At 36.7% G+C, this 72089-nt stretch overlaps 1 protein-coding gene across 2 annotated transcripts; it reads left to right on the forward strand.

Annotated features, from left to right (window-relative positions):
- Positions 1-20606: 20606 nt before the first annotated feature.
- On the forward strand, positions 20607-56264 carry Galnt3 (polypeptide N-acetylgalactosaminyltransferase 3). 2 transcript variants are annotated; one of them, XM_048345304.1, is made up of 12 exons: positions 20607-21164; positions 23088-23159; positions 33671-34294; positions 38466-38638; positions 43651-43800; positions 44851-45085; positions 45551-45668; positions 47118-47318; positions 48563-48694; positions 48907-49008; positions 53776-53928; positions 55161-56264. In XM_048345304.1, exons 3-12 carry the CDS (start codon positions 33780-33782, stop codon positions 55281-55283), a joined length of 1902 nt encoding a protein of 633 aa, XP_048201261.1. In that variant the 5' UTR covers positions 20607-21164; positions 23088-23159; positions 33671-33779; the 3' UTR covers positions 55284-56264. The 2 variants fall into 2 exon arrangements, with proteins under 2 accessions (XP_048201261.1, XP_048201262.1); XM_048345305.1 differs by lacking the exon at positions 23088-23159.
- Positions 56265-72089: the final 15825 nt, after the last annotated feature.

Raw genomic sequence — 72089 nt, forward strand, 5'->3', positions numbered from 1 at the left:
AAAAAAATGTTTTAGAAAAGCATTAGTCTAAATCTAAATACGAATTGTGCAGTAAGTAATATTCCAAATATTTCAAGAAACAAACATGCTAAATTTTTTCTTTGTAATTCAAATGTACCTGTATATCCTATATTTTACCTGGCCACCCTACCTGGGAGTTTGTTAAAAATGTACCATTTCCATTTCCATATTCTAATTCTGACAGTGGTTTGAAATGGGACCTGGAGATCCTCTGGATGTTTCATTGTAGTATGGTCTTAGACCTCTAAAGCTATACTAATAAAACTTGGAAAAGGCAGAATGGGGAAAGAAAGCTTTCAGGTGCACAGGAAGTCACACAGTGAAAGAAAAGGGTTATGTAAATAGTTGTAGTGATCCAAAGAGCTGTTGAAGGGCCTCATCTTTGATTGCCAGCAGAAATAGCCTTATTGAGCCCCTGATTGTGTCTTTTTGCCCTCTCAAGAGCCACAAGAAGAAGCTAACTCATCATCTCCCTATCTCTAGAAAAGTTAAAAGTGAGGATTATTCAACTTGTCCAAAGTCACAAAAGGAAATTAGGATTTGAAACAAGACCAATAATTATTTTCAATATTAATGATATTTTGAACAGATCTTAGGAAATAGCAGTTGGTTTGAAGAACTTTTCCAATACATTGTTCTCCCATTTTAGCTTTCCAGGTTAATTAAAACAATAGTCAAGAATCTGCCATACACCTTGTGAAAAGTGCTCAAAGATTTCACATACATAAAGTATCCCAAGGATAACTCTTATGTGTATAATAATTAGCAAAGGTGTATATGTATAAAAATATGTTTGAAAAAATAAAAAGTATTGGCAGCTCAAAAAATTGGATAACCCTTGGAAAAGGCAATGTTTAATGAAAGAATTTTTGTCTTAAAGGTTCAGCAGCAGCCAAACACATCATCCCGAAGGAGTGCACGTCATAAGATACGCCTCTGGGGAAAAAAATTTTATATATATATATGTATATATGTGCTTCTCCCCACGTGAGTAAAGACAGCTGAATATGCTCTGAAAACGATGTTAGGTGAGGCCACTAAATACACAGAACAGGCCTATAGAGGAAGTAGATGGAGCCTATTAGTGTATAAAGAAATTTAAAAATAAATAAAAACTGCTGATGAGACAGTCTAATATTTATAGAGCTGGCAAAAAATAATAATGAGCATGGACCACAGGTTGAATATTAGTTGGATAAGGATTATGATTCAATAATCATAATTAATGTGTGAATATTCAAAATATCCTCTGCCTTTCTCTGGGCTGTCTTCTCATTTGTTCTTCATGAGAAGAGTCCATGTAACTCATTTTGGCCAGTGAATGGTGGGCCAAAAATGTCCCAAGGAGGGGTTTTCTATTCAGTCAGAATCCCAGAGGGGAAAGGAAAGCTGCAATAAGCACATAGTATAATCAAGGAAGTCTTTTTTCAATAGACATCACTAACATTTCAGTGCCTTTTTTTCCCTATGAGAATTTCTGCATTGTACTCTATAAATGTCAGAACTGACAAAGGATGGAGAACTCATTCTTCTTTCTCCACCCTGAAGGAATGGTTCCCTACCCTGGAAATCTTCAAACAGAGCTACAAGACTACCTTGGATCTCATCAAAACAAAAAATGAGTGGAGAAGAGGAGCATTTCAATCTTGGCTGCTTTGACCTTTATCTTTCCACACGTGAGATATGATGCTATAATAATAAGAGGTAAAGTCAGGTATAAATGAACAAGGCCAACTTTACATATCCATGTTTCCAACGGTGACATTAGAGTAGATTAACTCAATTTGTGGTTGCTAAAACTGAGGGCTAATGTGTTAGTATTTGAAAACACGCTTCTGGAATGTAACTAAAGGGAGAATTAAATATTTATATGGTTTGAGCTTAACCACTAAAGACTTTCAGGGGAGAATTAGAACACAACAATTGCTTAGAGGGTGTAATTCAGTCACTATCATGAGCCTCCACAGAAGCCTGCTAAATGTAACAGGGACAGTGACAAACAACATTATTCTTGGCCAGAGACCTGAGATCAAATGTTCAAAGTGAGATATTACCAGATCCTTGGAACCAACACCCAATGATTACTCTCAACTACTTTCCCCTTCCTTGTTATACTTTTCATAATCTTAGGCTTTTCCTCCTCTCTTACACCCTTTTGTTTATGGTTGAATTTTTAATTTATCTGTCTTCATAATCTTAGCTCTGCTGAAGGTATACTTCAGTGGTTGGGTGATGCTTAGCTCATCTGAGACAGCTGAATTCAATTTCCAAGACATACTCAAAAAAAAAGTCTGATATGTTCTTGTTGCTACCTATCCATTTACTAAATTAACCAGTGAGAATATTAGACATATAAAAGGATAAAATGAAGCAGAATTATAAAATGAAGGAAGGTTTTTTTATGTGAAATGATTTACTCAGTACATAGCATTGAATGTATGGGAAATTAAGTCTTTAGGAAAAAGGAACAATTTGTCCAAAATTGAGTTCCATTGCTGAAAGTCTTCAGTAACCTGAAACAAATTAGTTTACCTATTAGTGTTTTGTTTCTGTGTGTGTGTGTTGGTCCTGGGGCTAGAATTATGAGCCTGAGCACTGTCCATGAGCACTTTTTCACAATCCTAGCACTTTATTACCTGAGTCCCAGACCACTTTTGGCTTTTTTTGGTGGTTAATTGGAGATAAGAGTCTCATGGATTTTTTTTTTTTTTTGCCTGAGCTAGATTTAAACTAAAATCTCAGACCTCAGCTTTCTGAGTAGATGGGATTACAAATGTGAGCTACAAATGTGAGTGCTTGGCAATATTCCCATTCTTAAAATGAAGGTAAAAACCATCTAACTGGGTTACTGGGAAGATTAAAGAAAGGAAAATGTACTATGTTAGTAATACAGAACAGAAGCCAGGTGACAGATTAATTAATTACTTATCACTTGAATTCTTTTTTGGATTTTATTTACAACTTCATCTCACCTTAAAGTAGATTAGAAGCTTTAACAACCAACTGTCTGTTGGGAGTTATCAGTGTCTACAGTTTTTTGTTTTTGTTTTTGTGGGGGGAGGGGCTGTACAGGAAGGTATAATAGATGCCTTAGGCCATGGAACCAATACCTATTCCCAGGCATAGTCTATATTTCTTTTAATTTATATTATATATTATGGGTTAAAGTACTTGAGTCCTTTAAATTCATATGTTAAGCCCTTAACCCTCATTATAATAGTATTTGGATGTGGTGTCTTTGAGAGATGATTAGGTTTAGATTAGTGGAGAGTAGGAACTTTATTATGGGATTGGCTTCTTTATAACAGAGGAAGAGATGGCTGGGAATGTGGCTTAGTAGTAGAGTGCTTGCCTAGCACATATGTGACCCTGGGTTTGATTCCTCAAAACCACATAAACAGAAAAAACCAGAAGTGATGCTGTGGTTCAGCATTGAGCAAAAGAAGCTGAAGGACAGTGCCCAGGCCCTGAGTTCAAGACCCAGGACTGGCAAAAATAGTAATAATAGAGAAAGACAGACAGAGTACATTCTCAGTGATCATGTGAAAACACAGCAAGGACATTGGAAATTAAGAAGAGAATTTTTTTTCTACCAGAAATGGAGTTGGTTAATACCTTGAACCTGGATGTCCTATCTTTCAGAACTCTGAAAATATTTTCAGTTCTTGAAGCCACTGCTGGTGATATATTGTTATAGGAACCTGGACTGATCAAATATATATCCATTTATAGTCAGTTTCCAGTTTTGTATAATGTCTGTCATATTAATGCAAGAGAGTGATATTTGGAGGTCTCGGCTTTGATATGTAACATTTGGAATGCCAACAATTTTTGTTTTAATCTAAGGCCTGTATATAAGATAGAGAATAGACACATTCCCAGTCTTTAAAATATTTACATTTCAGGTGAGCGAGGGCATTTTTAGAAAAACTTTCTTTTTCTTTCTGCTTTCTACCAAGTATATCTATTCCTCTATCTTTGACAAAAGAAGTTAAGAATTTGTTTGAGTTGTCAGTACACTTGTCCCTGGTGATGTCTCACAATGGGCCAAGTCAATCACAACAACCTTGTTTCTTGCTTTTCCAGTCTCCTTTGAAATTTGTGGTGGCCTTGAGATGTGGCACGTTGCCAAGGATACGCTTGGGAAAGCTCTAGTACGTCTGAAAAGAAGAGATGGATATGGCAGGCAGCCTGTCTTTTAGTCTCTCCTGGCTTGATCATGCAAGAATGACACACTAAAGACAATCAGGCAGAAATATAGAAAGAAATTATAGTTCTGAATTACTGAACCAAAGGCAGGAACACCATATTTCAGAATTGTTACATGAGTTGGGGAAAAACCTCTCTTTAAATCATGCTTAGTCAGTTTGGGGGGGCAAATTTCAGCCAAATACATTCCTAAGAAATACTGGAAAGAGAATATGTATAGCAAAATTTGCTGCTGCTGTAAAATTTTAGGACATGAAAACAGGAGGTGAAGTATCATTGGCATGGAAACAATAGAAAAAGAAAGCTTCTCTGAGAAGCTCTTTCTTGCACAAGTGTACAATTTATTTTAGCAAAACAAACTCCTCACATTGTTAAGAAATTATTAGCCAAATAGTGGATTGTGGCATTTTATAGGACAATAATTTGATCTTCAATATTTAGAATATCCTTAAAATAGATACAGTGGAGAAAATAAAATCTGGTGTTTAGCTTTGCAAAAAGAAGGAAAATAGAATAGGTACATTTAAAAACAAAGCACTCTGTAATGCCAGGTGTATTTGGTTAGCTGATGGTGAAATAATGTTATTTTTGGAAATTTTTACAGTAAATACATGGTGACATGGTATTGGCAATTAAGATAATTTTACCAGCTATCTCTCCATTTGTCAATATCTTGTGTGAGGTATTTAAAGGAAAACATGCATCAGTATGTTTCATTTAAAGGTTTTTAAGTTTAGTTGCAGTCTGATTTCTCATTTCTAACTAATAATCCCCATCTACTTATTTGAACTTCATTTGATTGGTTTTGAAGTGCTTTATTTACTAGTAATTTCTACTGAGGCATTTTATTAATTCAGATTCAGTACTCTTTTTCTTCTTTTTTATTGTTACTATAATAGTGACATACAGTGGGGTTACAATTATATAAGTCAAGTAGTGAAGACATTTCTTTTTGGGATATGTCACCTCTTCCCTTACTCTCTTCCAGTTTTTCCCTCCATCCCATCAGTTATATAGTTCATTTTCAATATAGTGTCTAGTGAGTACTTCTGTTACATTTATTCACCTCTTGTCCCTCTCTTTTTTGTTTTTTAAGTGTCTAAGTTTTTTTGTTTGTTTGTTTGTTTTTGATCAGGGAGCTTGAACTCTGGGCCTGGGAGCAATCCCTGAGCACTTTAGCTCAAGGCTTGCCCTCTACCACTTGAGCCACACTGCCACTTCTGATTTTCTGGTGGTTCACTGGAGATAAGAGTCTCATGGACTTTCTTGCCCCATCTAGCTTCAAACCAGGAGCCTCAGATTTCAGCCTCCTGAGTAGCTAGGATTACAAACATGATCCACTGGCACTGGGCTAAGTTTTACATTTCCAAGTTATGAAAAACCTTTAATATAAGTGGCATTTACAGGTTTTTTTTTAAGGAGGGGGAAGTGCTTGGTAGTAAAAAAATAGATAGATTGTAGATGGATAGATGCAGAGAAATAGACAAACAGTGATATAGATACATTAGATATGTTAAATATTATATTAGATATATACCATCTATCTATCTATTGATCTATCATCCAATCTCTTTGTAGACTCCTTTTAGAATGGCCTTATGCTTTCTATATTTTAAATGCTTATTTGTTCTTTATAGAAATTTCCAATTCAAACACCCTTTTGTTATTTCCTGTATGCATACAGATCAGAGCTGTATTCAAATGTACAAAGACATTCATTGACATGAATATCTGTGTAGTCACAGCATCATTTTGGATTGTGCAACTAATTAACTTGTATACGTGTTTGCCTTTATGAAAATTTTCAGAGTTATGTCATGGACTCACATCTCAAATAATTGAACAGAAATTGTGATTGATTAACTATTAACCTAATTCTGAGGTTTCAACTCAGGGCCTCTCACATTATGGTAAACATAGGCTCTACCATGGACATCTAGCTTCCAAACAGCAATTTTAATAGTATTGAGAGAATTTTTCTTCATTAGAAACCATTGTAGGGCAAGTGTTTTTATCTATGAACATTCTTAATGGAATTCAGGTACATTAATTTATTCTATTTTTTAAATAGTATTGTTAAAAAACATTTAAAATACTAATAGAAACAAATTATTGATATAAAATTTACTTTTAGAAAGTGGAAAATAGTATAGGACCAGAAAACATGTTGGGGATGTACACAGGTATACACAAATGTATTAACCTAAATATTGTATTTTCAGGGATGATTTCAAATGGTGACATTTCTTAGAAAGGTCAATTTACAGTTCAATGAAATAATTACTAGGAAATCGGTAATTGAAAATTGGGGATAGAGTCACAGGGAGAGGGGTAGATAAATGAAGAGAGGAAGGGGGATGTAGCCAAAATTTAAAGCATATCCTACAGAATTAAGAAAATTGAGGAAATGGGTGGGTAAGGAGGGATGGGGAGAATGATGATAAGGGTGACATTGATCCAGTGCACTGTATTCACAAATTGCTTTGTTGAATAACAAATCCTTTGTACAACTTTTAAGGATGGTGATGATGATGGTGATCATGAGAAGGAGGAGGAGGAGGAGGAAGAGGGAGGAGGAGGAGGAAGAGGGCAGAGGAGGAGGAGGAGGAGCAGGAGGAGAAGAAGGAGGAGGAGGAGGAGGAGGAGGAGGAGGAGGAGGAGGAGGAGGAGGAGGAGGAGGAGGAGGAGGAGAAGAAGAAGAAGAAGAAGAAGAAGAAGAAGAAGAAGAAGAAGAAGAAGAAGAAGAAGAAGAAGAAGAAGAAGAAGAAGAAGAAGAAAAGGAGGAAGAGGTAGAGAAAGGGGAAAGGGAAGGGGTGGGGAAGGGGTGGGGAAGGGGTGGGGAAGGGGAAGGGGAAGGATGACAGTATGGAAAACAAAAACCAGACTAGTTGTTCCTGATTCATATAAATCTACTTCTCAATCATGGGGAATATTAGCCTTTTTTCTCCTCATCATCCTGGAACAGTGATGTGGACGTGATATAAAGTGAATAATGCTACTTCCTGCTTCTAAACCTATCATGCCCCCCCCCCACACACATTGTCTAATTATCACCGATTCCTCACTTTACCACCTGAGTATGCTTTATACGACTCTACCCTGGCCGAGTCAGAATGCAACAGGTTGTATGTAAAACACATCAAAAGCTTGCAAAATCCTGGCTACTTTATCCTTGTCCTGAAGATTCACAGCACCATCTCTTCAAAGATTCATCCCTCTAGTCAAGAGTGTTTCTATCCTGTATATATTAATATAGCCTGTCTCTGGTGACACATTATCCTTTTGGTTGTGTTTATGTGCATGTCTTACTCTCAATAAACACCTTAAACCCTTTGGGGAAGAGGAATAGTAAATAAGCCCTGGAACTACTTGCCCATGACACAGTGCACACAAGGGCAGTTCATTTGGAGTCACATATTTGAAGTCTTGCTTAGCTCTTAAGAGTTCGCTGACAGATGTTGCACAGCACAATTAAGTACACAATCTCTTACATTGGTCTGTGTGGGATGAAGTCTCATTCTCCTGGGTAATTCCCATAATTTCCTAAGCCTTGGTTTCCACATCTGTAACATGGTATTAACATTATCTATTTCCAGAGCATCTTTTGAAAATTAAATTACATAATGTATATAAAATGCTTACTATCGATAAAGGGTTTCATTAATATTCACTTGGTATTTTTTTACTTTAAAGCCTTTGATTTTTTTTAATGGCTGATATAGTTGCTTTGTAATATCCGATTATAGATTAGAAAGTCTATTATCCATGATTAGCTCCCCAACAGCAAAGGAATAACTATGACCAAATAATTTAGAGCCCAATATATTTTACAGAGAAAACTTAGAAAATTTCTGTGATTCTCCATTCAATTTGCAGGAGATATGTTTGTAATCATACTATTTAATACGCAGTAAACTCCTCATTAAGTTAAAGCAATGGTTGCTTATAAATGTCTCTGGTTACTTATTTAGTATTTATAAAGCACACTAATGCATATACAGTTCCACTGAAATGAACACAAGATAAAACACCCAAGCCACTATATTTTAATTGCAGGACAGGATCTCACAGTTTTCTGGCTCCATGACAATAGACCATTAGGCACACACACTAATCAGCAGAGCACAAGAACTGTTAGGATAGCACTCAAAAAACTCTCAAGATTATAGTGTCACTTGCTCAATTCTAATTTACATGATTTGGAGTTCTTATACCACTGAGAAGCTTTGAAAAAATAATATGTTTACAAGAAGGGAGTATAATAGGAACCCTTAATTATTTTTTATATTTTGTAAAAATGTTTCTTTTAAATAACACATTCTTACTAGCCTGCATTGATTAAACACACTTTATTAGATAAAAATGATAAGTGTCTGCTTCTGGTAGTATTGTACCCATATAACTTTAGTTAAGTAAAGTCTAAGGCTTTAGAGTAATTGAAATATATCCAACAGGCAGCTCATGAGTCTTCTTCCACCTCAAGTATATAATTGTTACAAGAGAATAAAAGTACCAATAAAGATATCTATCTATCTATATCTATATCTATCTATATCTACATATATGTAAATCTCTCTCTCTCTCTCTCTCTCTCTCTCTCTATATATATATATATATATATAGGCTGGGAATATGGCCTAGTGGCAACAGTGCTTTCCTTGTATACATGAAGCCCTAGGTTCGATTCCTCAGTATCACATATAGAGAAAAGGCCAGAAGTGGCGCTGTGGCTCAAGTTGGCAGAGTACTAGCCTTGAGCCAAAAGAAGCCAGGGACAGTGTGTGCTCAGGCCCTGAGTTCAAGCCCCAGGACTGGCAAAAAATATATATATATGTACATATATATATACATATGTATGTATATATACACAAATATATAATATATGTATATATTTCTCCTGTGTTCCCTTTCTGGTTGTTTTTAGGAATTACAGTTGGAGAAGTACTATCAGTCCCTGAAATTGTTTTTTTGCATAGCACATTACTGAATTACCAATCAGCACTTGGATGTCTTTAGAAGATCAATGACCAAGATTGAAATGGAGTGATGCCTATTTATGCCCATGGAATAAAGACATCATCAGTGTAATAATAGCAAGGGAATGATAAATGCATTTGTTTTTTCCATCTATTAAGATACAACTAAAACATTCTTCCCATTTTTCCCTTATTTTGTTTCCTGGCAACAAATGAAAAAAATTCCCAATCAACCACAGCTTTCACAATTCTTGGTTCTTTGAGAAACTACCATGAATGCTGTTATTTAGATTTCTTTTATATAAAAATCTTTTCAAAGGAATGATTTGTATATAAATACATATTTTTCACATACATACACTTGTGTGTGGGTGGTTGTAATAGATTAATGAAGAAATAAACCACTAAAATCATAAGAATGTTTTATATAACCATACTGGAAAACAACTGAGCATTATCTGATGATATTGGTATAATTCAGCAATTTCAGTCCTAGTTATTTTATCCAAGAAAATATCTTTCATATGCTCTTTTACCAGAAGGCGAGCATAGAAATGTTCTTAACAGTACAGTTTGTAATCTCTCACTTGCATGCACCTGGTAAATTTCTAACTGTTCATCAAAAGCAGAATGTAGGCTGTATTTGGTGATATACAGTTATAATTGCAATACTATGGAGGCTGAGGCAGAGGAGATTGATTTGGGAAGCCAGCGTGGGCAGCAGACACCTTGTCTTTAAAAACAAAAACAGCAACAACAACAACAACAACAAAAAGAGAAGGATGCATAAACACAAGATGGTGTACAAAATAAATAATTATGATCATATACCACAGCATACATAAATCTTGTGTATATAATGTTTTATTTTTAAAAATCAGGTAATGAAACCTGAATGCTGGGGGCTGGGGATATGGCCTAGTGGCAAGATACATGAGGCCCTGGGTTCAATTCCCCAGCACCACATATACAGAAAATGGCCAGAAGTGGTGCTGGGGCTCAAGTGGCAGAGTGCTAGCCTTGAGCAAAAAGAAGCCAGGGACAGTGCTCAGGCCCTGAGTCCAAGCCCCAGGACTGGCCAAAAAAAAAAAAAAGAAAAGAAAAGAAAACTGAATGCTGGTGACTCATGACTACTCATCCTAACTACTTAGGAGACTGAAATGTGAGGAGCACAGTTCAAAGCCAGTCTGAGTAGGAAAGTCTATGAGATTCTTATCTTCAGTTATCCACTAAAAAGCTGGAAATGGAGCTATAGCTCAATGGTAGAATACTAACTTTGAGCAAAAAGCTCAGGGACAACACCCAGGCCCTGAGTTCATGCCCCAGAACCAGCACAAACAAAAATCAAGTAATGAAATGTTAACATACTACATATGATTAATATAAAAATGTGCAGAGCTAACCAGTATTTTGTTTAGGTATATAATTACTGGTGGAGAGAGGGTAACAAATTTAACAAGAAATATACTCACTACCTTATGTATGTAACTGTAATCCCTCTGTATATCACCTCACCAATGAAATTAAATTATAAAAAATAAAATATTTATTTATTTGAAGTCAATAAATAAATATATGTGAAAAAATTATAAAAGAAAAAGAAAGAGAAAGAAAAAGAAAGAGAAGGATTAAAACATAACTCAGAATTGGGAGTGGATAGCACCTGAGAATTTCTCACAGGACATACAACATTCTTTTTTTTCAGTGGGCCATAGATTGGTAGTTTTCCATTGCATTATGATTCTTAGTATATTGCATGTATTGAAGGAATGTTCCTTTTGAAATTGCTCAATATTTGGCAAAAACAATAGGAAGGGAACTAAGCAATCACTGTCTGTTACATCTAAGCAAAACATTTTTAAAGTAGTACATCCTTTCAGTGACCTGGGAAATCATTTCCTCATTTCTGTGACATTTTGACAGTACATAACCACTCTGAAGAAAAGCAGCCAAAGACAAGACAGCAAAACTAGTAAGTCCAGTTCATTGTGGTCTACAATACTATAAAAAGGTCAAATTTCATAAAACACGATGGCAGGTTTTCCTAGATGTTTTGTTTTTAACAATCCTTAGCTTGAAAAGCTATTTTGAAATCTCTCATGAAAATTTTGTAAAACCGTACTTCTATATACAATGATGCTTTTCTTAATTTGATCTATAATATTGTGGAATAATTTTTATACTAGCTTCTTGGAGAATCATTCCAAGGCCAGCTTCTGAAATTCCACACACCTAGAGATTTTGAATGTATTCCAATAGTCAAATTATAAAAGCCACCATTCTATTTTTATATGAATTATCATTATGGCAACTTTCAATTCAATATTTTGTTTCTGTTCAAAAACAAATTTATTTATAGGTAATTGGGATGAATGGTCCAAATGTTTTTACTCCCAATGTTTATATGTTAAGGAAAGATCCTTATTCTTATAACACTCTATTTGAAATTTGTATTTACATTTTTCTAGTTATAACTTAACTGATAGAATTATACTATTAAATATTATGAAACATTGTCTTGAAGCATTTTAAATTATGTCTTAAAATACTACACACTGCTTTACTATACACTTATGTCAAAATACAATCATTTTAGAATCCACACTATTCATTATATTATTTATATCATTATAAAATGTAATGCATAATATTTTTGTGGTATCAAGGACAAATCCAGAGCCTCATACATTCCAAATAAGTGCTCTACTGCTGAGCTATATCCCTTGCCCTTAATATACATTTAGGTACTGAAATGAATGAATATGCTCCTATTATCAAATGGAATACTCTTTCATTTCTCTGAGTTGTCTAGATATTCCTATGTTTTTCAATGTTTTTGTTGTAGAAATCAGTGTATTTGGTTTTATATATGATAGATTTTATAGCATCTTATAATTAAAGGAACCTCTATATGGAACACAATTAGCAATTTTCACTTACTATGTTAAATGCATTGCAAAATTTCTATGTGGAAAAAAAAACTTTTAATTTCCCATATAATATAAAGCAAATAGACACTGTGATAAAAGAAACTATCAATGAATATCTAAAAACAAAGTAAAAATGGCAATCCATCTACTCTCGGATTCAAGGGAAAATCACAACTTCTGAAATACAGCTTGTAGTGTATGATGCTTTGTCTAAATGCATCAATTTTTGCATTCCAGCTCTGCTAGCTGTGAATCTTGGAGCTTGTCACCGAGTTTCCTCACTTGAAGAATCACACAAGGATGTTGTGGGGACTGGATGAGGTGATGTAGGAATAATTCCTGGCACAGAGTTAATGCTCAGTGAATATTCTTCTTGCCCCCCCACCCCAGATCTTAGGAGGAAGTGATTTTTTTTTCCCTTCAGAATATGAGGTCCTAGAAAAGTATTACAAGCCTCTTCCTTATTGTCTAAACCCTTTTAAAGAGATAAACTGAAGACCCCAGGATATTTGCCCTATGGATTCCCCCACTTTCAGATTTTTTTATCCACTTGTCTTTTATCTTTGGAGCTTAGAACAAGAGAGAAAAATAACTTAGAGAACTTTTAAAGGCACATGGAAGAAAGAGATGGAAGTAAGAATGGAAGCTTAGAAAAAATGTGGATCTGTTTTCCCTGCAATACAACATGTATTTGGAGTTTACTCTGTCTTTCTGGGGTACATGGCTGTTGCTAGGTTATTCAAGTCTATCTGGCTTAAGATCCCATTTAGCAATATTCTTTGCCCTGGGCAAAGAGTTTTAGTTCTCACTGGAGTAGGGGAAAATATGACTAAATTCTCTTTGGATCTAGGTGTCCCCCCACCCCACTGTATGGGGTCAAGGGTCAAAATCACATTACTACACACTTGGCCTATAAAAATAGTGATTATGTAAGATGATATTCCAAAATATCAAGAAATTACAGTGATTCTTTTCTTACCCCCAGGCTTATCTTTAACTCTCTTCCCCTTCTCCATTCTGTAAATTGTAATCAACATTTTTGAGATGGGAATAGAAACCTAGCTCAAACTGAAAATTTAATATTCTTCCAAGAACATTGTGTTTTGTGTATTTATGCTCTACGCATCGTGCTACAAGGATTAGATGTTTAAAATTCCAATAAATCTAGTGCTTCTCATCTCAAAAGTTTCCATTATATTAATGGGAAAGGAACATGGGCTGAACAAACATAACAAGTGCTGGTGTTTGTGCTGAGATGCAGCAATTAAATGTAATAATTTAAAAGTTCCATCAACACTCAGAAGCTTACTACCATAATAAACTGCTCTTTCCCATGACTTTGTGGGTTTGTCAGGTAGTTTTCTGTATATGCCTAAATTTTTCTCCAGGTTGCATTAAGAAGAGGGTTGACTCTGATCTGAGCTCTACACATCACCTTTCTCTCTCTACATGTCCTTTCATGCCGGCCATCCTCATAGTCATCACCACAGCAGGCCTTAATCTTCCCTTCCTTCCTTCCTTCCTTCCTTCCTTCCTTCCTTCCTTCCTTCCTTCCTTCCTTCCTTCCTTCCTTCCTTTCTTCCTCCCTCCCTCCCTCCCTCCCTCCCTCCCTCCCTCCCTCCCTCCCTCCCTCCCTTCCTTCCTTCCTTCCTTCCTCCTTCCTTCTTCCTTCTTCCCTCCCTCCTTTCTTACCCTTCCTCCCTTCCTCCCTCCCTCCCTTGCTCCATCTCTCCCTCTCTCCTTTCTATCTTTCTGTCTCACTGATCATCTGAAGCTAGCTGACTACTAGTAGATGGGGTAATAACTGAATATGGGATTGTGTAGGTTGTGCCCTACATAAGAATATTTAACAAAAGAGAAAAAAGGGCTGGAAAATAGCTTAGCTTCTCTTCAGCTTCTCACATAATCTGGAAATAATTTGCTTTTGGTAGGAGGAAAGGGTCATGCAACTGTTAAACCCTGTGCCAATACACTATTTTTGCCTAATGGAGACATTTTCTAATTTAAACAATCCCCTATGTAGACTTTGAAGGTCTTTCTGGATACCATCTTCTGTGAATCAAACACACACACTATTGTGATATAGGCTAAATTCTATACCACACAATTAAGAAAATAGGTCAAACCTGCCAAGAATTTGCAAAAATTAGATGTTGCTCCAGGCATAATTCCTCTACTTCTGGCATATACCCTGGAATGAAATCACATTGCTTCAACTTTGGGAGAGGGAAGATGTGTCCTAAAGATTCACCAGGCATTGAATATGTATTGCTTGTAGATGTTTCCTTTGTCTGTATTCTTCTCCTTCTTTAACAAGTTCTAAGCCCTTTCACTCTTTTCCTACTGTCCACATCCATAACACTTTCATGGCATCCACCAATGCTCTCAGATAAAGAAAATTGCTATAAGTGATGAAGAGTTACAAAACTGTTGTCTTTGCCAATTTTGGAAGTGATTTGCACTGCCTAACAGTAATGAACAGGTTAAGGACAACTACATGAAAGGATACTAGACAGTCATGAAAAAAATACTGAGCAGAAAACTTGCTACAAAACATGTTGCCCAAATGATCTCTTCTGTTTACAAACAAGATTCTGTTTCGTTTTGTACTTACTATTCCACTTCCCCAATAGTTCAAGGAAGAAAACCTAACTGGAAGTATATTTAATAGGGAAAGTCTGAAGGACTGGAAATATGGCTCAATGGTTAGAATGCTTGCTCAGTATATGAAAGACCCTGGTTAAATCATACACCACCTCAAAGCATAGGGCTAGGGGTTGTAGATCAGCAGCCCTGAATTTTAACGCCCTCCCCCCCCCCCCACACACACACAGTTGGAAAGAAAGAGGAGAGAGAGAGAGAAAACTAATTGTTTAAAAAGTCAAGTAGCTCACTTCACTTAATATAATTTTTTCCAAGTCCTTCCATTTCCTTACAAATGGGGCAATGTCATTCTTTCTGATAGAGGCATAAAATTCCATTGTGTATATGTACCACATTTTCCTGATCCATTCGTCTACTGAGGGGCATCTGGGTTGGTTCCAGATTCTAGCTATGACAAATTGCGCTGCGATGAACATAGTTGTGCTAGTGGCTTTACTGTGATTTTGTTTGTGTTCTTTTGGATAGATACCCAAAAGTGGGGCTGCTGGGTCATAGGGGAATTCTATATTTAGCCTTCTGAGGAATCTCCATACTGCTTGCCAGAGTGGTTGAACCAGTTTACATTCCCACCAACAATGAAGAAGGGTTCCCTTTTGGCCACATCCCCTCCAACAGTTGCTATTGTTAGTTTTCTTGATATATGACATTCTTACTGGGGTGAGATGAAATCTCAATGTTGTTTTGATTTGCATTTCTTTTATGGCCAGTGATGTAGACCACTTTTTCATATGTCTCTTGGCCATTCTCATTTCCTCATCAGAGAAGTCTCTTTGTAAGTCTTTAGCCCACTTTTTGAGGGGGCTATTGGTTCTTTGTGGTTTTGTTTTGGAGGAAGGTAATTTTTTTTTAGTTCTGCATATATTTTAGAAAAATTATACTAAGTGAAGTGAGCCAGACCCAAAGAAACATGGACTCTATGGTCTCCCTTATTGGGTATAATTAGTACAGGTATAGGCAAGTCACAGCAGAGGATCACAAGAGCCCAATAGCTATACCCTTATGATCACATATAAGATGATGCTAAGTGAAATGAACTCCATGTTATGGAAATGATTGTTATATCACAGTTGTAAATACTTTCAACATCCCATGTGTATCAGTAGCTACTATTACTGACGAGGTTCTTGTATCACCTTCCCGTGGTTGTACCTACACTATCTCTGTAATCTTATCTGAGTACATTGGAAACCATGTATACTGGTATTAGAACTAGGGAATACCAAAATTGAGAGACACAGGGTAAAAAAAGAAAAACTACAAAAGCAATACTTGCAAAACTGTTTGGTGTAAGTGAACTGAACACCTCATGGGAGGAAAGGGAAAGGGGGAGAAGGGAGGGGGGGTACGAGGGACAAAACAGTACAAGTAATGCATCCAATGCCTAACGTATGAAACTGTAACCTCTCTGTACATCAGTTTGATAATAAAAATTTGAAAAAAAAAGTAAAAAAAAAATTCAAGGAGCATTGATCCATTTGATATGAGTAACTGAGTATTCCAAATCTAGCTAATCTTTTTTTCTTAACAAAACATTTTCTGCAATGAGAATAAATTGTTTTTCAATAATCAAATCATTTTACAGAAAAGGAGATCAATCTAGGAAAAGTATGAGTCAAGAATACCTGGAATAGGTCTTAGAGGCTCTACCATACAAGACCAGTATCATATTTTCCCACAAAATACCCTTCGGTGCCACTGTCAGAATTTAGAGCTCACTAGATCAAATATTAGTCTGACTCAGCATGGCATTTCTTTTTGCTTTTATGCTAATGCTTAAAAGCTTGAAACTCTGCACTCTATTCAATACATTTCATCAAATATTTATTGAGCACCTACTATGTACCTAGCATCAAGGATACAAAACTAACAAGACGTAGTCTGTGTCAATTTAAGTCAATAAGTATCCTCATATAAATGTTAGTCACTTTGAAAATCTGAGGTGGCTGTTCAGGTAATGAAAAAAAAAACTGAACACAAAATGGTGCCCCCAAATTTCAACCTTGAATAATCTACTTATGTTTGTACTGTTTTAACAAAAACAAATCAGGATTTTACTATTGTTTATAAAAGCATGCATATATGCGGCACTTCAGTAAGTCATCAGTGCTATTCTCCTTTTGAATCATTCACATTTCAATTTTTTTGAAAATTCTTTTAGTAGAAATTATTTCAATCTGTTTGGCCTTTGAGTAAAAAATCTCTGTTTGAGAGCTCCTTACTAGGATCTTATGAAGTAAAATTGTTTCTAAAAGTCTAAATCTGGGCATATGTTTCCAACAAAAGTTGCTAAGCCCTGTGTAAGCAGCAATTAAATAATTAACAAACAACAAAAAAAGATAGCTTGAGTTAGGCTTACTGAATCTCCACAGTTTTGCTTATTCATTTGTGTGTGTGTATATGTGAGAAAGAGAGAGAGAGAGAGAAAGAGAGAGAGAATTATTTTTTATGAATTAAAGTTTGAGTTCAGTTAAGGCATTTGGGTTTTTTTATTGTTAGCCTTTTTTTTTTTTTTTTTGGTCAGTCCTGGGCCTTGGACTCAGGGCTTGAGCACTGTCCCTGGCTTCGTTTTTGCTCAAGGCTAGCACTCTGCCACTTGAGCCACAGAGCCACTTCTGGCCGTTTTCTGTATATGTGGTGCTGGGGAATTGAACCAAGGGCCTCATGTATACAAGGCAAGCACTCTTGCCACTAGGCCATATCCCCAGCCCTATTGTTAGTCTTTAATTGCTATTCCCATAGCCAGTTTTATTTTTGCATGATAATTTTCTTGTCATAGTGGGTTTTTGTGAGGGGAGGGGTGGAATTTAAATCCAAAGTGGAACTTTCAGTAGTGTAAGTTATTTCCCATGGTAACCTGTGAAACAGATAGGTCAATGTTGGTAGCTACTGAAATCATGTCCCTGAGATTCTCAATGCAATACTTATACTTGCTGTAGATGATTTCTTCCTGCAGTGTGTTACTTTTAACTTACTCAAGGACATTGATGGGTCCATTCATATGCTTAAAATGTATGTGTTGAATACCTAGTAAATGCTGGGGTAATTATTTAAATAATAAGTTAAATAATATTTAAATAATTTAAGTAATTATTTAAATAAAATTATTTAAATAATCCAGAGGTGATTACACATTGTTTCAGATCTGTACAAATGAGCATTTTGTAGCTAATTGTGTGGGTTTGAATACATGTGTATAAGGTGTGGGAGAGGGTTCCTTCTTGCATAAAAAAATGTCCAATTTTCTAACTTCATTGCAATTATATGATTTAGTATTAAAATAGGCTTCTATCAAGAAGTATGTATATAAACTCCATGGTCTCCCTCATTGGTAATAAATAGTATATGTCTAGGATAGTCCTAGCAGATGACTACAATGACTCAATAACTATGTACATATGATCACATAAGATGAAGCTAAGAGAAATGATCTCCAAAATATGGAAAGTGTTTTATCATTGAAGTTATTTTCAATGTACTATGTGAAATTATTTCTTTTTCCTTCTATTCATCTTCCCTATGATTTAGCCCCTGTTGTCACTATATTTGATTCTGGTACCCTGGGTATTTTATATATGTCTGTCTGAGTTAGGGAAGGAAAGGGGAACATCAAAATGGTGAGACAAAGGGTAAAAGGCAAAGCAATGCAACATCAATACTTACAATATGTTGTAAACTAACTGTACAACTGGGAGAGGCTTGGGGAGGAGGGAAGATGGGAGAAAAATGAGGGACAGGGTAACAAGTTGGGCAAGAAATGCACTCACTACCTAATAATGTATGTAACTGTAACACTCTCTACTTCACCTTAACAATAAAAAAAATTTAAAAAGAAGTATATATACACTAAGACCCCTAAATTTTATGGAATATTAATTTTACTTTTAAAAAGCAAATTCTATATAATTGTGAATACAGTGATAGTTTTTAAAACTCTGCAACTGATTAGCTTTTAGAGCATTTAAACATTTCAGAATAACAAAAATATTCGTTTGTCCTGCAGCATTTTAATTTTATTGTGAAGAACTCATTATCTTAAAAATGTTTTTTTTTCAGAATGATATGAAATAACAGTACAAGTCATGGGTGAAACAGCACATGTAACACCAAATTCAGAAATACTGTTTTCCTTGGTTAAATTATCTGACTGCATTGTGATGCTGACAGCCAATTTGTTGGCAACACCTGGTCATCTTTATGTTTTTGTTCTGTTGCCTTCACATGCAACACTTCGTTCCTATTTGTCTTTCTGTAGGTCTGCTCTAGCCCTCCTTTTCTGTTGTTATTTGATGTCACTGCTGTCACTGCATCTCAGTTCCTGGACTCCAGATTGGTGCTCTATTTCTATCTGCTTTGTCCTGGTTGTCAGTAAAAATTGTTGCTCTTCACCTGTGAGCAGCTTCAAAATTCTGACAATCTTTGGCTGACAATCTTTGGCTCTGCCTCATTCAGGGATGAGTGGCACATGGTAAAGGGAGGCAGATTTCAGTGTCCAGTTAGGATTTCTCCCAAATTCCTTAAAGTTCAATAACAACTTCCATTAAAAACAAACAGTAAAATCAAAAGTTGCAAACTGAAAAGAAAATGTTTTCAGTTCTGGGTCTAAAAATAAGCAATACTATAGGAGTATGGCTTTCTGTGTGTGTGTGTGTGTGTGTGTGTGTGTGTGTGTGTGTGTGCTTACATATGTGTGAATACCTACAAACACAGACACATGGCCACTTCCTGGAAATTTTTTAAAGAGGTGAGCAGAGCAAGTAGAACTAGCTTAAAAATTGCTCATATTAAAATGCCACAAACACACAAAGGTTCCTGGACACATTAAAAATAAGCATAACATGTAAAACAGAATTACCTAGGTAAGGTTTTAAAACTAATTGTATGTGCTGAAGTGTAAAATAGTACTGTGGATGCTAAAACCAAGTAATGTACTACTCCAAGTAATGTACTACTGAAATAAATACCTGTTGTTATACTAATGAGTGCTTATGCCTTTCTTTTAGGTGACACATAAAAGTAGTACATCAGTAAACAAGCACCCACATTGTCAAAATGTAGGTGGAAAGACACAGATAATCTTTGCAGACAAACTTGTCACCATATAATTAAACAGGCCGTCCCCCAAAAGTCTTCTTAACTGATTTGTCATTTGCATCTCTACGCACTTTTGAGCTTAAAAACCAAATCAACAAATTCATAGAAATGTATAAAGACAGTGTTGAGTCCTGATTTGGGGTTGGGCAGTGTCACAGCTGCAAAAAGAAGGCTGAAATGGAAAGCTGTAATATCATAGAGGGAAAGATGTTTAAAATTATCTTAAATACAGTGGCGAATCCTATCATGTTCTTAAGTGTCTCCTGTTCTCACCTTCCAGAATAGATGCTGGGCTTTTAAACAAATCGACAGTACAAGCAAACCCTCTCCAGGAAACCACAATCTCTTTCCAAACAAGGACAGCGGGTGTTCTCCCTATTGTGGCTGCCTTTCGATAATAATCCAGGAAAGAAGAGCACTCCCCAATTTGGGTGTGCTCTATCAACTACCAGCCCTACTTGGGAAGAGGGAAGCTCCTCTTTGGACGTAAGGCGCCCCTACCAGAGCTGGCTCTTATAGAAACGGAAACCGCTAGCCTTGCCGATGTGAGGCAAATGATGAAATCAAGACTTACAAGGGAAGGAAGCCACCAACCTAACTAGTGACAGAAGCTGCTGAACCCTGCGGAGGAAACCACACGAGCCAGCAGTTGCTGTCCTCACGAAGCGGTCCTGGGGACAGGGCACTCTTTTCTTTCTGACAACCCCAAGAGAACAGGAAGAAGTGTTGGGGGGAAGATCTAGATCTGTTTCTCCGAGGACCCAGACTGTGTTCCGGGTAGACTTGGTGATCCTTGCCAGCAGGTCAGGGCGGACTTCCTCGCGGGCACACGGGCTGTTAGGCAGGAGTCGCGCGGTGACCAGCAGCGCCGTGCACTGCGGAGAGCAGGGCCGCGCGGCCATAGCGCTCAGCCGGGACGGCGCTTCGACCCCGTGCGCGCGCGCAGGCGCGCGGTCGCCGCGGCTCACCTGAAGCGCTCAGGTAGGACTTGGGCGGGGCCGGAGGCTGGCGCGCAGGCGCGGGACGGGGGCCTCGCCCCTGCCGACGTCGCCGCAGCAGCTCACCTGGGAAACTCCTAGAGGAAGCGGAGTCTCAGTTCGGCCTCTCCTGGCAACGCAGGAGGCCCAACGGGAAGGCAGGAGGCGGCGGCGGAGGAGGAGCTCCACTAAGCCCGCAACTGTAGCGACAGCAACCGGAGTCGCCAGCCGCCACCTGCACCTGGCGCCCGGCCCACGTCCAAGCGTCCGGCCGCCCTGCCCTGCCCACCTGTCCGGTAAGTCGGCGGGCCAGCGCCCAGGTCCCGGACCCGGGAGGGGGAGTCCGGAGCCTCTGTGCAGCGTCCGAGGGGGCGGCGGGACGGCCGCCGGGCTTCACGTGTTGGGCACCGCGCTGCGATCCGGCGGCCGGTTGGAGGTCTCGAGAGCGGGGGTTTCAGTTGCTCTCCTCGGGAGACGGCGAAAGGGGCCCCGGGTGAGGGGGAGGTGAGCACACAGGTCACCCCTCTCTCCTGGGGTGTCCCCTGATTGTCTTAGTGGAGAGGCTCCATCCCTAAGATCCCGATCGGGGCGCCTGCTCTGGTGGCCCGAGCACGTCTCAGGGCGGTGGCGGAGGGTGGTGGTCTTAGAGTGGGGAAGCTGGACCATGGGGCCGGGGCAGAGGACGGGGGTGGCCGCCTTTGCATTTGGGCTTCGCAGGTTGCTCGTCTCCTCCCGCCCGGGTGCCCGACGGGCCAAACCCGCGACTGGGAAGGGCAAACCTCTGCCAGGCAACTTTCCCAGCCGGACCCCAGACAGTCCAAGGCTGGAAACCGCGGTGGCCGGAGCCACTGAAATGGTTTCCTACTGGTTTTGGAGAGGGCTCTCGGGTCGGGAGGCGGCCACCCCACTTTCTCTCTTTGTACACTTTTTCCGGGTGCACGCCCCCAGCCACAGCTGCGCCCACTTTCCAGTGTGATTGGGAAGAGTTGGGCTCCAGGCAGGAGGAAGTCCAGCTGCCACGCACCACCCGCACGGCGCCTCCGCAGAGGACCTGTTGACTTAAGGACCAGTGTGCCGCGCCTATGGTTTGACTGTGGCATATGACTCAAAGGTTCAAAAGAAACACACACACACACACACACACACACACACACACACACACACTCTTTTATTTTTTTTTCAGGATCCTGCCACGTCTGAACCTGGGTGTGCCAGGCCCAAATTCTTCTCCTGCCTAATTAGACTTTTCTAAAGCATGAGAATTGAGGCTAGACTTAGAGAATTGGCGCTCTTCTTAGACTTTTATTTCCCTCTTTCAAAATCATCAAAGAACTATTTTCTGGTTTTGGAAACCCATCAAGTTACCCGTTTTTCTGATTTTAAAAAAAAACATGTTAATATTACTTAACGTGTTAAATCAATATAAATTGCAACTGGAGTTACACTACATAATGAAAATATTTAAACACAAATTCTATTGTTGAAGGTCACAAAACTACTACCACATTTAAATTGGAAAATTTCTGGCTCTGAGGGGTGTATGTGGAATCTGTGCTTTTATTATGTAATTTTTCTTCCAGTTTGTGGCTAACATACATGAGATTCAGTCCTCACCCTACAATTTTCTTTAAATTTAACTTTTACTATTAATAAACTGGAAGCTACCATGCATATTAAACATTCTGAGCAGTTGTACCAAGCCTCTTTCTACTTAGATTATTTTAAGCAACAGTTTACATAAAAATTCTAATAAATACTAATTCCAATTCAATCTTTCCTAATTTCTAAAACATTTTAAATTGTACATTTAACTTAACACGGCTTAAACAATACCTATGGTCTTAAGAAAATGTAGCTACAATTAAAAATAATAATTTCAAAACAACCACAGTTTAACTAGACATCATTAAATTCAAACAGGATTTTTCTGCTTTTCTCAAGAGTCTTACCTAGCATTACTAGCCCTCTTAACCATTAAATATTGTCTTAAAATTAGAGTGTTGTTCCCACAGTTTTGAATACTGGTCTTCATTTGTTATTGGACAAGTGTTGTCTGATTATCTTTACTCTTACTTTCAGGGAGAATTGTAAGTTGTTCTAATAGATTGAATTATCAGTAGGCCTCGATTTCTATCTGTAAAATAGGGGGAAATATGATTTCCTGCATTGTGGTAGTGAGGACTTAAAAAAGGACATTTTCTGCTCCCCTCTTGCTGTAGATAACCAACCAATCCATCCCAGTTATGACACTGAAGCTGAGAGGGGTCCTCCGCCTTCAGTTTGCTCTACAAGTTAGTGTGAAAGATAGCATTATTATTCTAATGCCTTATTTCTGGACGCCTGCATCACTGTGTTTCTCTACCCACATTCTCACTTATCATAAGATGTTTATCTTTATCCTTTCATGTATTTTGTAAGGCCTTAGTAATTATAGAATGGTCCATTGTTCTCTGTCCAGCCCTGATTTACCCTAACTCCTACTTGTCCAAGTGATGCCTGGTTCTGTGGAGACTAAGGCAATCATATTTTTCCTGGGGTAGTAGATCACATGGACATTAAAGAACATGCCACATGCCTTGAGATTTTTAATCCTTTATGGGTTTTTCAGAGCCACAATTATTTTTTGATCCAATTCGGGCAACATTATTTAGTTTTCTCATCTTTTATTACATTGGCTTAAAATACATTTTTTAAGGCATTGCCCCAGTGTTTCCCATCCAATTCTAGCAGTCTAGATTTGGGGTTTCAAAAAATGTTTTGGGTTGGGAATGTGGCAGTAGAGTGCTTGCCTAGCATGCATGAAGCCCTGGGTTCGATTCCTCAGCACCACATAAACAGTAAAGGCTAGAAGTGGTGCTGTGGCTCATGTGGTAGAGTGCTAGCCTTGAGCAAAAGGAAGCCAGACACAATGCTCAGGTCCTGAGTTCAAGTCCCAGAACTGGCAAAAAAAAAAGTTTTTAAAACTTATATTTTAAAAAGAATATTTACCCTGAAATTCTCAGTCCACAAAAAAAATTCTATGCCTTAACACTATGCACTAGAGTGTATGCATGTAAATATGAAACAAGTTTCACAAAATAATATGTAACCTTACAACATGGATGTGATTTTATTGTAAAGATTTGATCTCAATGCACTAGTTTGACTTCATGCCAACTAATAAACTAGATCCCACAATGTAGAAATGGTGCTCATTTTTTATACAACTAGCTCATCTTCTCTTCCATATGTGCTTACATACACACACAAAAAACAAACTAGTTTTTCACAAAATCATATTGAAATCCTAATTAAGCATTTATTGGAAGGCTTGAGGCTCTAAGAACTTGGTGCTAGATTAAACCTCTCAAACATGAGAGCCACATGAAATCTCATTGTACATTATTGTATTTTAAATGGGCTGTCAGCATGCTATAGTGCATTATGGGACAGAAAAGTCTAGAAATGTTTTGTGAGAGGATTTTTTATGATAAGGCTTGAAAGGAGAAATAATTATCACACCCACATCTATTTTTATTCTCAGTTTTATGGTTGAGTTATCCTTCTGAGTAAAGACTGAAACAATTATTGGAGAAAGCATAACCCAGTCCATTATATTTAATATTCTCTTACTATTTTATATTTTTCATCGTTATTGTAAAATATGTAAGAGATGAATTATAGGAATTATTCCCCCAATACCCCTTAGATTAAGAAATGATATTAGGGGCTGGAGATATAGCCTAGTGGCAAGAGTGCCTGCCTCGGATACACGAGGCCCTAGGTTCGATTCCCCAGCACCACATATACAGAAAACGGCCAGAAGCGGCGCTGTGGCTCAAGCGGCAGAGTGTTAGCCTTGAGCGGGAAGAAGACAGGGACAGTGCTCAGGCCCTGAGTCCAAGGCCCAGGACTGGCCAAAAAAAAAAAAAAAAAAAAAAAAAGAAATGATATTAGATCACTCAGTAACTTGTAGGAATTTAATCTTGGAAGCCCTGATTGGACAATTAAGCTTTCCATGGAAGTTGCGAATTTCAACCTCCTTGGACATTGTCAGTGGAAGGAATTTTTATCCTAAAGAAAATATTTCATATTTGCTATCTTGGAACTGATTAATACCTGAATCATCTTCAGATATATTTAGCCCTCTGATACATAAAGTACAAAATTGCTTATCTCTTATGGATCTGTCTAAAAGCTGAACAAAAAAGAAAATCCGTGTTCTCAATTACCTGTCCAATTATGAATCTGGTTAGTATAATAACAGTGTTATATAATTTGGGTAATTTTAGTATAATTGATGTACTGCCAATGGCCACATTGAATTCAAATCAACTCTAGCAATGGAATGAGACAAAAGTACATTAATATATGGTGAAGAAAAGACAAGTAGGAATAAGTTCCAGATCATTAATGACTATTGACAAATAGATGAAACTTCCTTGAGTCATCATTCTCTGAATTGGGCTCCAGTGTCTGGTATTAGAGCATTTCTCCGAGCATATTTTTTTCCTGTTCCTGTTTGACTTTCAAGCTGTCCACAGTAACTTACTTATCTGTTTGCCTGCCTGCTGGGCATCTTTCAGTTGGCATAATAACTGAAGATTAATATGTGTACAAACCTGGACCCTCATTACCTCACAAACTTCCACTTTCTCTATCCTGTCTATAGATATTAGTACATTTACCATGTCTTATCCACAATTCCAAAATCAGCTTCTGAAGCCCAATAACACTTGCATGACTCATTTGTTAGCAAAACATGAATGAACTGTCAGGAGGCTATCATATATCATCCCACTTGGTGGCATGTCTCACACTGCAGAAATAGTACTGAGTGTGATTATGTAATATCTCCCCAGGCCCCAAAGAGGTACAGTGTTATATTGGGCATATGAACTGTGTCATCTCCATGAAATCTAAAACTTTCCAAATTTTGATGCATTCAGCTCCAGTGATATGGAGAGAGTAGACCACTACCCAGGTGTCATGCCAGAAATTCAGAGGTCCTTTTCACTGTTAGCCTCCACAGTAACTCTGATCTGAAAATTTCTGTCCCTATAAAATTCCTATGTTGAAATCTAGTATCCAGTGTGTGAGTACCAAGAGGTGACAGCCTGTGGGAACTGACTATGAGGTTATCATGAGGCTTCTGCCCTCATAAAACATAAAAGGATTTATTAGCTTTTTTTTTCTTTCTTTTGTCCTTCTACCACCATCTGTAGGAGGTGCCAGCTATTAATAATGAATGGGCCTGCACAAAGCATTGAGTCAACCAATGCCTTGACCTAGGACTTCCCAGCCTCCAGACTGTTTGTTTGTTTATTACTCAGTCTAAAGTGTTTTGGTATAGCCATTCCAAGCAGACTAACACAGAACCTATCAGAACACTGAGTCTGCTTAACATTTTACACCTTTTTCTACCACCGCCACCACCACAAATTCCTCTACCATTCATTCTCCCTAATCCAAGGTCTTGAGAGCTTCCTATCTGGTATTTCCCCACTGCTGAGAGGGCCTTCCTTTTGTCTTTTAGCTCCACAACACCTAATAGTTCTCAAAACTCAATTTCCCTCATAGGAAATTGACCCCGTACCTAGACATTCACAATCGCCTCAGCTAGGCAAGATGAGTTGTGTATATATCAAACATTTTATATGTGTCATGTAAATATAGTCTGCTTCAGCACCTGTTTGGGTGTACATGTGTGCATATATATGTATACGCACATATTTGATAGATTATTTGTAAGGCATACAACAATTTTCTTCAAATCTAATGTGAGATAGGAATGAGAAAAGTTAGAGTGCATATGCCTATCATGAACTGAGCCTTGGATTGATCACAAGAGCTAAAAATAAATGAATGAATAAATAAAAGTCCCACACAGGGAAAGGCTTTTTGGAAATGACCTAAGACCCTTCGTTTTACTGTACTTAAGTCTGTTTAGTGTGAACTGCTATTGTTTTATCTCATTGTTCTGAATTCCATGCTAGTTGGAGGCCTTTTGGTTCATTTTCAAGATCTGGATCTAAAAGTGAAAAAGTTAACTTTGTGATCAAAATATCAGTCAGGTTAGGACACTGTGAGGAGCAGTTCTTGCTGATAACTTGACTTTTGTTAGACTAAACTAAAACAAAACAAATACAAAATAAGGCAAATAGCTGTGTTTTTCGTCTAAATTCCTGACCAATCCTTGGCCAAGTTGTTTCAGTTTTGCCTTCTAAGTAAATATTTTCTATATCCATATATTTTCCCGATCAGATTGCCTTGATGTGTGTGTGTGTGTGTGTGTGTGTGTGTGTGTGTGTGTGTGTGTGTGTGTGTGTTATGTTACTAGGACTTAAATTCAGGGCATAATACTCTCACAGCTTTTTTGCTCTACCTCTTGAGCCATACCTTCATTCTAGCATTTTGTTGGTTAACTAAAGATGGTGATTCCTGGACTTTTCTGTGCAGGGTGATTTTTGAACTGGGCTGATGGGTGTGAACCAGCTAGGCCCAGCTTCTTGCTTTGACTTTCACAATGACCTTCATCTATCTGAATTATTTCTGACTTCTTGCATTATACCCAGTGTGATATTTTTCAAAATAATACTGGTCATGATAATCCCTGCTGAAAGCCAGCCACACCCATAGGATAAGGCTCCCCTCTTTACATGGCCTAAGGGCTTGGCATGAGTCAGCCACTGCCAAGTAAACCAACCTGATCATTACTGGGCTGTGGCTTTACCAGTCTTTTTAAATTTTATGGCCATGTTCCTCTTGCCTCTAGGTCTTTGCTTAGTGCCATCATTCTCCCTACCTGTAATATGCTCTGCCCTCCCTTGTAGTTCACATTAAACCCTTCCAATTCCTAGTTCAGCTCCCATTTATTTAGTGCTGCAATAACTGGAATTTGTCATCAGTCTCTCCCCACTGTTCCCAGGCCCAACTATGGATGTGAATGAAAATTATAACCTAAAGATATAAGTACTTGTATACATTAGCCTTTAAAATTAAGGGGAGCAGACTTTAATATATAGATAATAGGTTTGGTTTATTTATATAGGGTTTGGTTATCCGGAGATATTTTATTATTATAGTGCATATTTATTGTCCAAATAGGTATTGGTCTTTATTATTTTACTGTTGTTGCTTTTATGTCAGTCTAACCAGACTTTAAGTAAAAGCTGCCCTCTTTTGTGTACTGAGCACTTTTGTGTCAGGTGGATTTTAAGCAATTTGAATGAATTAATTCAGACAGGGTGCATACTATTGTTTTTGTTTTACAGATAAGAATATTGAGAGATTAAGTAATTTGATTTTATCTGCAAGGTTAATGAAATCACAGAGCCAAGATTCAAATCCAAGCAAGTCTAATTAATAATATTGTGCTTCTATTCCACTTACATATGAATAAAATTAAATAGGATTATTAAAAGATGTGCAACAACAAAATTTCATCACTCTTGGTCCCTTTCTTCGATCCTCCCAGTATTACTGGCTACAAGCCACAACTTTCATCTCTTAGATGTAATATGCTGTACTGCTGTATCTCAGTCTATCAATATTTGACATTGTCTATTGACTTCCTATGATGACTGTTGTATTCTAATGATTATTCTACTATTGAGGCTGGCCTTTCAAAAGTGAAGAAGATTACATGATGAGTTTTCCCTTCACTGTTGTGCCCTAGTACCCAGTTTCCCTTCTGGGACAGAGAGTATTTCATGGCTAGTCCTTTTCAACAAGTACTTTTCAACAAGTGCTGTACTGCTGTGTCTTAATCTATCAGTATTTGACATTGTCTATTAGCTTTTCTCACATGTAGCCCTTTCTTTTGTCACCACTTACATGCCAAAATAATGCTCATATTCTTTTTGCATTGTAGATTTATTATGGTTACATAAATATCATTCACTAAATAGCTAAACAAGCACATTATTATAGATAATACTTATCTGTTATTTTAACACATATTTGTTGATGGTTTTTTTTTCTTTTAAAGACTTTTCCAATTTTTAATACATCCCAATGGGCAGTTTTAGAAATACCAAACAAATTGCCCATTTTACCCTCAGGTTTCCAATGTCCACCAGCATGGATCAGACAAAGATAGACCTCCATTGGCCCATCCTACAGAATAGGCATATACCCATCTGAATCCTTAGGGCTGGATGAACTGCCTTTGTGTGGTTTTGTTTTTTTTTTTTTTTTTTATGAGAACCATCTTGTTATGTCATCCATAAATGGTCTACAGTGCTTGAGCTCAAGTGATCTCATATAGCTGAGAATGAAGGAACAGGTTACTATGTCAAAGTTAGACATTTTGTTATTATTGACTCATTCAAGAGAAACAATTTGCCTAACTCTTCCATATATTAATTGCAGTATAATTTCTGTGTACTCTAACATCTCCTTTTACCTTCTATAATGTATCAGATTTATTGGTCCCTTCACATGACTCCAGTTTGGACTGTTGCTCTGTTCCATGGCTTCTGCTGGCGATTTTCCTTTGCTGTCACCTCTTACTGAGTTCCTATTCCTCAGTATATGACTTTTTTGTATTTATTTACTCCTGCATGTGGGTGTGATGCATCCTGAGAAATGGCTTATGGAATATAGAAATTTGGATTATTGCATGTATGAAAATCTTAACCCTACCTGTGCACATTTTTTTCTAATAAGTACTCTATTATTGAGGCTGGCATTTTCAAAAGTGAAGAAGAGTATATGATGAGTCTTCCCTTCACTGTTGTGCCCTGACACCCAGTTTCCCTTCCAGGACAAAGAGTACTTCATGAGCTAGTCCTTTTTAACAAGGCAAGAATGTATCCTTAATATACACTATATCCTTGTAACCTCTCCAGCCTCCAAGTCAGTTATTTGCTAAGTTTGGCAAACTCTGCTCACAAATCTACTTTGCAAGCGTTCATCTCTCCTTTACTTATTTCTTACCTCCATAGTCCCTTTATTGCCTGCTATCTACCCACATCCTCAAAGTCCTTATCCAGCACAGCTTTCATGAATTATGCTTGTAACTTTTAGTTTTAGTTAGGTCATCACCTTGCTTAACATCCATCAAGCCAATAATCCTTTTGCCTAAAGGATTATGTGTAAATCCCACAGGATTAGGTACCCCTCCCTTCCCTCTTTGGAGGTTGGCATGGAGCACATCTGTAATAGGCTACAATGTATGTGGAAATGTATGAGCAGGTTCCTGATGCCCTGATCAAGGTTGGATGTTGGAAGAATTAAATTTTAGATGAAGATTTGTTTGTTTCCAAAGTATATGTATGTAATGAAGAAAAGCTCTTCATTCCTTAGCCATAAAAAGTGGGTAATTCAAGAATACAGAGGTCGTTGGAGAAGTATGAAGATATTTAGTGCCTCAAACTATTTTAGACACAATTGCTGAGTATGACAAAAATAATTTTGTTATAACTTATTTGTGAGGTATTCAGTTTTATCATTTTATTCTTAAAGAGGTAATAGAGAAGGTAGAAGTGTAGGGAAATTTTGAATGTTAAAACTGAAGTCTTTAAGCTTCTGTTTTTATATGATGCCGGGATTTTGAACTCAGGCCCTTGTGCTCTATTTTGCTAGCTTGCTCAGCTGCTACTCTACCACATGATCTATGCCTCCAGCTTGGCTTTTTGCTACTTATTGTAGACATCATGACTCCTGGACTTTCCTATTTATGGATGGCTTCAAACCTTGAACCTTTGAGCTCCTGAGTAGTTGGGATTAAAGACATGAACTACTGGTGCCTGGCTGCCTTTTGGTATTTTTAGAGCAGGTTTTGGCAAATTATAGCCCATGGATCCATACCCAGCTCACTGCCTATTTCCTAAAAAGAAAAAAAATAGCATATATTAATTGGAGAAAGATGTTTCAATGTGCTATTTCCATATATCTGTAGAATGTTCAGCTATCAAATTTATCCCTTCTATTACTCTTTCTTATCCACCCTTACTCAAACCCATACCCATACACTTTTACAGTTTTAGTGGGTTTCCTTGTGCTATTTGTTAAAATACTGGTACTGGGGCCTTGAACTCAGGGTATCATTTCTTGCTTAGAGCATTAGCACTTTTGCTAATACCTCTACTTCTGGCATTTTTCTTGTTAACTGAAAATAAGAGTCACATTTGCCTGCTATGGCTGGCTTCAAACCTCAATCTTCAGGTTAAAACCTCCTGAATAGCTAGGCTTGTAGTCATGAGCCACTGGCAACTGTAAGTGCCTATTTTTGTAAACAAAGTTCAATTAGAATACAGCTATATTAATTAAATTATATTATCTGTGTCCTACTTAGTATAGGTATAGAATTAAATCATTGTATTAGAGACCAACCATAGAGCCAGCATAGGGGAAAGAGTTGCAGACTGACTCTTTCTAGAAAGTTTGAAGTTGAGAGGTAGAAATACAGTTGTGGTAGATAGGTTAATGTAAACTAGTCACTAAGCAAACAGTCTCACTCCTTAGTTCCCTCACTTCCCCAACTGTTAATATTTTTGAAACTTCAGTGAAATAATGAGTGAAGAGAAATGGACTTCTACTTATGAATCTGAGTGTATATATTGAATGTGTTTTGTTTCCATCCCCCACCTGCAGTTTGTAAGAAAGGCCCAGGCCAACATTCTTTTCTCTAATGTACTGGGAAGCACATTAGTGAAAGGCACCTTCTGTGAAGACATCTTGTAGGTCATTGAGATTGGCTTCCTGATTTCAGTAGAGATAATGGGATTACATAGTTGGGGAGGCCAAATACAAGTAAGCACTTAAAGAAAACATAGGTACTTCCTCTGTAATGGAAAGGAGGGACACGGAGCCTATCAGAAAGCATTGGCCTACTGGTGTTTCTGGTATGAGATAATGTCTTTGACTGACTCGTCTCCTCATGACACCTAATGAATGAAATAAGCAGTACTACAGTATTACTTACCTACATAAGAGCAAAAATTCCAGCTCTAAAAGCAAAAAAAAATTATTTCTTTACTTGTTATAGACAAGTCACAGTCTCACCCAGTTTTCAGACTTGCGTGAGTTCACAGATCCATAGCTCTTCCCCAAATGAGCCAGCACTTTAGAGACTGCACTTTATAGGAAAGGAAGTACTCAGACCTTCATATGCGTTCCTAGGATTCCCAAATATCACAGTGGCAATTTACAGTGGTCAAGTAAGAAAGCTGGACTCACAATGGGCTCAGGTGATCTGAAAATCAACCCTGTGCTTGTGTCTCCAGTTTCTTAATGGACAATTGGAAAGGACAGGCTAGATAACTAGGGGAAAAAAGTCTCTACAGTGTCTCTCAAGTGAGGATCCTGTGAGGGTACAGCTAAGCAGAAGACGTTAAGCTCTCTCCTCCCCTCAAGACCATAAATCAGAGGTATTATTTTCAGTTGAAGTAAAACTTGTTATATTTATAATATCCCCATTTATTTCACCTGTTTGGCCTGTGCAAAAGTTGGGCGCATCTTGGAAAATGACTATGGTCTATCATAAACTTAATCATTGAGGGCTTTCACATGTGGTTGGCTGAGCTAGATGTTAATGGTATTTTCACTCAAAGTACACAGACCCTGGCAGTTGATAGGTAGCTACTGACTTGGCTAATGCCTTTTCCTTCTTGCCGGTTTACAAGTACTACCAGAAGCAATCTGTTTTCTCTACCAGAGGCCATTTTTTTGTGTGTTTATTCCATACTGAAAGAATATAGAACAGTCCAATTGGAAATAGTATAAAGAGCTAAGTTCTGCCTGTTCATTCAGCTTCAGATTTCCCACCAAATGCCAAGGGACCATTCTAAAACTTGAAAGTTTCTTATTTTTAATTGAATGGTAACTTTGGAAGAGAAGCTGAATAAAATGTCAAAGATAATATTCACTGATATAAATGACAAGTCCTTCAAAGTTTGTTTAGGCATCAAGGATAGTATGCATTTCTCTTCCTTTTTTTTCCTTTCAAATTATTTGGCTATGGTTTGTGATTTTGTGAGACTCTTTAACATATCTTCATTAACATCATGATAAAAAAAAAAAAGTCAGCCTGTCTTTTATTTGGGTTGTCATCTATGTCAGTATTTTTTTTCTGTTCTTTTGTTTGTGGTGTTCATGTAAGTGTTTTGACCTAGAGAAAGTTCATGTAAAGCTGATGCATTTTCTTTTTGCTATTAGATTTTGTATTTGTGTGAGCAATTGAAAAGAGTTGATAGGTGTCAGTGAATTAAATATTCTTTATTTTCTTACCGAGTAAGTACATTCTGTCAGGATTCCAGGTACTAACTACCATGTGAGCATATCTGGGAGAATACTGGACATTTGTTGGGAAAAGTTCCTTTATTATTGTACTTTGGTTAGCTGGAGTAGTATTCCATAGGTTAAGGGCAAACTACATGAGAACGTCACTGCATATGGATAGTTGGCAATGCATGTTAGTACATCTTTGCTTCCTCTGAAGCCCTCCTTTTTATAACCCGCTGAATGAAGTTCTTTGACTCTCCAGTTATCAAGATAAAATACTCTTTTATTAATCTTGAAATATATTTGTTAAAATGTATTTTATGCATATCATATAGTAAGTATCACCAGAGTTAACAAAAATATGGTGTTTTTTTTTGACCAGAGAGAAATACTTAATATTTTGTAATCCCAATAGGTTGTAGCTAATTATAACAATTATTTTCTTCCAGAATTGTAATTTCCTTGAGGGAAACAAGAGTTAATCATAAGACTGCATTTTTGATAGCTTCTGTTCAGTTGTTGCTTAAATGAATGTATTTTACTATGCCTGCAGGAAAGAATAGCTACTAATACCATTTATCATTTCTATTTGTAGGTATTGCCATTTAAAGAAAACTTCTTGCCAGCCAATCTATGATAAAATATATAAATAACAGAGGAAATCATAACTGTTATATATCAAATAGCAAGCATTTAATGTCCGAATGGCTCACCTAAGGCGATTAGTAAGATTGCATATTAAAAGACATTACCATAAAAAGTTCTGGAGGCTTGGTGCAGTAATTTTTTTCTTTATAGTAGTCTTAATTTTAATGCAAAGAGAAGTAAGTGTCCAGTATTCCCAGGAGGAATCAAGGATGGAAAGAAACATAAAAAACAAAAACAAGGTGTTTGACTTAATGTTAGAAGCTGTAAACAATATTAAAGATGCCATGCCAAAAATGCAAATAGGAGCACCTGTCAGGCAAAACATTGATGTCGGCCAGAGACCCTGTCTGCAAGGATATTACACAGCAGCAGAGTTGAAACCAGCTCTTGACCGCCCACCTCAGGATCCAAATGCCCCTGGTGCTTCTGGCAAACCATACAAGACAACTAATTTAAGTGCTGAAGAGCAAAAGGAGAAGGAACGTGGGGAAAGAAAACACTGCTTTAATGCTTTTGCAAGTGACAGGATTTCTTTACACCGAGATCTTGGACCTGACACTCGACCTCCTGAGTATGTTAAAGAATATTCCTTGTTTACTGTTTATCAATAGGATTTTTCAGGGAAGAAGCATTAATTAAGCAAATGGCTTGTTCTTTAACCACTCTGAGGCTAAGAAACAAAAAACTCAGCAAATACCATTTAATCTGTAATCTGTCCTGGTTGCTTCATATAGATTATGGCTAAATGTCCATATCTCTACTTGGCGAAGCAATTCTGGCATTTAAAGTTATCTCTTGGCAATTATAAAACTGAATTTCTAGATGTGATATATACAAACAAGAAAATCCTTTATTCATAAATGCTATAATTTCCTCATCTATTTAGGAGGAAATATTGGACAGTCTTTATGGAAAATGTAGAAGGTGGAAGCTATTTTTATTCCTTTGTATTGCTACAGAATAGAAATATAAAAGAATGTGACAAGATTTTGGAACTACTAGATATTTTATGGGTTTATAAACTACTTCACAGACATTGTGATTTTGTCAATGCATAATTACCTTTCAGAATGCCCTATGTTCTGTAAGCTTTCTTTCAAGGGAGAATGTTGTTGAATGTTGACATTACGGTTCCCACTATTATTCCTCAGAGTTTTTCTGATTAAATCTGTAGAACTGCCTCCCTTTAGCTATCAAGAGACCAATATTCCTTATTATTGAGTCACTTTCTTTCATGTTTGTATCAAACCTACTGTATTTGACTAATATTTTCCTTTGGGTTTGCTGATACCATCTCTGTCTTTAATCATTTTGTTATCTATAAAGTGTTGTTTAAATGCTGCGTTTGAATTGCAAAGGGTAAAATGAATTCTAGCACACTTTAGCCATCAGGATAGGCACACAATTGGCAAACAAAATGCCAAAATGCTTATCTGATCACAGCAGATTAATTTGGTAGTCAACCTGCAGATAAGAACTTTTGTGAATTGACTGCTTTACTCAGGCATGATTGTGAGTACCAACTCAAGGTATATAGTCAGTGTGGAAGTTGTATAGATTAAAATTCTGTAACTTTAATCTGTGTGCTCCAAGATTAAAGTTACACATTATTTTTAAGTGGCTGTATAAAAGAAGCAAGTGAATGAATATATATTTATATATTCAGCTGGAATACAGTCTGTATAGTATATATGTAATTTATTATATAATATAGATCTTAGTTGTTTTATCAGAGGACAATGTAGTTTCTTTATTACATTAATATATTCAAATGTAATGCTATACATAACTCATTTGGGGTGAGGTCCTAAATGAAAATAAATTTACCAGTAATCATAACTTTTGTTCTTTGAAATAACAATACCTTTCAGCTCATAATGAGCTGTAATATTTTTCAATACTGTAAATTATGAGTAAATGAAAATCAGCAAAGTATTTTAACAGCATTTTTTGGTCACATGTTTTGGTTAGAGTTACAACTAAGTACATTAACAACCTTTTCTGGTTAGAGTTAAAGATTTATGTATTTACTTATTTCTGAGTAGTGTTTGTGAAAAAGGAATTGAAGGGTTGGTTCTTATTCTGAGTATAATCTATGTCAATGAGCTGGTTTCTGAAACATTGTTCATTTTCTCCATGCTCATTAGACACAAAGATCTAGTTTCTATAGAGACAAGTGATCATGTGATGAATAGTTTGAGCAAGTTTCTACATGTTAAATTTTGTGAATGGTTTGATTAGAAATCACCTTTCACTTTAGCAACTTATTTTAATTGCACTGTTTTCAGTGACATGAAATGATTTTATAGCATAACTTCAACATTTTCATTGTTTAAGGCTGAGTTTATGAAATCATACTGTGAAATTTTGTCCCTTGCAGTAATGATGTGGCACTTCTACTCCCACTTTGTCAGGATTAATTACTACCTGGTAGATCAGTGAAGCAAATAAAGCCTAGTTTAAACTGAGGGAAATCCTTGCACAATGCAAGTGATAACATTTTATTAATGTTATTAGTGTTATTTTTGTACAGTTTTATACTCTGTAGTTAATTTTTTTGTAATTCTTGACTAGTATTGCATTAATTACATGGCAAATTAAAGTACTTAATTCATATTTACATAAAAAAATCCTACTCCCACCCTAAGAGGTAAGACAAAATCATCAGCGGTGGTGGTGTTTCTCCTCTTCCTCCTTCTCTTCTTTTTCCCATCATTTCCTTCCCTCTTCTCTTCCAAATCTACTTCTTTCTCTTTTTTTCTTTAATAAAGAGGTACATTATGGATTTTCCCAGCAGTTTTTATGTATAGTTTATGTTGATTTATAAACCTTTCTGTTTCGGAAAAATGAATGTACATTTTGTAATTAAGTTCTCTGTAATTATGATTCAAGGGTATAGATGAACATCCTGTGTTTGGGTTTTAGTTTTGCCTTGGTAGGTTCTCTAAAATTCAGTTTAGAAGGAACAATTTGCTCTTATTCTAAAAAAATGAGAAAGGATATAACGACTTGCTTCTGAACATTTATTGATACTGCACTTTGAAATTATAAAGACCAGAGAGCAAAATCACTTTCACTAGATACATTCTTCTCTTTCCGACCTCCATGATATTGACACATTATTTTCATCTTTTATCCTCAATCAAATTCTTTTTTAATTACTATAAATATTCATCCTTAAAAACTGTCTCTTAGTAAAGAATCCCAACAAAATTTCCATTAAGATAATGTTACAAAGATAATTAATGAGAGAATTTGTGAACCTTCCTAGCATGGCTTTCTCTGGTCCCCACTATGACACTAGAGACTACCATCTTTCAGTGCCAAGGCCACTGTGGATCCTGGAACGCTACTCCAGTGTGTTGGGCTTTTATCTCTATGGGTGAATGATTTATTTTCCTATCTTTGTGTTTGTGAAGCAATATTTGATTGCTCATACACTGTATTTATATTGTGGGAGGATCTGACTTTATGGGGAAATTTTATAGTTTTGGCCAGAATTGTACAGCCAATATATGATATGCAAGTAACTTTGAAGATATAGCTATACAGTTGTTTTATTTGTCTATCTCTTCCAAAGATCACATTTTTTAATGTCCTCGTGCTTCATATTTCTCAGTTCATCATACCTCAACCCAGCAGGCTAGTGACTGTGACCATCTTCACAGTCCCTAGTCCAAGGGACGGAGATTCTATTGAGCCAGATAGTTTTATTAGAAGAAAATGTTGTTGTAAAAATGAGTTCAATATTAGATAGTAACAAATGAGTCTAGCTAGTGCATGCATATACCACTAATCAGCTAAGAATTGTCTCCCTGTGTTCCATTTGCATTGTTGTGCATGGACTTTTTTAACATGGGCTTAAATATATATTTTAAACTTGTAAATATTTCTTGCTAAAAAGAATTTTTTAATAGTAGATCTTAATAATAAGGGAGGACACATTATGGAACAACTTAAACATATATAAAATAGTGGTAAATATTTGCCAGATGGTGAATATTATAACTTAGATTATGTTAAGTACCCCTTTGATTCTTTATATAGATTAAATTGTCCAAATAATATTAGGAAATACTTAGAAAATGTAAATACTTATAAGAGTATTTAAATTAATTTGTACAAAAGCAATTAATAGAGTATAATTTAAATTACAAATAAGATAGATGATTTGGGCAAGAAAATATAGTATTTTTGTGTTGCATTTGAGCAGTGACCAAGATTTTCCACTGGTACATGTTGATAACATAATTGATCTTTTTTTGTTTCAAATGTTGTTTCTGGGGGCTGGGGATATGGCCTAGTGGCAAGAGCGCTTGCCTTGTATACATGAAGCCTTGGGTTCAATTCCCCAGCACCACATATACAGAAAACAGCCAGAGGTGGCGCTGTGGCTCAAGTGGCAGAGTGCTAGCCTTGAGCAAAAAGAAGCCAGGGACAGTGCTCAGGCCCTGAGTCCAAGCCCCAGGACTGGCCAAAAAAAATCAAATGTTGTTTCTGAAATCACACCGTTGAAGAAGCTTACATTAACATGTTGTAATTAGTCCAGGTGAACAATCTCCTTGTAAAACTTATTTTGATATATTTATGCTTATGCACCATTAAGATTATCTTATGTAGAAAGAAACCTATTTACTGTAACTTTTGGAGTTAAAGACTAAATCATGAAAATGTTAGCAGTGGTATACTGTGCAATAAAATAAGAAAAGTGATAACTCTTCTGCTTTTTTGGCCTTTCCTAGATGTATTGAGCAAAAATTTAAGCGCTGCCCTCCCCTGCCTACCACCAGTGTCATAATCGTTTTTCACAATGAGGCCTGGTCCACACTGCTTAGGACTGTTCACAGCGTACTCTATTCTTCACCTGCCATACTGCTGAAGGAAATCATTTTGGTGGATGATGCTAGTGTAGATGGTAAGAAAGTACATGCAAATTGGATTGTTTCCCAATTAAATTCATGGTGATGGTATCAAAAGTCTTCTTGCTTAAATCATGCTCTCTGTATGCCCTCTCAGAATTTGAATATAATAGTTTGGATACAACTGGGTGTGGTGGCACATTCCTGTAATCCCAGCATTGAGGATGTGGAGGCAGGATGATGGACAGAGGGGAATCTAGCCTCAGCTAAATAGCAAGATGCTTTGCTAGGAATTGTTTGGTTGATATGTATGATGAGTGGAAGTAAAATCTGAGGATGTCCATATTCAAGTAGTTTGTACTATAGAAAGCTATGAAATACCATAGTTCAAAACTGCAGTTCTCACTGCCTGTTCTGAGGTACAGTGGTTGATGGCATGGCTTCCAGCTGGGAGACAAGCTGTTTTGGCTTGAATCCTGTCTCAGAATTTGGTCAAGTTCCTCAGCCTCTCTTCCTCACAAGCTATATTGGTAAAATGGGGCTAATTTAACATTTAATCAAATTTATTTTAAGATCTGTCATTATTTATGAATCACTGAAATTAAGAAGACAATCCCACTGTCAATTAAAACAATGTTATTGATCATTTAAACGCATCCAATTGTGTAGCTCAGAATTGAGTAAATGTTGAAATTGTACACCACTCCCAGGGGAGCTTAGAACAACCAGTGACTTAATACAAATAACATCAATTACTTATTAAATCATGTAGATAAGTAGTTAAAAATCAGAAAATAATCATTGTGTAGTTTTATTTTGACTTAGAATTTTTCTTTTTATTGCCATGTGAAGGATTGAGCCCAGGGCCTTGTGCATACTAGGCAAGGATCCTGCCACTATCATGTTGATGTACAAGGATGGACACAAAAATATTGTACTAATATTTTTAAACTATTAATTTCAAAATTAGCAGAGTTCCTTAAAGCATTAAGCTTAAAAGTGTACATCAGCTACCAAGTTACACCTTTTAAGCTGGAATCTCAAGGCTATTCTAACAACTACTCTGGTTTTCTAAATTACAAGCACCAAACAGATGACCTTCAATTGTTGAAAAATGATTCCCAAATGAATGAATTCAAGATTGAATCCAGATTCCCAGAAGCCTCATCACAAGCCCCAGCACTGATTAGCTATCACTTTATATATAAAATATAAAGAACATCTTTTTACCAAATCCAAAGCAATGTTTGTTGTATGTGCAGTGTTTCTTTATGTACATTAGCAAAGAAGAAGCATGCTTTTAGGTGACCATCCATCCATTGTAGAATGTATCTAGATTCCAGACATGGTAATAAGTTAAAGTAAAATGAGGATTTTAACCTGACATTTGTCATCATCAGTACATACAAGTGAAAATGTTTCCTTGGTTTCACAGATATTCTGAGTAAAGTGAGCCTGGGTTCTCAAGATCAAGAAATGCTTAGGTAGAATAAAGCTGCTTAACTCCAGAGATTTTTTTTTTTTCCTGAACGTAAAGTGGGGAAGTTTTATAATTTAAGTCCCCTGGATTCAGGTAGTATGTGATAAGCCAGATGGCCCTGGAGAATATCACTGGGGTGGTGAGGCAGGAAAATGATGACCTTGATGCTGTCCTGGGCTATGTAGTGTGACTGTACCTCAAAAAGAAAAGGTTAGAATCTGTAGATCCCTGATTTGCATCTCTGATATACTTACACAGGGTATTTCTATTTAATTGTAATTAGCTAATTTATTTACTGCTATTCTGCCCTGGTTTGTTCTTAGTCTTTCTATTTAGTTGGATACATTTGATGTATTTTAAGGGATGTCTGGTTAATTTCAACACTCCATGATGTGTTTTTACCTTAAAAACAACAACAAACCACTGTCCCTTAGAGATCTTTTCTTCTCCTTTAATTTTGAGTTCTTTCTCTCAGAAGTTTTTTATTTTGTTTGGTCTTCCAAGTAAGGAAAATAATAGGGGAGATAATTGGGACATGGAAAATTTATTCCCAACCGGCCTTCAGTTGATGATTCTATCTTTGTTTAAGAACACAACCAAATAAAGGAATTAAAGGAAGCTGGGCACCAGTGGCTCATTCTTGTAATCATACATACTCAGGAGGCTAAGATCTGAGGATCACAGTTTGAAAGCAGCTTTGGCAGGAAAGGTAGTGACGTGTTCTTTCTTTTTACAAAAGTTTTTATCAAAAGCAAATACAGATATGTCAGGTATATAAATTCAATACATGACATATATAAATATGTTTATATGTGGTCATATATAGAGTTTATGACATTTAATATATTTTTGTCAGTGAAACTTTTTGTGTGTGTGCTGGTCCTAGGACTTGAAGTTGGGGACCAAGCACTCTCCCTTAGCTAATATTGCCCAATGCTAGTGTTCTACCACTTGAGCCACAGCCTTTTTCATGTGATTAATTGGAGAAAAGAGTCATACAGAATTTTCTGCCCAGGCTTGCTTTAAAACATGAGTTTGAGGTCACAGTCATCAGCTACCGATGCTGGGCAAAAAGTGAAAGTGGAACTGTGGCTCAAGTGATAGAGTACTAGCATCGAGCAAAAGGAAGCCAGGAACAGTGCTCAGGCACTGAGTTCAAGCCCCAGGACTGACCAAAAAATAAAAAGAAGTATTCATTCACTTATTCACAGTCTAAACCATTTTCGTTTTGTTCATTTCCTTCTATAACCACTGTCTAGAAATATATGTATGACATCCCATTTTAAACTCTGACCTTTACACATCTTACTGTTATTAGCCCATTTATTACACTTTCAGAAGTGGAGAGGTATCCATACCAAAGATTAACTCAGGGCCTGGGCACTATCCCTTATCATTTTTATTCAAGGCTAGTGCTCTGTCACTTGAGCCAAATCTCCACTTCTGGATTTTTGTTGATTGAGGATAAGAGTCTCCTGGGCATTTCTCTCCATGCTGGCCTCAAATCTTGCTACTCAGATTTCAGATTCCTAAGTAGCTAGGCTTACAAGTGTATTATATTTAATAGCAGATTAGACATATTTTACTTAATCATTCATCTTATACTTAAATTGCATTATTTTACATTATTTTTCAATAGCAAGGGAGAATTAAGGATCTTTAAGTTTCTGAGTATTTTTTTTTAACTATTACTCTCACATTATAGCCCAAGCTAGCCTTTCACTGGCTTTCCTCCAGTCTCAAATGTTCATACACGGGGGTTGTAGGAGTGAGCCACTGTGCTTGGCCACTGGAATTGTTTTCTTAGTGAATGCTATCCTTTTATATTGTTGTAACCTGTTGAATTGAATCAGTTAAAGAGCTATCCAGGGGGAACTCACAGTGCTCTTTGCTCTAAATCAAACTGTGAGGTAGATATAATCCCCAAGTCCAATCTATTTAGAGAAAAAGCAGCTTAAATAGGCAGCCATGTTGCTACAAAACAGTTCCCTTCTTATAGATAAGAAGAGAAGCACAGGTTAGCCCATGGCTGAAGTCACACTAACAATAGTAGCACATCCATGGAAACCAGTATATCCTATCACATGTGGGATTGTATGCTTAACCTTCCAAAAGAGGAATAGGGATGGAAACAAATTCAGAAGGAAGACAAAAGTTTCTAGACCACTCAGAACTTGTATGTGAAAGGTGTTATGTATAAAAAGGTTGTAATAAAGCAATGAGAAGGTGTATTGACAGAACCCAGAGTAACTTCATTTAAAAAAAAAATCCCATCAGACTTTTGAAACTTTACATCTTTTTTCTTTTTTTTTCTTTTTTTGCCAGTCCTGGGCCTTGGACTCAGGGCCTGAGCACTGTCACTGGCTTCTTTTTGTTCAAGGCACTTGCTCTACTACTTGAGCCACAGTGCCACCTCTGGCCGGTTTCTGTATATGTGGTGCTGAGGAATTGAACCCAGGGCTTCATGTATATGAGGCAAGCCCTCTGGCCACTAGGCCATATTCCCAAATTTACATCTTAAAAAGTGCAAGATTTTATGATTATATATAGAAGGATAATGTTGTGCGTCGTTAAGAGAATAATTTCTGAGGTACTCTAAAGAAGTTGAAAAGTTAAGAGTACTTTCCAGTGTTTTTATACTGGTTTGCTTTTCAATGTGGTTTGTTCCTGGCACATTAACTCTTCTATGACTGCTTTAAATAGTTAATTCTCCTTTGTGAATTACTGGTGAACAAAACAAAAGACAAACTCACCCACACAATGCCAGATAGAACCCAAACTCTGCTCCTCTTGGTTCTGAAATATGGTAGAAGCAAAAATTCAACTCCAGAATGTTATTCATTTTCTCCATATTTCCAAATTTATTTGAAGCTCCAGGCCCAAGAAGGCCATTTGGATTTTGCCGCATACTCAGCAAGAGTGGCGAATTGAACAGTGAGCTGGGGTGATGGCGCACATCTGTAATCCCAGCACTGAGCATGATGAGGCAGGAGGATGGCAAGTTGTCAAAGCCAGCCTGGAATACTTCATGGGTATTAGGCTAGCCAGGGCTACATAGCAAGACATTGTAACAATGTACCCAAAGTGTTTTCTCTGAAGCTTTCTTATTTTCCTTCTTCTTGACGTTTTGGTCTTAAATTATTTTGATCACTACCTAAATATCAGTCCTTTTGATCACAGTTGGCATTTTGTCATTAAGATATCTAGATTTAAATACCATCTTGAAAATTGTTGAATAGCTATCTGGGCCAAATTCCATTTCTTTCCCTCCCATAGTCAATGTGCATAGACCTGCCTTAAGAGTTTTCTCAAGTCCCATTTAAATCTCTCACCACTCAAACACATGTTTATTGACAAGAAGCACCTAAGACTAGTGTATTATCATGCTGTGAGTTTTAGTAATTACAATTTGGATATGTATCTGTTTTCCCCACAATGACTTAAAATAAATATTTTCATTTCACTGTGGAAGAATATGTTAACCACTCAACATTTTTGAAAGGTCACACAATGTGTGGTTTCGTAATTCTTACAATACATATGAAGATAAATTTAGGAAGAAATAACCCTGATTTTCTTTCCTTACAGAGTACTTACATGAAAAGCTTGAGGAATATATAAAACAATTTGCCATAGTCAAAATAGTCAGACAGAAAGAAAGGAAAGGTCTGATCACAGCGCGGTTGCTAGGGGCAGCAGTAGCAACAGCTGAAACACTCACATTCTTAGATGCCCACTGTAAGTATGCAACAGTAAGTCATCCAGTCTTCCCTCCCTAGCCCTTTAATTTAAAATTGATCCATAGTCCCATTTTAAAGGAAGATACATCATCTGCACTTTAGAATTACTTTGCTTCTTAGACCAGAGTTTATCCTCACAGGCAATTTTTCCTAGCTCTGCTCAATCTTGCCTTATCTTTTAATATTATTACTTTAAGTAGTTGTACAAAGGAGTTACCATTCAACAAAGCAGTTTACCAGTACAATTCATCTTTTTTTTCTTATTTATTGTCAAAGTGATATACAAAGAGGTTATAGTTTCATACGTTAGGCCTTGGGTACATTTCTTGTACTGTTTGTTACCTCCTCCCTCATTCTCCCCTCCCCTTACCCCCTGTCCCTCTCCCCCCATGAGTTGTTCAGTTGGTTTACACCAAATGGTTTTGCAAGTATTACTTTTGGAGTCGTTTGTCTTTTTATTCTTTGTCTCTTGTTTTTGATATTCCCTTTCACTTCCCTAGTTCTAATACCAGGATATACAGTATCCAGTGTACTCAGATGAGATACAGTGATAGTGCGGGTACAATACATCTTGACCAGTGTCTCCCCTTTCAACATTCTTGCTTTACCTTTCAAAACTACTCCAGTGACAAGGAAACTTGAAGGAGTCCTCCCTATTCAAGTTCCATTGTACAACCTTGCAACTATAGTTAATAATTTATAACACCCTTAAAATTGCTAGGAGTACATCTTAAATGTTCTCACACATATGAAATGATGCTTGTAGGAACTAATTTGATTGTGGGAAATCATTTCAGATGTATGTATCTATCAGAACATTAAAATGTACAGCACAATTATATATAGATTTTGTCTACTATAACTCAATAAAGCTAGAAAAAACCATGCCTATGTATCCATTCAATGCAAAATGAGTTTATTACCAATTTCTCTAATCTGCTAGCCACCTGAATAACTGAAGAAAAAGCCCCCAGTTTCCTAATGTATGTGTATGTATGTATGTATATATATTTTTTCAGTTAATTAATGTAAGTCCTCATTTTCTCAGGTGAGTGTTTCTATGGTTGGTTAGAACCTTTGCTGGCCAGAATAGCCGAGAACTACACAGCCGTTGTGAGTCCAGATATTGCATCCATAGATCTCAACACATTTGAATTCAACAAGCCTTCTCCATATGGAAGTAACCACAACCGTGGGAACTTTGACTGGAGCCTTTCTTTTGGCTGGGAATCACTTCCTGATCATGAGAAGCAACGAAGGAAAGACGAAACCTATCCAATCAAGTAAGGCAAATGGCTCTTGGTATTCATTTATACCACGACACTGTGTGCTGAATATATGTGTGCTCTGTTTTTGCAGTGGTCCTGTCTTAGGTAATTCTTTCAATGAGAACAAATCCTTACAAAGGAGAACAAATACACATTCTATAGAGAGAGAATAGAAAAGTGATCAGGCACCTGTACATGCTATTGTCGAATGAGAAGTAGAATTAGGTGGGCTCCTACATCTTCATACATCATTATTTAAGAATCATAAAAGTATGGTTAAAAACAATCTGAAAGATGACACATAAATTACTTATTTATCCAAAAAGTTTGGCTTCAAAGATGGCTTTTTAAAGTTTTTTTAAGTTAATCTTTAAAAAGTTTAAGTTATGATATCTTGTTAGCATGGAGACTTGTGTAGTTCTTTGAGCTATCTTGCCTTGCATAGTTATTATAACCATTTGACAATGGATTATTTTTCAGAACACCCACTTTTGCAGGAGGACTTTTTTCCATATCAAAAGAATATTTTGAACATATTGGAAGTTACGATGAAGAAATGGAAATCTGGGGAGGTGAAAACATAGAAATGTCATTCAGAGTAAGTTACGGTGATAAATATAGCACACTTGTTAAACAATGAATTGCAGTGTTGTAATTGGCTGCTGTTGATCATTCTAGTTATGTACAGGGTTTTTTTCTGGTGTTGTGTAAAATTTAATTGCTGGAAATTTGGTAATAAGAATAGTTCCTTTCAAATAGTAACTTGATATGCTTGTTCATCATTGGCAATGTAACAGGAGGAATTAAGCTCCTAAGTTCAGGCAATAATGCCAATTAATAGACTTGTAGCTACTGAATCCTAGCCAAGATAAATATAATTACATCTAGTACTTCAGGAAATAAGTTGATTATTAAGGCAGTCAGTATGGAAACATTTTTAAAGGACATTGTACTTAACTGATTGGATTAAATAAACTGAGTTTTTAAAATCTATGCATAATAAAAGCTAATATGAAAACAAAAGCTTTAGATAATCTCTACAGGTTTACTGTTTGTAATTCTGAGTTCATTTTTGCTATAATTTTATCCCTTAGAGTTTTTATCACTTAGAGTAGACGGTAGTAGAAAAAAACAAACCAAGAAAAAATTTACCGTTTTCTCTGATTCTATTAAACATTGGCAGTAGTTATCTTAACCATATTTGAACTGCTTACGGGCAAGATCTTGGCTTATTCACTCTAGTATTCCTAGCTCCTCATACATGTTGGATTTCAAGTATAGTTTGTAGACTAAAACATACCACTGAGGTTTCTCGTTTATTTAAAGAAGATAAAAAGTCAATTAATCACTTCCCCAAATAGTAGCATGTATTACTAATCTTGACTTCCTTTCAGAGTTTTGCTTAGTGATTATTTATGGCCAAACCATCTGTTAACACATTTAAGTAAGAAGGTATCATTTTCACAAATTCACATTTTACTTACAATTAGATCAAATAAGTATTTAAACATTTTAAACAGGCATGCATTTTTTTAGTGATTATTAACTTTGAAATTCTAATAGATTGTAGATTAGTAATAATGGCTATCTGAAAACGTTTTCTTAAATACAAAGTTAGGTACATAATTCATTTGTATTTAGACTATTCATTTATTCTTTAAAAGAGAATCATGTGAATTAAGTGCATAAAATGGAAGCAAATGCATAAGCGCCTTTGGTCCTCTGTGTAGGGAAGACTTACATAATTGCTGGCAAAATAAGAAGTCCTGGAATTCATTTTTATGAAAGATGCAATATACTTTGTTAACTTACTTCCTACAGGTTTGCTCTAGCTTTCTGAATGTTTATGGTAACAGATAAAGTCATGCTTTAAATCTACGAAACTGAAGTTGAACTGGCAGGAAACAAAGGATTCTTTATAAATACATTGGTATAACAAATCTCTTCCGTGTATTTTGTTTGATTAATATCTTAAAGGTAAACTTAAAAGCAGCACTTTGACTTTCCACAAATACTGTAAATTTAAACACATATCATTAATTGTCAGGTGTGGCAGTGTGGTGGGCAGTTGGAGATTATGCCTTGCTCTGTTGTTGGACATGTTTTTCGCAGCAAAAGCCCTCATACCTTTCCAAAAGGCACTCAGGTGATCGCTCGCAACCAAGTTCGCCTTGCAGAAGTCTGGATGGATGACTACAAGGAAATATTTTATAGGAGAAACACAGATGCAGCAAAAATTGTTAAACAAGTAAGCTAGAGCTAAATTATTAACTTAGTATTCAAAGGTGTACTGAGTTCACATCTCCTTTTGCTTGAGTTACCTAAAATACAGAACACTTAAAATTTACTTTTAAAGCAAAGGTGGTTGTTGTTTTTTTAACCCTTAAAATGTATAACTTAATGAATGTCAAGTCTCTCCCATGAGAGGAAAAATTAAGTAAACAGCCTTTTAAGAATTCAGGCTTTCCATTTGATCTTGTCCCTTTCCATATGAAAGATTCTTTGTATGAATGATGTTTTTTAACACTTTACTCAAGATTGAAATGAAGTACAACTGCTCATTTTTGTATATATTTTTTATTATATTTAAGGAGTTGTATGGAGGAATTGCCAATTCACAAAGAAGTTTATGAGCACAATGCATTTTGATCATTCTCACCCCTGGCAACATTTTCATCCATTCTTCTCCACCCACTTTATTTTGTAAGATATACACACAATTCTTGACTGCTGTTTCCCCCCTCTTCTCTTCATGTGTCTACCCTTTCCTCTTGACCCCACCCCACCCCTTTGAAGAACCTGTTTCATGGTGTTTCATTTTGCCCAGTGTTTTACTTTGCCTTTGCCTCTCTAATGAGCAGTGTCTCTGCTTGCTCTAGTTATTTTTTCATAGTCTTCACTTTTGCCAAGGCGGCTTCAGCCTGATCCTCCTATACACACACCTCCACAATTGGGATGCCAGGTGCCTGCCATCTCATTCTGCTTGTTGATTGAGGTCACGTTTCTTTCACTTCTTGCCCAGGCTGACTTTTAACCATTTCTCCCAATCTCCAACCTCCCAAGTACTTTTGGTTACAAGTATGAGTCACCATGTCAGCTGTACTGACTTTCAGTGGTTCTTTTTTCAGTCTAGAGTGAGACAAAACATAAATTACATAGTTTTTTGACACTTTCAGATTACCTTAAAGTACAAGTACAAGTAAAGTACAAGTGTCCACAGGTTTTCATAGGAAGCTTTGTCCTACGGAAGAAGTTTTGTGGCACAAATAAAGAATAAAATAACATCTGGTCAGCACCACAGAATTACTTGGTTCTCTGAACCCAGGAATAAACAGGCAATTCTGAATGGATGGTGGATGATATCACTAAACTGCATTGTAAATTTTGAAATAATTTATTTTTTGAATATCCAAATGCAACTAGTAGGCTTTGAACCCTTTTTTTTCAGAGCTGTTTTGATTAACTGTCCCTTCCTTTCTCATCTTCCTGTAGAAATCATTTGGTGACCTTTCAAAAAGATTTGAAATTAAAAAGCGCCTTCAATGTAAAAATTTTACATGGTATCTGCACACTGTTTACCCAGAAGTGTATGTGCCAGACCTAAATCCTGTTATTTCTGGATATGTGAGTATTTCCTGTTTCTTTTCTCTACTTGATATATGCCTTACCACCAACATTTTATGTGGTTCTGGGGAAATTGCTGGAATATTTTTTGCTTTGTTGCTTTTGAGATTTTTACATGATGAGTCTTAACATTGATTACTGCCCTGGCATTAACTGTATATAAACTACATAGTTTTAAATTGTTTTATAATTTAACATTTTTTTTAATTTAGATAAAAAGTGTTGGTCAGCCTCTCTGTCTGGATGTTGGAGAAAACAATCAAGGAGGCAAGCCACTGATTTTGTATGCATGCCATGGACTTGGGGGAAACCAAGTGAGTGTGCGTACTGCATAGAAACCCTCCTCCCTTTCTCCTTAGCAGGTGACTGGCACCAGTAAAATAATGCCTGTTTCTCTGAAGTCCCAGTTCAGCTGTGTGGTATGTGAATCATTTTTAGACAGAGCTCAACAATTATTGTCAATGTTGTAAGGTACTTTGTTATTGTTTATATTCTGGCTCTGAAAATAATGTGAAGCTGCTCACCCATTCACTAGAAAGGAAAATGAGAAAACTTTCAAAAACAATCTCTTCTGTACTTTTTTTTTTTTTTTTTTTTTGGCCAGTCCTGGGCCTTGGACTCAGGGCCTGAGCACTGTCCCTGGCTTCTTCCCGCTCAAGGCTAGCCCTCTGCCACTTGAGCCACAGCGCCGCTTCTGGCCGTTTTTTCTGTATATGTGGTGCTGGGGAATCGAACCTAGGGCCTCGTGTATCCGAGGCAGGCACTCTTGCCACTAGGCTATATCCCTAGCCCCTGTACTTTTTTTTTGGTGTTTGCATGTTACTATTGTCCTAGTAACTTTGTAAGATTATATCTGATGGCTATATTGAGCTGGGTTTAATAGCAAATTGTATCTACTCTTAATAATAATAGAGCAGCTTCATTTTTACTTCCTTTTGTGAGCCAAGATATTACATAAGTATCTTTCTTGTCCCCCAAAAGTGTATGTCCTTGATTCTTAACTGATGGCATCTGCCTTGGGGACACTCTTTTACCAGTTAAGACTCAGATGTCCAACATTACTATCTAGCCCTGTATGGGTAGACAGTGTAATCAATGTTAAATTTCTGAGGTTTCTCTTCCTTTCCTTTCTTTTACAAGAAATATTAGTATTGGTTATAAAGAAAAACAAATCATATCAGGATATGCTATGAGTGGTAGGGGGTAAGGGATTATTTTCCGAGATTCAAGAGGACCTTTCTGAAAGCCTATCTTAGAGTAGAGATCAAAATGAGAGAGAAGGGAGCAGTGCCCCCAGAGAAGAGCACCCTAGAGGTGGGGAGAGAACTAGGCAGGGGTTTAGGGACAGATTCATGCAGAGAGCAGGAAGCCTGGTGATCTAGGCAGAGTGGTGCAGGCAAGAAGGGGTAGGAAATGAGTCACAGACTATGATAAGAGACCTGGTCTTGGAGGGCTGAGCAAGCCTCATTAAGGTACTTGGATTTAATTCTGAGTTTGACAGAAGCCATTTGAAGATTGTGATCAGGAGAACAATGTAGTCTGGTTTATATTTGAAGCTGAATCTGGCTTGTGTTACCTTACCATGCCATTAATTACATTTTTGTTTATATCCTATAATTTTCAAACAAATGCTGTACTTCAACTGCTTTGCAAATTGTAATTCCTCAGTGCTAAAATGTTGAGGTGTCATGTCATTTGAACATTTCCTTATGCTCTCTCCTGTTTTGATCATGAAGCAATATTTCATAGCATGTAACTCAATTATAGCAGTTTTCTGTTGATGAAATAACAACAATTATTTTGGTTGTGTTGGTTAAATTGGCTGATATTCTTTTACGATAAAATGTAAGCCATTATAACACTTACCTTCTTCCACTCTCTTCCAAGGTATTTGTCCTGGTTTTGAGTTACAGTTGGTCCAGTATTCTGCTGAGCTGGATAATTACATAAAATTCACTTACTAAAATATTTTCAGCTATTTGCAGTTTCTTCTCAGTTCAATTTTAATGACTTTTTATTCGGACACATTAATAGTTCAAGACAGTTTCATTGTGACCATTCCATACTTTGAAGAAATTCACTCCCCTGTTATAATCTGTCCTGTTTATAATATCTTTTTTGTCAGTGTTTGATGAGCTTTATTATGCTATATAAATACATATATATGCATGTGTACTTGCATTTATACTGTATAGACCCCATATGATATGTATACCATATATACTATATACATGCATCTAAGTATTACTTCAATCTTCAAATTCCCCCTCAGAATACTCTGATTCCCCCTTCTACTAATCCCCTCCAACAGTTCTTTTCTTAAATTCAGGTCCCATCATATGCGTCATTGTCATTGTCATTGTCATTATCAGCATCACCATCATTTTTGGTCTCTATTTCACACATAAGAGATATTTCACTTTTTGAGCTTGGTTTATCTTGCTCTACATGAAAATCTACAGTTCCATCCACTTTTATGCAAATGATATAATTTAATTATCCTTTTTTATGGCTAAATTAATACACAGATACAAATTTCTTTATTAGTTGGTTGTTGAGCACCAGGTTGATTCCACAGTTTGGCTCTTGTGATGAACAGAGCTGCTATACTAATTTACTTTCCTTCAGGTAAATGCCTAAGAATGGCATGGCAGGGTCATAATGCAGGTCTATTTTTAAGTCTTGGTGGAACTTCTTTACTGATTCCTTAGTGGCTGCCCCATTTTACATTCCTACAGAGGGTATGAGGGTTCCTTATCTCCACATCCTCTCCAGCATTTGTTATTTGGTTTCTTGATTATTGTTATTCTGACTAGGTTGAGATCGAGTCTCAGCATGCTTTGTATTTATTTTGTGAGTAAGGATGTTGAATATTTCTTTATGTAATTATTTGCTATTTGTGTGTCTTTTGAGAGCTATCTGAATAATGTACTTGCATATTTGTTCATTGTACTCATTACGTACTGTTCAGTTTTCCAAGCTATTTATATATTCTGGATATTATCCTTTATTCCTTCAATTGCTGGAGATTGGATTGTACTCTGTGGGTTATCTCTTCATTCTGATATCCTTTGATATTTAGCTTTTAATTTGATAGGATCCCGTTGGTCAATTCTTGCTATTACCATGGCCAACTGGAGTTCTAATAAAAAAAAATTGCTTATACCTAGAACATTAAGTTTTCCTTACATTTTTCTGTGAAAAAATGAGTCTACAATGGCTCAAAAATCTTAGTGCAATGTCTGAAACTTTAGTAACTTTTTAATAATAATGAGGTGAAATAATGGAGTCTTTTAAAAACATACTCAAGGTCCTGACATGTTTCTTGGTTTAGTGGGAATATTATATTCTTTGGTGTTTAAACCTATTTTCTTTTGATTTTTCCATCAGAAGAACTACCAGTTCCAAAAATGATGGATGCTTTAGTAGTGGAAAGAGATACATTAAGCATGACACCAAGGCTGGGGATAAGTGACCCATTGATACTGCTGATACTTGTATAGTGCCTACTCCCATACAGGAAGCATAGGGCCTGCTTTGCAAAGAATAAGGATTCAGTAAACATTAGTTCTAATAAGAATTGTTACATCACTGAAAGCCAGTTACATTTATTGTATCTTGAGGATGTCAACATTCTTTAAATATTTGACTTAAAATGCATATTATTAGTTGGCATACTGCCTGGCATTGGTCTGTAAGGAAGTCACCTAGATATACATACAACTCATATTCTGCAGTGCTAGATTAATGTGAAAGGAGCACAATACACCACTGGGGCACTAGATCATGTAAGATTGAAACTCACACATTTCATGTATAATTAAGGAGAATGGACTTCGTCTTAGCAGATGTGCATTCACTAAACCAAAAGCAACAGCAGCGAGAAGACTGAACTGATACAACAAAAGACTAATTGTTGGGTCATGGGATCAGAGGTTCTGAAGGTAGCATCATACCAATTTTGAAGGGGTCTCAGTCAAAGAAGTGAAAATAGAAAAGTAAAAATAAGTGTGATGGTAACATCTGAGAGGAAAACTCAGTAGGATGAAGAGTAATTAGTTGGTAACAAATGGCTCAACAAAGTATTCATGAGGCAAGCAACAAGTGGAAGGGGCAAACAATGTAAGGAAGAATAGTGAGCAAATATCATATTTAGTGTACAGTATGTAAAAATCAAACTTTAGGATGGGGTTGGGAGTGGAGAATGTGGAAGAATGACAGGTTGATCAAGATGCCTTGTGCTTATAACCTAACTTCTGGTATTGAAACCCATTTGTATAATTATCTAATAAAATGAATATTTTTTAAAGAGTAGTTGGGTAAGTAAACAGAGAGAGATGCATCATAATACTAGAAGTTGCTGAAGTTTATCACTTTGCTCCTATTCTCACATGCTTTACACACACAAACCCATTTGCCTTCTTAAGCCTGTGGGGTAGGAACTAGTTTCCAGTTCAATGATAGTGCTTCTGGTTGAGGTGAATAGGGTGAAGTAGTATTTTCCTGGGAGAGAAGAATGGGCCAGCTTAATTAAGGTGCATGCTAGAGCTTTTCATGTCCTTTCTGTTGCCATACTTGTACTAACATCTGTTCTACATAATAACTTCCAGTCTCTGGTATGGAGAGGAAGACAATACCTTGCTAATTAGTAATCATTGTTAATGATGAACTGAAGAGAGACAACTGTATCTTCTGTCATAAAAACTCAGCTTATGTTTCTGATAACTATTTTAATTATATCATTATCATCAGTCATTTGCCAGTGTAGAAGCCTGCACTCAGGCCCTCCAACAGTTGCTTGGGTCTTTCCCTCCTTGCTGGTGCTCTGTGACTTTAGCCACACCTCCACTTCCAGCTTTTTGCTGGCTATCTGGAGATAAAGATCGTAAGATATAACTGCCAGGGCTAGCTCTGAATTGAGATCCTCAGATCTCAGCCTCCTGAGTAGCTAGGATTTTATTGGTCCTGCTATTGTATCATTTGGCTAAAGTCAACATGAGTTTATGTGTCAGTGAGGGGTCAATTTATTTGTAACAGAACATGCAGGTGCTTTTTTCATTAACAACCTCCTTCTTCCATAGTACTTTGAATACTCTGCTCACCGTGAAATCCGGCACAACATCCAGAAAGAATTATGTCTCCATGCTGCTCCAGGTGCTCTGCAGCTGAAGCCATGTGCTTATAAGGGTCAAAAGACGATTGTTGCCGAAGAACAGATATGGGACATCCAGAAGGTAACTGAGCTCAGTTAATTTGCTCAAATTGCTTAACAAAAAAAACAACAAAAAAGTGTGAAATACAGTAATTCAGTGTGTTCCACTAGAATTTCTCTGCCTTTATTACTAACTTTATTAATATATATACCACCCACATAAAAGGAAAGTTTATTATTTAAGTACCTCTAGGAATCATATAGTCAGAGTTACTTGGTTAGAGCCCATTTATGCAGCTCAACTGGTTTTATGAATTATTAGTAACAATTGCTCTTTTTTAACTTTTTAGTGTTTTTACATTGCCTATCTCTTTTGTAAGTCATATTTTTCTTCTTGCATAGGGAAGAAGGTGTATGTTTTTGCATAAAGTTATTAATTCTTCTTCTATTTTGGTGTTTTTCCATGAAACTAGTGTTGAGAAAATAGATGACAGATCACTTGTGTGTGTATGTATAAAAACAGTATATCTGTTTTATAGTTTCTAATGTGAGTGTATTATATGTTATATATAACATATAACATATAACATATGTTATATATAACATATAATATGTTTTATAATATACAACAATATGTATGATGTTTTCATTGTTGTTAAGAAGTTATACAAAAATTTCAATTCAGTATGTCATTTTGTGAGTACAATGCACCTTAATCAATGTCACCCCTTCCTTCATTTTGCACCTTTCTTCCAATCCCACCCCTACCTTCAATTACCTGGTACCATTTTCAGATATGTACGATTAATATGATGATATTCATGTAGCCTTCCTCTGTCCATTTTTATGGCCTTCTTCCCTTTGATTTCCCTATCTCCTGCCCACACGCTTCAGCTAATCACTTGGTTTTAAACAAATGTTTTAAGGTTTAGTCAGATTACAGCAATTCTTCCCTGTAAATTGTTTTGTGCAATACTGAAATACTATAAGATTGGCCTTTATGATTTATGATTATTTTTAAACAGATTGTCAGTAATATATTAAGGGAATGTTTTTTGTTTGGGAACTGTGATTGATCTTACTTTATATCCCTCTATTTGTCTAATACTTTATGTTAATTGAACAGTAGTCATGTAAATAATGGTGATTACTGATATTTTATCCAATATACTAGGTCTTAAAAAGATTAAAAGAGTGGTGTACACTTGCTTTGCATGTTTCTCTTTAGCTTCAATAAGATTCTAAGGTCCTTCTTCATACGTATTGTTTAACCAAGAGTCCTGCAGCTTACCTATTTGCTTTCCTTTATTCTAGGATCAACTTCTGTATAATCCTGCCTTACAACTGTGCCTTTCAGCGAATGGAGAGCACCCGAACTTGGTGTCATGCAATCCTGCAGACCTACTCCAAAAATGGATTTTTAGCCAAAACAATTAAGTGTTCCTTAAAGTTAAGGAGTCTGAAAAGGAGATATTGTTTCTCATAAAACTGTGACTAGGCATACACTGTAGTTTCCAAAATTATGCAAAAGCAGCTAATTGTAACTTATTCCAAGTGCATTTTTCTTATTTATATCTTAAAATGTCTGTGTAGCACTATGTGGCACTGCTACAGAAATCATAGACATTGCTGTCTCAAAGCACAATAACTAGTGTACCAAAGATGATTCCAAAAGGTCCAGATGTCAGAGAAGAAATGTTTACAGTGTGATGAAAATAATTTTCCTAGTAAGGTGATGTCTGTGTGTTTTGTAATACAATTGATATACATAGTGACATTCACATGCTCATAATTTAAAATAGCTCCCTTAGGTTTTTTGTGGGGGGAGGGGAAAGGGAGGAGAAAGATTTGATACTGTATTTTTTTAACTACAGAGAAGTGTATCGATAAAGGTCAAACTTTGGCCTTTGTGCACAAACCAGGAACTTTTTATAGACTTAGAGTTTATTATTTTTAAATGCAGGTAAACTTCTTCTTTGTCTTCATTTATTTGTCTGTCAAAAATGTTCTTGAAGCATGAAGTTGAAGAAGAAGAGTAATATTTTTAACACTTAAATTTATTGACAAATTTTAAAATACTTTTTAGTCTGAAGCCCACTTTACTGGATGTCCTTCAGTCTTCCCCTGAATGGCCTTTTCTAAGTGACTTTCCTATTTTTTTCCCAGAGTGATTAAAAAGAAACAATTTACAAATTATTATCTATTAATAGGGGTCCTTTTCTTTCCTAATAGTCTTGTTTCTCTTACCAAAATTCACTAATCTTGAGTGCTTGTGATATTGAATTTACAAATGCAGAATACTTGACTTGATGCTAAATTTTATTTGTTACTGATTATCTTTGCCATGGATTTTTCTCATCAGAAAGGCCTTATTTTTACCTATGTGGAAAACTCAATAAAAGAATCCTAAACAACTTATAACTACTGTTCAAATTTTCTTCCTGTTATGGGTAAAGTCTATAATTGAGTGTAGATGAGGAAACATGTATTTCATGTCCTGGATTACTAATCATCTATATGTGGAGCCATAGATTTTTGAACACATTTCTGATAACTTTCCTTAAATATCTGATACACTTAACACTTTTTTTCCTTTTTTGGTCCTTTTCTATATAGGTACCTGTGTTATATTTCCAGAAATAAAATAAGATGGACATTGTTATTTTAAACTAGGAAGTCTAAATTGTACTAAGAAAGCAGTATTGATTATTGGCCCCATCTAACTGTACATGACTTTAAAATTTGATTAAGAATCCTGCATTCCCAAGTGATTGCTTTGCCAACATTTGTTTGCATTCAACTAATATTTATTTTGTGTCTGACTTTGTACTAAGTTATGCTGAGTCCAACAAGACCTGTCAGTGCCTTTGAGCTGTGTTTCATGGAACAGAAAGAAAGATCAACAATGCTGAAATAGAGCATGCCAGAAAGATGTATATTTTATAGTGCCAATGACACTTGAGTTAATAAGTAAAAAATATTTCTCTATTTTATAACTAATAATATATATCATTAAAAATGTAAGCAATCACTTGTACAACTTTTGTTTCTTAATTTGTTACATTGGACATACACATCTATGAGGGCCTAATTCTTTTAAAGCATTATATATATATACATATATGTATATATACACACATATATCTGTATATATACACACATATATATGTAGGTATATGTATATATTTTTCCAAATGTACTTTATAAATGAACTTAAGGTATGTGTATTTAATAAAACAAAACTAACTCCAGGACCCTCTATAAGATCATACATTATTGTACCGTGACCTGAGTGAAATCTATTTAGATTCCATTGATTAGATTATAGTTGCGTTACATACATCTACAGGAAATTCTTCCTTACCTGACTGACAATCTCAGGCTGTTTGTCAAGTATTGTATCAATAATTTAATTAAGGATTGTCCCTTTGGGGTGGGTGGTACCTTTTTAAAATCTGAGTTTTGGAGCAATGCTATTCGTTATTTGTGCAAGTTGGCTGTCTTCCACCTGAGTGATTTGCATGTAATCAAGTGTGAAATTGTGGAACTCTTGCTCAATTGAAAGTTTCCAGGGAAAATGATCTAGTTGCTCCAGAAAACCTGGCATGCTGCCTTCATGCCAGAGGGCCTCAGAGCTCTGCCTGCAAGTGTACTAGGGTCTACCCAAATGCACAGGCACACTGAAATACAACCACAGAATGGGCCATAGAGGAAAATGAGCTTCACCCTAAAATAGCCAAACTAAATTACTATGTAGTGATGGTGAAGTTCTTAATAATGTAGTTCTTAATGTAGTGACGGAAAATGTTCTTACTAGACAGTTTAATTAAGTACTCTGTAGACCACCAATACACAAAACTACTATTATTTCTGTGAAAGAAGAAAAAGGCAAATCACTAAAAGCTATGTTAACTCATGGGTTGATAGCAACTGTAAAATACAGAAAATAATGTAAAACAACTCTGCCTTCCAAGTGCTTCACAATTCACTCTGGAGAACACAAAGCAAAATATCTTAAGATATTTAAGATCTTAATCTTCAGTGTGGCATGTTCAGGCAAGATGCTACAGAACCCTCAGAAGCTTTGCACACTCAGAAGGCCAGTTGACACTATTACGGTATATCTGTGAAAATAAGTATGAATACAAGTGTAGGTGTATCTGTATGTCCATGTCTGTGCATATATTCACTAAAATACTTGATAGAGATCTTTTGTGCATTTTCATTTTCACTACTGTCTTCAAATTGTCAACCATCAACCCAGTTGCCTTTGTGAAGAGATTTCTTCTGCATACTTAGCCTTTTATGGTTTTGATCAGAAATGTCCACCAAAAGCAATGTGTTAAAAGCATAATCACTGGCCAGTGGCAAAATTGGAAGATGATAAGACCTTTGTGAGGTAGGTCCTAGGAGAAGAAAGATCATGGAGGTGTTACTGACATTGGTTTCTCCTTATATCTATGTCTCTGTTTTTGTTTTTTGTTTTCCTGTTTCTGCCCTTTCTCTGTGTTTCTGGTTCTCCGTGTCTCTCATCACTCTGTCTCCTCTTCTCTCTGCCTTCTGCTCTCTGTTTTTGCTCTTCCTAGTTCCTAGATTTTATGCCTTCCAATTTTTTGACTTTCTCTTTTGGGAGGAGTATATCAGTAAATGTCTATGAAAGGACTCAATGTGAGTACATTTTTAAAGATATAGTTGAAACAACTGTATCCTACCCTCATTTATAAGAGTTTAGGTGATTATAGATTTCTAAGTTGGAAATAAATTTTTTTTTTTGCCAGTCCTGGAGCTTGAACACAGGGTATGAGCCCTGTTCCTGCCTTCTTTTTGCTCAAAGCTAACACTCTACCACTTGAGCCACAGCACCACTTCTGGCTTTTCCTATATATGTGATGCTTAGGAGTCAAACCCAGGCCTTCATGTATGGGAGACAAGCACTCTACCACTAGGCCATATTCCCAGCCCAGAAATGATTTTTAATACAGTAAAGATTTTGTTTCTGCCAGTCCTGGGCTTTGAAATCAGGGCCTGGACACTGTTCCTGAGTTTCTTTTGCTCAAGGCTAGCACTCTACCACTTGAGCCACAGGTTCACCTTCTGGCCTTTTCTGTTTATGTGTTACTGATGAATTGAAACTGGAGCTTCATGCATGCTAGGCAAGCACTCCACCACTGAGCCACATTCCCAACCCTACAGTAAATATTTTAAATCATCTTTATTTTTAAATTTCAATGTCCACTGTAAATGCCTTCTTATGGTACTGGACTTTAAATTCAGAGCTTCAAACTTGCTCACCAGGCACTTTACCACTTGAGCCACACACCCCAAGCTCATAATCTTACCATTTTCCTCTCAGAATACTTATGAATTTTTATTTATCCTTGAAATGTTCTCAGAAGTCTCACATTACTCTGCATTTTGTTGTGCTCTTATGGATTTAATTTCTGAGAATGTTTCCAATTTTTGTTTATTTTGTTGGTTGTGAAGCTTGAACTCAGGACCTGGGCACTGTCCTGAGCTTTCCTCACTCAAGGCTAGCACTCTGCCACTTTGAGCCACAGCACCACTCCTGGTTTTTTGGTAGTTAATTGGAGCTGGGAGTCTCATGAACTTTCCTGCCTGGGCTAGCTTTGAACCATGATCCTCAGATCCAGCTTCCCGAGTAGCTAGGATTACAGGCATGAGCCACTGGTGTCCAGCTTCAAATATTTCTTCATTATATCTCTGTTGCATTGTATCTGGAAATCTTTTTATACCAGCCCCCTGACATATTGATCCATTTGGGACATTTACTGTTGCCATTCTCTATTTTGAAGTAGAAAATAAAGCATTTCCTATTTATGCTTTAAGCCTCAACTTGTTACTTTCTATCATTTAGCTTATTCTCTAAATGCTCCTTATAAGCTATTATCTCATTTTATGAATGTAACATTTTTATCTTTCTGCTAATTGTCTTAATGTTTTTAACGTTTCTACGTATTTCCATGTCTGTTTTCTTCAATGTCATTTTTTTCTATTATTTTTACCCTCTGAATTTCATAATGGATGCTTTGCTCAAATATCTGATGACCCATCTCTGGTTCTAATAAAAGGGCATCATATCCTTGCTGGAAAGCTTACTGGAAAGCTTGTCCTTACTGTAAAGGGCTTGTTGACTGTGTTCTTTTCTGTAGGGTGCTTTGATTGAGGCCCTGGCAAACATGATGACTGGTTAGCTCCATGTTCTTTTCTCTACTTTTTACTTTTTTTCCCCTGGTCCTAGGGCTTGAACTCAGGGCCTGGGCTTGGACCCTGAGCCTCTTTGTGCTCAGGGCTAGCTCTCCACCACTTTAGCTATAGTGACACATCTGGCTTTTTCTGAGTGGCTTATTGGAAATAAAGACTCTCACAGGCTTTTCTGCTTGGGTTGGCTTTGAACTGTGATCCTCAGATCTCAGCCTCCTGAGAAGCTAGGATTACAGACATGAGCCACTTGCACCCAGGTCCCTGTTCTTTCTTGCTCTGGATTTGTGAGTTTTTTATCACTCTATAATCTCACTGTTATTTCATAGGATTTAGAAATGGAACAGAAGAAACATAGAGTAGAATCTACTATTCTTTCCACCACCCCTTTCCACCACATTTATTGCAGCAGTTGTAACTACTGGAAAGCCTTTAAATTTGCAAGACTCCCTCCTCTGGTGTTTATGATGATGTGATAAGCGTCTATGTCTCTCTATTTCATCACTGTATCCCAGGTCAGCTCAGATAATCTGTTCATTCTTGTTTGGCAAATTCCTCCAGTTGTTGTTTCTATAGTAACTAGAGTTAAATTCTAAAACCAAGACCTTATTGCTCCTTGTTTTAATTTTGTACTGGCTTCAGTTGTTTTTCAAATAAAACTCCCACTCCTAGCTGCAGCCTTCATATCCTCCATGGCTCTGTCAGCTGTGCTCAAGCCCTTATCTCCTCTCAGGTCACATTTTGTCTGTAGTTTCCTCCTCTATTTGTGTTACATGTTACCTTCCTTCTTGCTTCCTCAGCTGTACTTTGAATCATTCTCCCCTCTTTTCATTTCTTAGCTCAGCAATACAGCTTCAGCAGAGACTGCTGTTGCTAGAGGAACCAAATCACCAGATTTATTCCTTATGGCTAGTACCTGAAATGATTGTCAAATTTTATGAGTGGGCTGGGAATGTGGCTTAGTGGTAGTGTCCTTGCCTTGCATGCAGGAAGTCCTGGGTTTGATTCCTCAGCACCACATATACAGAAAAAGTCAGAAGTGGGTTGTGACTCAAGTAGTAGAGTGCTAGTCTTGAGCAAAAAGAAGCCAGGGACAGTGCTCAGACCCTGAATCCAAGGCCCTGGACTGGCAAAGAAGTTACGTGTATCTTTTGTCTCCACTCAAAGGACATCTTCATGAATGCAAGATAAGAAATAAAGAAACTAAAGAAGATGACTAAAGAAGTACTAAAGAAGATGAGAAGAAATGGGAGAGATAGCGGGGGGGGGGCAATTAAGAAAAAGTAAAAATGATTTGGCTTGGACAGATGATAAACTTTAACAAAATCTTGATCAAAATGTCATTGGAATACATGCATTAGTTCATCAAAGGGTATGTTACAGAGGTCACAGATTTCTTTACAAAATCCTATCATGTGAGAATAAGAGAGCTAAAAAGTACAAGTTCACATAGCACACAACAAATTTATGCAATTCATTCCCCAAAGGATATACATGGGAGGAAACCTTGCGTTACTATAAAGCAGACTTAGTAAATCTGAGGGCTGAGGGCAATCAATAAGGACAAATGGGATGTTTCACTGGTCTCCGTACATCGCAGCAGTGCCCAAAGATGCAACATTTCCCCTAACTACTGTATCAGTCAGAGACCATGCTCATTTGAAATTTATAATAAAAGTATTTCTTTCTAGCTAACTATTGTGGCTACAAAGTATTCTTACAGGAGACTGGAACTTTTACACTGCCAAGCACTATTTGGATATCATAACATCATTTTTGATCTGTATGAAATTCTCAACACAGGCAGATGGGCCTCAGGTAGAACATAAGAAGCATAACTTATGTAGCAAATGGTTTTGAGGACATCATATAGCTCAAGAGCTGGATGTTTTCAGCCCTGCACTGTATGAATTAGGAGAGAAATCTAATGTTTTTCTATTAGGTCATGCTTTAAAACATCAATTATAAAATGCTTTTTGATATCTTTTGTATTAAAGGAGACTAAATAACTTCTTATAAAACCTTGCTAACTAGCACAAGCCTTGTTTCTGTAACTGTGTTAGAATATATTTGTAATTTTATTTTTCCACCCATCACAGTTCTTGCCAGCAACAGAAATTAACTCTGGTTGATTTAAGTGGAAAGGAGTTTGTTGACAGGATATTGAATGTTCATGAATATTTTGTAACCCTTCAGGGAAGGATTAAGAAAAATATTGCTGAAAGCAAAGTACAAAGCTTTGAAGCTAAGATTATGCTGTAAAACTTGACTGGTCAGGATCCTGTTTGGCTACCATCAAATACCAAATCCTGCTCATTCTTCTGACATTGGCATCGCCAGCATTCATTTTCCTGACATTGGCATCACCAACTGTAGACATTGGCTACTGGATCATAATCCCTGCCACACCACTAACACGCTGCGCCATCTGTAACCAGATCATTGACGTTACTGCTACTATGGCTGCCAGAATGAATTCCCCACTGCCTGCTTATTTTCTCACTAGCTTTCAGTTGAATGTCCAATTGAATATACATTCTCCAAGCAGACTGACTGAGCCTATTAATGGGCCCTGCCCTCTAGGCAATGGAGCCCCATGAAAGCAAGTGTGTATGGCTTTGAAGTTTTTACATTTGAAGGAGGGAATTTCACAGGTTGTAAAATTCATAGAAAATTGAATCTTTGACAAATCATTTTATTATGAACCCCCATATTTAGAAACTAGAGTGTGATTTGTAAATGTTTAAATGATTATCCATGTCTTTGAAAGTGCTGTCCTTTTATACAATCACATTGTAGGCATTTTCTCACTTTAGTTTTTGCTTCTCAATTAAGTCCCAGGTCTATATGTTTTCTCTGTATTCCTTAGATTTAGATACAATATTAGTTTGTTTATTGTCACTATCACAAAATATATGAGGCTAGGTATTGTATAAACAAGAAAAGGTTTGTTTGGCTCACAGTTTTGGTGGCTAAAAGTTGAAGATCAAATGACCCTAAAGGTACAGCCTTTGGTGAGGGCCTCCATAACCAGGTCACAAGATAGCAGAAGAGATCCCACAGTGACACAGGAAGCCAGGGTAGGGTTCAGGAAATTAGGCATGTAATAACTTTCTATCATGAGAACCAGGTCCATGAAAACAGCATTAGTCCTGTCCAAACACAGTGCCCCTAAGTAGTTAAAGCATTTCCAACAGACCCCACTTCCTAAAAGTTCCACCAGCTCTTACCCCTGCCATGGTAAGGACTAGTCTTCCAGTTCATGCATCTTTGGAGGACAAGCTACATCTAAACCATAGTAGATGATATGTACATAACTTACTTCCTCCCTTTTAGTAACTTGTTTGTATTTGTTCATTCATTTCTATTTCTGGTAGTCATGGGGTTTGAACTCAGAGCACTGAGCTTGCTAAACAGGTAGTCTATTGATGAATCATGTCTCAGTCCCTTTTTACTCTGTGCTGGTTATTCTTACTTTCTGCCTGGAGTGGGTCTCTGGATCAAGATCTGCCTATTTAAGGACGCACATAAGTTGGAAAGACTACTATGAGTTTATTTTTTATTTAAGAAAAGAATGTACATATTTGTTTATCTTTATTTTTGTGAACTCAAGAATAGCTACATGTTTTGTTTCATCACAAATAGTATTTCTGATGAGTATTTCGTTTCTCTCTAGTCTTCAGTAAACAAATGAAGTGGTGGTAAAAAAAAATCTGCCTATTTACATTTTCCTGGTATAGTTCGAATGAGAGCTATTTGTCACTGTGTCTAGTTTTTTGTTTTGTTTTGTTTGTTTGTTTGTTTTGTTTTGTTTGGTAATAGAGTCTCATGGACTTGGCCTCAATCTCCACATTTCAGCTTTGCAAAAAGCTATGATAGCCATTGAACCTGGCCATGGGTTAAGAAAAGGCCTAAGGAAGTTTTCTTTTTGGGCTGGCCTCAAATTGCATTCCTCTTGTCCTCAGCCTCCCGAGTAATTAGAATTACAGGTACCAGCTGCTGGCACCTGACATTTTTTAAATTATAATATAATTCATATATAGTAAGATGAATAGATTCTAACCTTGATGAATTTGACTTATAGCTGTCATAACTGTCCACCAGATCTAAACAGATAAATTTCTGTCATACCAGATGGTGTCCTTTTATTTCCTGCCAGTTGAATTTTAAAGTCAGGGATTTTTCAAGCACTTCATGATTTCTGTCAATGTATATTCATGCTCGTTAATCTTTGTTTTCTAAAAGTGGAATCATATAATTCGCATTTCAGTGTTTGGCTTAGGTTGCTCATTATGCTTTTGAGATTAATGCCTGAGATTTTGTCTACTTGGAGACTATCTTGTAAGATGCTAGGTAATATTTCCTGTGCTCATGCTCTGATATATCACATTCTTAAAATCTGTTTCCCACTAATATCATGTTCCAATTTGATTTTGAATGTGTTTTTTAATAAACATTTGTGCACAAATCATTTTGTGAAGCATTTTCAATGTTTAAACATTAACCCCCAGGAATAAACTCATTGACTTCATGTATCTTTAGCTTTTAAAAGTACTGCTATAGTGTTTGGGTTTCTCTTTGTGGGTCTCTGTCTCTGCATCTGTCTGTCTGTCTCTTTCCCCCTCCCTCTCCCTCTCCCTCTCTCTCTCCCTCCCTCACTATCTCCCCCTCTCTCTCTCCCCCCTCTCTCTTTCTCTCTCTTTCCCTCTCCCTCTCTCTCTCCCTCCCTCTCCCTCTCTCCCTCTCTCCCACCTCCCCTTTGTGTCCTGGTGGTACTGGGTTTAAATTCAGAGGGTTGTGTTTTACTCTATTGCTAGAGCCATGCCCCTGCCCTGGGGGGAGGAGGGGTTGTTAGTTTGTGGAAGTGATATTCCTATTGTAATGCATGAGAATTCAGAGTTCTCAGTGGTTTCACATCCTTGCCAAAATTTGATATTTTCAATTTTTTTTTAAATTTCTGGCATTTCAATGAGTGAATTATACTTTGTGGGGTGTTTACTTTTTGTTTCTCTGAGAATTATTTTGAACATTTCTGTCCAAATTGGATAATCATATTTTTTTTATAATTTTCATAAAGTACTTAAATCTTGTCTTCAAACGCTCTATCACTTGCACCACATCCTCAGCTATTTTGCTTTCATTTTATTTTTCAGTTTTGCTTTTGTTCTGGACTGGTCTCAGTGGTAATTCTCCTGTCTTCATTTCTTCTTAACTGGAGTTATAGGTGTGTCCCACCATATCCATTTAGTTCTCTAGATAAGATTTCACTAACTGGGTTTTTGTCTTGTTTCTCTTTTCTTTTCTTTCTTTCTTTCTTTTTTTTTTTTGGTGGGGGTTGGACTGGCCTCAAACCTCTGTTCTAACTATGCCTCCAAATAGCTAAGATTGTAGGTAAGAATCACTACACCCAGCCTCAGAAGCTCTTATTTTTGATGAAGTGTAATTTGTCAAATTTTGGCTTTTAATGAATTTTATGTGTTCTTTGTAACATGTGTTTGTCTACCCCCATTTTGTGAAAATAGTTTTCTAGTTTGCTTCTAGAAGCTTTATTATTCAAGCTTTCAAATTCATTATTCTATCTTAAAATTACTTTAAATATGCAGTGACATGAGATATACTGTTTACTTATTTTATTCCATAAAAGTCTCTCATTGTTCTGATGTGCCAGACCAACGACCCCCCCAGAAACCACCAAGGAGCCGACTTGATGCAAGGACAAGAGAGTCGTTTAATTCAGCTCCAACCGGTCCCACAACCATCCATGGCCAGTGGCCATGGGGTCGTGAGCCCCGCTTCTTTGTTCAGCAGGGTTTTTATTGATCATAGGCGGAGGGGGGGGGGTAGCCACAACAATGGCTTTGTGATTGGGTAGGGGTTCCCAGGCTTACATCTGAGTAGCCAGGTAAGCTGTCTGTGACTCATTGTCTAGGGATGTGTTCCTAAGCCTCTGAGCAGGGGGAGGGGCTGGGGAGATAGTGGGAATGGAGTCAGCTTCTGTCCTCTTTTGTTGGCCAGATATGACCCCCACATTACAGTTCCAATACCCTTTGGGAGCTTTCTTTCCCAAAGGAATTGTATTGTACCTTGTTTGAAGTCACTGTACTCTGTGTGTGTGTGTGCACATGCACGTGTGCATGAGCTAGAGCACCTATTTGCTAGCATACTATCTATTTTTATTCAGTAGCATACTATCTTAAGTTCATAGTTCATAGTTGAACAGAAGGGCTTTTGGTCTTTGAAAATGGATGTTTTTCTGTTTAGCTAGGTAACCAATAGCATTCAACAATGTAGAGTTTAAAATGTTCACTTATTTTGTTAAAATTATTTCTAAGCTGTAATGCTTTTGGTTGCTACTATAATTGCCAGCAGAATTCTTAGGTTTTTAGTTTAAATTTTTGGATTGTTTACTGTAAATACATAGAAAAATGAAATTCATTTTCATATATTGACCTGGTATTTTGTGACCATCTGAAATTTATTTGTTGTGAGAATTGTTAACAGATTCTTTAAGAATATATATTTATAATATATAAAAGTTTATATTTATATTTACTTATTACATATTATAAATTATATATACATCTACAATCATTCTACCTATGGATCAAAATATTCTGGGTTTTTTCTGTATCATGTTTTCTCTGTTCTTGTTATGGTTCACTGGTTAGAATACCCATTATAATATACTATTTATATTTTTACTGTATTAACCAATATCTTGTTAGAGGTGTTTATGTTGTAAATAATATCAGTATGGAACTTTCTTGTAGTGTTTTTGTCCAATTTTACTATCAAGGTTATGATGATTTTATAAAGCTATTTGAGAAGTTGTTTCCATTTGTCTTCATTTGTTGAAATATAGAATGAAATGTTTCTTCATTAAATGATAGGACTTACTCATGAAGCCACCTGTGTCTAGAATTTTTTTTAAAGGAAAGTTAGTTAACGATTTGTTATTCCAATTTTCCCTTTTTCATTCTCTTTCTCTATTTACTTCCTTGCCTTCCTCCTCCCCACCCCACCCCCCCCTTTTTTTTTTTTTTTGCCACTCCTGTGGCTTGAGGCTCAGGGCCTGAGCACTGTCCCTGGATTCTTTTTTGCTCAAGGCTAGCACTCCATTTCTTGAGCCACAGCACGACTTCAGGCTTTTTCTATTTATGTGATAATGAGGAATCCAACCCTGGGCTTGAAGCAGGCTGGATTAGCACTCTACAGCTAAACCACATTCCCAGCTCCCTCCACCCATGCTCTTTTACAATCAGTTTCACTTCAAACACTTGATCTCCTTGCTTTAGCCATTAAAGTGATGATATTACGATTGCAATACCTTACCTGATCATTATGAGTTTTATTTTGATAAATGTATTTTCAAGGAATTTTTTATTTTATTTAAAATATAAATTTATTCACATGAATTTGCCTAAAATATCACGTCGTCATTCTTTTAGTCCATGGAGGGTTGTTAGTGAAGTACCTCATATGACAAATATAAATAGTATTTCTGATATACTTCATATTAGTAATTTTGTGTTTTATTAAGTAGATGTGCAAAGGCATTTCAATTCAATGTGTCCCATCATAAATGAAATGCATTTTGATGAATGTCACGCTCTCTACCATTCTCCCTCTTTTTGTTCTAACCCCACCCATCTCTTCAAATCACTGTTTCATTTTCACACATGTGCATTGGATATTATGACAACATTCATGAATAATTTGTTTCAGTTTTTGTTAAAGGTGCTACAAATTTAGCAATGTTACTATTTTTTCAAAAAACAATTTTTTTATTTTTGTTATTTTCTCTATTTGTCCATATTCTGTTTCATAGCATTCTCCTCTAAGTTTTATCATTTTTCTTTATTTGGGATTTGTACTCTGTCTCACTCTTTCACTATTTCCTTTTCTCTTTCTCTCAAAGTTCATCTGTTTTCAAACTACCAATCCCCTATAATGTTTTAGCTGCTTCCCCCATATTATGATGTATCACATTTTCATTTTCACTCAATTCAAATAATTGTCCAATTTCTCTTTTGACCTATAAGTTCATTGTAAGCTTGTTGATTGATTTGTAAATATTTTAGATAATCTTAATATTTTATTATTGAATTCTAGTTTAATTCTGTTGTGGTGAGATACCACAGTCTTTGTTATTTTTGCCTTATGAAATTTACTGAGACATTTCATGGCTTTGCATGTGGGCAGTCGTGGTGAGGGTTCCATGTAGAATCAATGAAGAGTTCTATAAACTGTTTGCCAACTGCTAATATTGCTCAAATCTGCTATAGTACTTATGTGTTGTTTTTGTGTGTATGTTTGTATTTAACTCCCCCCCTCTGTTGTTAGTCAAATGAACCCTTTATTTCAAAAATAGAATTATTATTTATTTATTGCTGAGCACTAGTGGCTCATGCCTATAATCCTAGCTACTCAGGGGACTGAGATCTGAGGACCTGGTTCTAAGCCAGCCCAGGGAGGAAACTCCAGGAGACTCTTAGCTCCAATTAATTACCAAAATTCTGAAAGTGGAGCAGCCTGGGGTAGGAAAAGTCCATGGGACTTGCATTTCCAATTAACAACCAAAAAGTTATGGCTCAAGTGGTAGAGCACTAACACTGAGCACAAAACCTCAAGACATTGCTTAGGCCTTGAATTCAAGCGCAGGCCCAGAATACACACACACACACACACACACACACACACACACACACACACACACACACACATACATATGCACACATACAGATTTTTTTTTTATTTTTAGGATTTTCATTTTGACCTTATTAAACTTCCTATTCTTCTGCTGAATTTCTCAATTGTTCTACACATATTTATTGTAGTTCTTTTCTTTCCACGTCATATCCGCTATTTCCAACATATGCATTCTCTAAGTCTACCTCTATTGACTATGGTTGACAACGTTGCTTTTCTTGCTTGCTATTTTTAATATTTTTTCCTGAGTGCTGTATATTAGAGAACAGTAGAGCTGTTATAATAGGTATTCACTCACAGAAAGGGGCCTGTGCTTCCCAAGCTGCCAGATGGAGGCTGGGTCCATTTTAACCTCCTATTAAACTTCATCTGAATTCTGTTACAACTTTAATTAAGGTCTAGTTCTTTCCTGTATGAAAATGTTTCAAGGGAAGAATTCATGTCCTCCTTTCAGCAGTGATTAAAGTCTGACCACTAGTGAAATTTCAGACATCTTCATAGGATACATGATATAGGAACTTGCCTTGCAGAACCATAGTGGCACTCTTTCTGATATAGCCCATCTAACTCTTCAAGTCACCATAGTATCATATGATTGTCTCTGTTGTGAACTCCCCTTTTGTGAACCTGTGTGATACTTGTATGTGGCCTATATCTAGCTTTTCAGTGTGCAGCTAGTGAAGGTCTGACTCAAATAGCTGTCTCTTTCTTTGCCTGTTTTATGCTGGGCTAATACTAGAGATGACTTCAGAGTCTTTCCACTCAACACTTGAGACTCAACTTCCAATTTTATGTGTAATCAGTTGCTGAGAAATAACTGGAGAAACAACTAGTTTCTTGGAACAGGAGTTCTATTTTTCAGACATCCAACCTGGCTCTGTATTAGGCCACATAGCATTAGATTGTCAACCATTAAGTACTGATATTGCTTTAGTACCTAATTGTATTGATGGCCACAAATCTTCACTTCCTATCTATATGAGAATTATTTTCCTCTGCCAGTGTCTTCTGGGAGGAAGAAAGATTCCAGTTTGATTGGAAGAATTTATATTCTCTATTAGTCAGATGTACAATGAATGCTTTTTACAACTTTAAGGAACACACTAGAGGTTTCAGACTGCATGAGTGTTAAAGTGCTGTGACTGTGACTTTTGGGTGCTGAAGATGAGGCTTTCATGGTACATTCATAAGCTTTTTTAAAGTAACAGATTCTTTAATCGAGTCCATTTTTATCCATTTACAGTAGAGATAATAGATTTTTTAAATGCTTAAAAAATAACCTGTTCTGGTTCTTGAATTATATTTGTTTTCTCATGCTTCTATGCTTAAATTGCCCTTGCCTAGTAACACACAGACCTGAAAAATATGAGTTTTCTGTGAAAGGAGTATAATAATTTCATGCTCTGGTCAACTGATATTCAAAGGTTCCAGTGAATAAGTAAAAAACAAATAAACAAAACAAAACAAAACAAAAAAAAACAGAGTATCACTGCCAGGCACCAGTGGCTCATGCCTGTAATCCAAGGTACTCAGGAGACAGAGATCTGAGGATCATGGTTCAAAGCCATCCCAGGCAGAAAAGTCCATGAGACTCTTATCTCCAATTAACTACTCAAAAAAAATGGAAGTGGTGATATGGATCAAAGTGGTAGAGCACTAGCCTTGAACAAAAGAGCTGAGATAGCTCCCAGGCCTGGAGTTCAAGCCCCACAACCAGAAATTTTTAAAAAGAGCATCATGATTTGTCCTGGAACCTTTGCCTGAAATCATCTTGAGATTCAGTGCCATGTTTACTACATATCCCATAATGTATTTTACATAAAAGTCCTCCTATAATAAAGCTACTACTGTGCAAGAAAGTAAGTAATGTTGATACATGTCATAAACACCACAACAACCCTAAAATGCTCTTTAACACCTTGTACTTGCACCATAAGGTCACTATTTCCTACTTTGTAGGTAAAAGTGTTTCCTGGGAATTACTCCCGGAATGTAGAAATATATAATTCTTTATCACATTCTGGTCACCTGGGCTGACAGCCACTAGTGATTCCTTGCCTGATTTGCCTTCTTTTCTATATTTTCCATCTACATTGATTTGTTTGCTTGGTGTTACAAAGAAAATGTTTTCATCATTCACTGAGGTGGTGGAGTTCCACTTTATTCAGTATGCTATAATCTGCTTACTATTATTGCTTATTCAGATGCTCCCATTAGCCAAGAAGGCCACTTCAAACTAACTCCTAGATATTTATTTTCAAGGGCCTTTTCTTTTCATTCTTTGGACATTGTCATACGTTCTGTCTTCCTAAGACTTTCTTTGTCCCCAACGTTGAATCATCCAATTCCCCAAGGGTCCCAGTTCTCATTAGTAGGGATGTTTAGAAATCAGGACCTAGATACTGAGAGTGCTCAGCACTTTTAGGCCCTCTTGTCAGACAGCTGTGATTTTATAGCTATAGTAATACAATGCATATTGCAATTACAAGTCTACATATATCTTTTCTCTGTGTGTCTCCATCTCTTTCTCTGTCCTTTTTTCTGCCCTGGTCCTAGCATCCTCTTCTCAGCCTTAGCCATTATGAGTATCTCCATGCTCTCTAACCTCAGTACAGTGACCTCCATGAGAAAACAAAGGAGAAGAAGCCTCATGTTGTTCAGGGGAAAGCAACCTCCTGAGATTTTTTTTTTGTTTGCTGTTTGTTTCAGTGATCACTCTGACAGTGAATAAAGTAGTCCACACCTGGGAGGCTAAAGAAGAATGATTTCAAGTTCAAGGGCAGCCTGGACTATATAATGAATTCCTAGCTGGCCTGTTTTTAAAAGTCAATGAATAAAGGAAGGAAATAAAATAAAATTAGCAAAACATTGTAACATGTGTTTCAGCTTTCACTTTCAGCTATAAAAAATTTCATCTATTTAGTAGTTTAAAACAATACAGAATTATTATTTAACATTTTTTCCAAGACCAGAAATCTGAAATGGATCCAAATGTGCAAAATTGAGGTACTGGCAGAGCTGTGTTTCTACTGGAAGTTCAAAAGAAAATCTGTTTCTTGCTTTTCTCAGCTTCCAGAACCCACCAGCATTCCTTGTTTTGTGACTCCTTCCTCTATCTTCAAAGCTAGCAGTGTAGCATCTTCATAACCCTCTAAATGTGATCCTTTCTTCTTTATCTTTTTTTCCTCAGTTCTAACAACCTTAAAATTGTATTTGGCTCACCATATAATCCAGGATAATCTTCTTGCTTCAAAGGGTCAAGTGATTAGCAACTTTAGTTCTCTTTTCCAGAGGAACATGATGTGTTCAGAAGCT

The sequence above is a fragment of the Perognathus longimembris genome, chromosome 4 (genome assembly GCF_023159225.1).
Source record: "Perognathus longimembris pacificus isolate PPM17 chromosome 4, ASM2315922v1, whole genome shotgun sequence".
Lineage (NCBI taxonomy): Eukaryota > Metazoa > Chordata > Mammalia > Rodentia > Heteromyidae > Perognathus > Perognathus longimembris.

Coding starts and splice junctions, on each gene's coding strand:
- Galnt3 (XM_048345304.1), top strand. CDS start 33,780: ATGGCTCACCTAAGGCGATTAGTAAGATTGCATATTAAAAGACATTAC. Junction 43,801..44,850: donor CACATTCTTAGATGCCCACT/GTAAGTATGCAA, acceptor TCATTTTCTCAG/GTGAGTGTTTCTATGGTTGG. Junction 49,009..53,775: donor ATGGACTTGGGGGAAACCAA/GTGAGTGTGCGT, acceptor CTTCTTCCATAG/TACTTTGAATACTCTGCTCA.